This window comes from Poecilia reticulata, chromosome 2 (genome assembly GCF_904066995.2).
Source record: "Poecilia reticulata chromosome 2, P_reticulata-male-v2, whole genome shotgun sequence".
Taxonomy (NCBI): domain Eukaryota; kingdom Metazoa; phylum Chordata; class Actinopteri; order Cyprinodontiformes; family Poeciliidae; genus Poecilia; species Poecilia reticulata.
The window spans coordinates 40,045,182-40,117,270 of NC_088831.1; the positions used below are offsets into that span (position 1 = coordinate 40,045,182).

At 39.6% G+C, this 72,089-nt stretch overlaps 3 protein-coding genes across 7 annotated transcripts in view; 2 read left to right on the forward strand and 1 right to left on the reverse strand.

The window, feature by feature from the left end:
* Window positions 1–10,556: 10,556 nt before the first annotated feature.
* On the forward strand, window positions 10,557–13,942 carry LOC103460139 (protein Fer3). Its single transcript, XM_008402154.3, has 2 exons — window positions 10,557–11,675; window positions 13,379–13,942. Exons 1-2 carry the CDS (start codon window positions 11,090–11,092, stop codon window positions 13,414–13,416), a joined length of 624 nt encoding a protein of 207 aa, XP_008400376.2. The 5' UTR covers window positions 10,557–11,089; the 3' UTR covers window positions 13,417–13,942.
* A 13,194-nt stretch (window positions 13,943–27,136) lies between these two features.
* twist2 lies at window positions 27,137–31,484 on the forward strand. Its single transcript, XM_008402140.3, has 2 exons — window positions 27,137–27,893; window positions 30,602–31,484. Exon 1 carries the CDS (start codon window positions 27,358–27,360, stop codon window positions 27,862–27,864), a length of 507 nt encoding a protein of 168 aa, XP_008400362.1. The 5' UTR covers window positions 27,137–27,357; the 3' UTR covers window positions 27,865–27,893; window positions 30,602–31,484.
* An 8,560-nt stretch (window positions 31,485–40,044) lies between these two features.
* The window catches only part of LOC103461731 (histone deacetylase 4), a 219,440-nt gene continuing 187,395 nt past the window's right edge, over window positions 40,045–72,089 (reverse strand). For all 5 annotated transcript variants that reach the window (XM_081604585.1, XM_081604584.1, XM_081604587.1 and 2 more), the window contains 12 exons: window positions 71,253–71,355; window positions 69,224–69,270; window positions 64,497–64,604; window positions 63,225–63,280; window positions 63,059–63,146; window positions 60,473–60,592; window positions 60,302–60,399; window positions 55,744–55,862; window positions 55,009–55,142; window positions 46,860–46,944; window positions 45,766–45,907; window positions 40,045–45,322 (listed from right to left, as the gene is read on the reverse strand). In XM_081604585.1, coding sequence (XP_081460711.1) covers window positions 45,283–45,322; window positions 45,766–45,907; window positions 46,860–46,944; window positions 55,009–55,142; window positions 55,744–55,862; window positions 60,302–60,399; window positions 60,473–60,592; window positions 63,059–63,146; window positions 63,225–63,280; window positions 64,497–64,604; window positions 69,224–69,270; window positions 71,253–71,355 — 1,140 coding nt within the window. In that variant the 3' untranslated portion in view covers window positions 40,045–45,282. The remainder of the gene's footprint in view (window positions 45,323–45,765; window positions 45,908–46,859; window positions 46,945–55,008; window positions 55,143–55,743; window positions 55,863–60,301; window positions 60,400–60,472; window positions 60,593–63,058; window positions 63,147–63,224; window positions 63,281–64,496; window positions 64,605–69,223; window positions 69,271–71,252; window positions 71,356–72,089) is intronic.

Sequence of the window (72,089 nt, forward strand, 5' to 3'; positions counted from 1 at the left end):
CGACTCGAAACCTTCCGCGATCGACGTGTTGCACCGCTGCTCTAGTAAAGCACGAACAGTTCAGAAACAATATGAAATGGGATTAACTGATTAAGTCGTGTTTTAGATCGTTCTTGAAAAACTAATCAGTCACGGCTAATTAGTGAGCTCAGTCGCGGCTGCACAGTGAACCTACTAATTCTTTACAGCAGACAGCCGCTCCTCTCTTGCAGGTACTGCATACCCCCGCTAAATCTTTTAGGGGTACGCAGTACCCTGCCGTACCCCCTTACTTACACCTCTGGTTATAGACCTTATTTAACAGATTTATGTTACTTGATTCCACCTAAAAAGCTAAATTAAAAGTCTAATAATTTTTTTAAAACAAGCTCAACCAAAAGGTTGATTTGTCACTTCATGGTAAATGTAGCAAATTAAGCTAATGTAGTTGACATTTATTTTTTAGTATAAAATCAAATGTCATTTTCATCTATTGGTGTAAATATGAAACAACAAATGTTATTACAGTGTTATACACTAAGAATAATTATAACATTATCTTACAAAATAATTTTTGTGACTTTCTGAGTTGATATTAGCAAATGTGGTAAAATTTTAGAATAAATGTGGGGAAATCATAATTTTCACTACTACTAACTAATTTAAACTTTTCAACCACCACTAGATTTAAGCTAAATCCTTCTATGGTGCGAGACCACACAGTCTTCTTGCCCTTGTACCAAAAAATCCTCAAGAATCTGATGGTGATCTGACCGATGATGACCAAGAAGAAGATCCTGATTATCAGTCCACACAAGCAGATGATACTGGAAACTGCTCTTTTGAATCCCTGGATGAAGAGGAGGCTCCCTCAAAAAGCAGCTCTTCTACACAGCCACCTCGTAAAAAGAGCAGGAAAGGGAAACACACACTAAAAACTGTTCCCTTGGAGCAGCCAAATGACAACGCCGACCCAAGTTACACCTCAGGCTCCAACAAAAGCACAAGAAGAATCTGGAAGCAGGAAGACATTGATGAGTTCCAGGTTCTTAATTCAAGATTTGAACCCCCTGAATCTGTGCCCTCACCTTTCCAGTATTTCAAAATGCTCTTCAATAATGAGATGAATGAATATATCACACATCACACCAATTTGTACTCTGCTCAAGAGTTGGGGGATCCAATCAAGACTAGCTCTGAAGAAAGAGAGAATTTCCTAGCGATCCTTCTTTTTATGGGTGTTTTCAATTTCCCGTCACTGGAGGACTACTGGCACCATGAATCACGCTTCGACCTGATCGCTGACACTGACTGAAGATGGGAAAATTAAAAATGCAATATTTCCTTGTTCGACACAATGTTTTCCTTGGTTGAAATTAAAACCAGTGTTTTGTGGGATTTTGACAGAAATAAACTGTATCCAATACCCCAGACATTTTTTGTTGTTTATTTCTTTATAAATTAGCATTTTATTTTAATTTATCTACTGTACTTGGTATTTTTATTAGGTCATGCACCATTAAGTGACATCTCAACCGTTTGGTAGAGATCAATATTTCAAAAACCACAGGGTCTGTTGAAAAAAAAATATTGATTGTGTTTATGAATCACCCTAGGGTAAAAGAAATGCAAAGAAAAACATTTTCACAGGTGTTTTTCTTGGTGTGGTTGTCAAAGGGTTAAACTGTCACCGTGTCCTGACAGTAGAAAATAAAAATCAAGTATATTTGGCTCCTGCCTGGGGTCCTACTGCCATCTGCAGAAATACAGTCAGGAACAACCAATCAGAGCCAGGACGAATGTCAACAGTGTCAATCATGCCTGTGTACTTGCTGTTCACACTCTCCCCCTCCACAGCACGTACCGTCATACAGGTTCAACCTAAGTTCAAGCAGAGGAACAACCTAACGTTACAGAAAATCTGCCCATTTCTAGCATTGACTGCAGGCGTCTCTGTAGGGGAGGAGCCGTACAGGAATCTGTAATATGTGCACGTTCAAACTTTCAAGTTCTCAGAACTCTCTAATGCAGCTGTCACATAACATAAAATATTGTTTCAATAAGACTAAATTTAGATTTTTTTTTGACTATGTGATGTAATGCTTTAATGTCAAATGTTGTGTTTTCATTTGTTTCAACTTGCATACATCACCTAATTACCAGAACCAGAACTTTAGTCTGTGTATGATCAATCTACATGTGTTTCACTTAGTTAACTGACATTAAAAAACTCTATTATTTTTGATTACTGAATATAACTACATAATCAGAGGCCAATCCCTCCCTGAACTCCTACTGAAGATGTCAAAAATCAGCCTCTTGAGTTTTTTATAGTATATGACAGGATTTTTTCACCAGATGTTTAGTTTCTCTGACTTTTCGCTGAGCTTTTCATTCAGCACTAAAACAGAATTGAAGGCACTTTATTAACCACAGTGTGAATCTTACTTCTGTTGGGTCATAAATAAACTATGCAGTATCCTCAGTATTGGTGTCGTCCACCCACCCACTCACTCTCACCCAAACTTAAAGCCTATTTTTATTTTTTGCATGCTTTAGTCTTGCTTTGATGGACTTTGTTTTCTTTTTTCAGACATGGTCCATATTTGTTTTAGTTGGCATTTGCTTCCCCCGAGAGATTTTTAATTGCAATACATATAAACTCCTGGGATTTTATGGGTCGTGACTAGTTAATCTTGTTAATATGTTTTCATTTTCTGTTTGATGTCCTTCTAGGAACAATTTTTTTTTATCCTGTTTGTTTTCTATTCTAATTTTTTTTTTTAATAGAAAAGCATTTATAAATAAATACATCATTTTAAAGTAGTAAAATAATTCCTGGAGGTCTTCATTGGTTGAAGCAGTCTGTCTTCCTCTCTTTTAGCCCCTGGTGCTCATCCACTGTCCCATGTGGAATCAAGGCTTTAGCTGCAGATCAAAGTGGAAAGTGATTCTAACTCAACTTTCTCATTCACAAGAAGGTAATGATTGTAGGGAAATGCATCGACCAATGAGAAGATTCATTTTACAGCTGGTTTTAGTGTCCTTTAATATAAATCTAAATAAACAAAACTAAGTGATTCCAACTGAGTTGACAGCAAACTGACATTACACATGTGCCTGTCGGTAAACTTAGCAAGTGCCATGTAACAGGAGAAAATGTAAACTAATAAAATCCCCCTAATGTAACACAAAGACACACTGCATAAATAAACAAATCTGTTTTTGTCTAGTTTTTAGTGTAAATATCTTGGTACACTTGAAATAAGACAAAATTAACTTGAAAGTAATTTTTCAACACGATATAGGAGCTACCAGATGTTACTTCTTTACCATGAACCAAATATAATTCAGTACCATGTAGCATGGCTTTGAAAGAGGAAAATGTTATTTTTATGTAACAAGGTGATCAGTGATCAATATGGTTTGACTTTCTGAAGGTCTTTCAACATTTTTACTTTGACTTTACCTGCTTTTTAACTTATTTTCACTCCAGAAACTGAGCCTTTAATCACTGAAAAGAAGAGGGATAAGTTATCTGGAAGAACAGACAACATGGCCATAAACCATGCTTCCTTATTTCACTGCAGTGTTGTTACATGTCTTTACTGGTTTGAATTTCTAGTTGTTGAAGAAGTCTAATACCCCTCAGTCCACTTTTTCCATTACTGCTGAATTTAAGGACAATTTTCAGTTATTTTCAGATACAGGGCAAGAACAGGACAAAGTATGAGTGGAAAAAACAGGCAGATTCAAAGAATTTTTTTTTTTTTTTTTTAAGCCCGGGAAATGAATTTGTGAAATGAAGATAAAGAAATTGAGGTGGCTTCATTTTTTTTCACAGTACTGTAAATCTGTTCAATCATTGCCTATCTTTTTCAGCGCTTCGATTTGGACTGTTAATCAAACATTATGTTTTTCTTTTTTTTTCAACTTCCTATTAGTCATACTGGGAATACATTCAACAGATCAGCTGACGTATACAGGAAGGTCGCTGCAAGCAAAGCTAAAGACAGCTGGTGTTTATGCTAGGAGCCCATCCACAGGCATATCTGTGCAGTGACCTAAGGCAGCCTTGTGCCTGTTAAGACCATCTCCTGACCATCAGGCCTGTGTTAGCGTCTCCATGGACTTGATAGTGCTCTGCTCCAAGGATGTGGACTGGCAGGGGGAGAATATTAACATCTGCTCTGAGCAGGAGCGTTCCTGGTACGTAGATTTAGAGAACAAAATCACCAAGCAAAGGTCAAAATGATCTGTTGGAGAGGAGCTGCTGATTACAGAACCTGGCAAATCATGCACAGCATCTGTTGGTATAAGACAACATGGCTCCTCAAATGTATGTTAAATTTACTAGTCACTGGGGTCCCATCCTGTCTATGAAACAAGCAATAAAACATCCTCTCCACCCACATCACATGAGCTCTGAGGAAACACTTATGCTGGTTTTAGTAATCTGATTTTATTTAATTTACAAAGTGAAATGTAAGAAATTTGGGATTTGTTGTTCAAAAGACCATTTCCATTACTGAGAATGAGTTACTGCCCAGGGTGAGTCATCCATGCGCAATTTCTTTCCAAAGTGACTCGTGCTTACGGAGCACGCAGTCTGTGGAGTCACACAGCAAGATGGAAAAATGAAACTTATTTTCGCTGTCATTTTCAACTGAAATAATAAAACAATGGCAAGACATTTATTATCAGTTTATACTTGATATTTTTCCCTTTATGCTATAAATCCGAGATGTATGAATGGCTCCACAAATGCATTTTCTGCCATTTTGTTCCTCTCGTGTGCTTTGTAATAACATAAATTAAAATACACATATAAACTTTGTTGAGCTTGTTTTCAAAAATTATAATTTAATATTGGTGTTTTATATTTCTGTAAGAAGAAAGACAAGCTGAATAAAAAAGCGTCCAGCACAAGTTCTATTTTACACATCAGTGACTCACTTTGTGCAGTGACTAATTTGAAAAAGACTCATGATGTCTGGCTAACATTGTCACTGCATTATTAACAGTCCAAACGTCACTTTCTGCACCTCATTTTAAATCTATCAAACTTGTTTTTTTTTTTTAAATCCAGCTCCAGTATATCACTACTTATTTAGAGTTTTATGCAGCTACTTTTCCAAATTCCTGCAAAAGCTTGCTGTGCTGCCATGTAGATGCTTGAACTGAAAAACAAACAAAAAAAACATTGACAAGGAAAAGATCCAGCTTCAAGTGTTATTGTTGCATCAGTTTTCCTCTAGAACAACGCTAAAGCTAAAACAACACTATTCCACTTATAAAAACTGTTCTATGGAAATTAAAGTTAAGATGATTTGTTATCTCTTTAAGTCACCACCAGATGGTGTTAAGTGGTCTACTAAAGGTTTTGCTCTATTAGGCATCTTCTCTTCAAATATTGAGTTCAGTGTTTTGACAAACATGGAACTAGATTGGCATAGCTGTTAACTCTAACAGTTTAGCATCTGTCACACATCATGCATTGCTTATACTGATGTACAAAATCTGACATTAAATTGTGAATAAAAGTAAAGCAAAAAAATAAGTAATACATATAAAGTCTTCAAAAAGATGTTAAATAAAAACACAGTGGGCAGGAATGTCCTTATCTGCAAAATAAAGACAGATCATTTCACAGCCGACGTAAAACACTATTAAAAGGCTGATCCTCTTGAGTTTTGTGTCTGGTTTTTGGGAACACATTGAATTTAATTTGAGGGTCAGAGAGTTTGAGTTTAAGTATGCGGCTTTAACAATCCAGTAATTTAAGAAGGAGCTTGAATTTGCAGGACCCTGAAAGTTAAAGTTTTTAATTGAATTCTTAGACAGGTGACCAGTGCAAATTCACTGAAACAGGACTGATACAAACTGTCTCAAAGACTTGTTAACTCAATTCTCTGTTGTTATACGTTGAAAGTGGGTTAGTAATCTAGATGAGGGAACGTTACTCTAATGTTTTGACACCAAACTTTTTACTTTGGAGATATTTCTGAAATTACTCAAAAATAACTTATTTACATTCAAGACTGGACAAAAGCAACACCTAGTTTCCTAAAATTAGGGTTGACAGGACTTTAAATGACTAAACATGTAAACCATCTTCTCTGATGTAAGGAAAAACTGTCACTCTTAGAGTTCAGTTTAGGAAAGTTATGATTTATCCAAGAGGGTGTACATACAGTAAAAATAAGTGGGTCCAGGATAGGGCCTTGGGGTATCCCACATATTAGTAGATTTCACTACAGTTTCAGGTTAAAAGGTTTGATTTGAACCGTCCCAGAGATTCCCACCAAATTATCATTCCTGTAAGTTAGATGGTGTCAAAGGATTATAAAATTACATTTTTTGAAGACTAAATAAATAATTTTTACAAAAAGAAATTGATAAGCATCAAAAAAGTTTTGTTGTTCAAGAGACTAACTTGATTAGTCATGATTTTGCAATGCATGATCTTTTTAATGCATTAGAGGAGTAGGTCTGGTCAGTTTGTTTTATAAGGAATGATTTATTTATAATCTACTTCACCTGCCATTAAAATAAAATGTGACTGAGTCTTTGACACATTCTTTGGGTCTGTATTTTTGACTATGAATGTTTAAATGTGTTTTTCAGGATTGAAATGAGTTCCACTGTCCTCGAGTCGAAGAAATGTGCTGAAATCATTTCGCTCTTCGATATATCCATGACAGCTATCCGCTGCCAGATAGTTAAAAGTCGTGTTGTTATGCTCTGTAGGCGTTGCCACTAAATGCTGCTGATTACACATTGCCTTGATTTCACCCATTTTCAGTTTTGTGGTCTTTTTCTTAGATGCTTCTCAATTAATGTACCATTTGGGATTGTTGTGCAGTAAAAAGTAGTCTTACGATTAAATTTTCCTCACACGCATATGAGATGAAGTCATGTTATCTAAGTAACACCTGTTGTCATGCAGTGTAAACACACCCAGTCTTTTAAAAGGTTTTTTTTTTTTTTTTTTTATCAATTTGAGCGCTGAGATTCAGCTCGAGTCTCCTAAAAGTCCAAGGAGAGGGGTGGTTTTCCCAGAGGGGTGTTTGCTTAAGCCTCATTTTATAGCCATGATGCTTATTCCAGACACGATCTGAGGCTGAAACACAGAGAAGTGGCACAAAACTTGCAAACCACTTCCTCTCTTCAGAATTTAGATGACTTTTTACTGTTTTTACGAGATAACCATATTTTTTTTTCTATACTTAGATGCACCAAACATGGTTTGGATGTTGTTTTCCTCACAATAAACCATGCCGTGTTGGTTTAACCTACGAATGTCGCCCTAAGATCCAAAAACTCCTTTCATGCAAGAGAGGTTTGTATGCAATTGGTGGAGGTATTTCCTGCATTATTTTCATTTTGCTCCCTGGTATGCCCTTTGATGCCGGGGCACATACTGTTCATTGCATTAAAGCTGATTGCAGCTTACCTTTAAAGGTAAAAAGGCCTGGAGCAATCTGGATGGTGATCTGTGGTCAAGGCTAACTTCTGCTCTGAGCTATCACTTCAATGTGCCGTGACATTCTAATGGCTCGGTCCCAGGCTGGATCAAAGAGCTGTTTGTGGTCAGGGATGGAGATTACACTTGGCCGCTGTGCCATTCCCTCATAGCAGCCAGAACAGATCCCAGAGGTTTTCAAATCCCAGATGTTTATCGGCCCTGTACCCAAACAAACAAGACGCACATCACTGAACACAGTCATGCAAACGTAATCTTTCTTTGTGTTATGCATGGTTCAAATTGTGTCTGTTGCCTGCATTTGTGCTCCTAGACCTAAATCTGTCTCCAGAGATTAAACAAGGACAAGAACTAGAGGACAAGTTTAGCTTATGGCCTGGATGCTCAAACTGTGGTACAAGTATCAGTAGTACTACAGAGGAAACTTTGATATGAATTATTTGCAATTAGTGATGTCAGTTATTTAAAACTAAATAATCAGATGAATTACTCTGTAGTGATGTGATTAATCACAATTAATCTATTCTTTACTTTGTAAGCTTGAAATGTATTAAATAAAATATTTTATTTAAGGCTTAAAATAAATAACTTTGTGTCAAATGTTAATTTAGAAACGTTTACAACAGCTAAACTGGTTCTTTGGTGGAAGGGTAATTAATTGTTGCAATATGACATGTACGCTTTTGTACATAATAAGATGATTAGGATAACTCTCAGGAGTACTTTTTAAAGTGAAATTTGTTTGACTCTCCTCGCTCATCGTTTCAGTCTCGGTTGCGACTGCAGTAGACGCTGCTGTAAACTAGACAGGAGAGACACTTGTAAGTCAGAATGATTAATCTCCATTATGTAATAGTAACATGTTAAACTTTTTAGATTAATCACGCATTAACCCGTTAACGTGTTAACGTTGACAGCCCTACTTACAATATAAAGATGAAGCAAAATAACTTTTATACAGAGTTAACAAGCCCAATCTCAACAAGGATGAGTGGTTAAAGCACATTGCCATTTGCTTTACATGAATCCAGCGCTCTAATGAAATGAAGTGGTTAATATTTCACAAACTCCCAGTAGAAATCAAAGCAGTTGAGAGTAAACCAGATTTGAGATGATTATAGTCAATGATCAGTGTTTTGTATTGTTAAAGTACTTTTAACTGTATTGTTAAAAGTGCAATACAGTACAATTACCTGTATGTAAAAAGTGTATATCTTGTTTTCATTAAAGGCATCCAAAGAATCATGTCCACAAACAGAAGTTGTAAGTTTGGGCTATTTTTCGCTGCACACTCAGAAACTAACAGCTACATGACAACATTTAGCTCATTGTCACGTCACAAGCTACTGTTTTAATGTGTCTTATTTGAAAAACTTTGCAGTTAGTGAGGTGGCGCTAAACGGTTTAAAGTTACCTTCAGTAATACAAGAAAGTCAATATATAGGCAAGACGGTTAAATGGAAAAAACTGAGCAAATAAAAAGAATAAGAGTGGAAGACAGATGAGATGCGCAGAAGCTGCAGAGCGTTTTGGCTCTGGCTCTACAGTCCCTGTCAGAGTTCAGCAGCACAAATCATCTGTAGGAAGTGTCACAGTCTGTCACTGATTAGCAAATCATAATATTGCAAATAACATGAAAGAACAGGTGTGTGGGTCAACTCCGACTATGTCTGTTTGATTTGCAGATTCATTAACATCCTTGTTTTCCACACTGTAATTCCCAGGTGGGGAACAGCTTCAAACCACAGGCCTAATTGGGAGCATGTGTTTTTGCACAGCGTCCAAGGCATGCTGGACTTTTCCAGGCTCAGTTTAACTTCTGGAAAGGATCTCACAAATCCAGTATGGGATGTATTTCAATAAATCAATGTAAAACATTTAAAATTACCATAAGCACTGGACAAGTTTCTTTGCTGATGGCTCTAAGGACATTTATCCGCCCTCCCTTTTGTTTCAACCTTTAAGAGTCCCTTCACTCTTTTCAAACTGTCCAGACCACTTGAGTGCCTGTGTAAAGAATAAGGTGGGTCTGGATTTGACAGGCGCGTCTCTTGAGTCGGCAGCAGACCAAACTGTGGCCGTCAGCTGGGAGAGATCTGCTGCTGGCAGGCGGCACAGCGTCCTGGGACGGCCGTCCAGGAGACAACTGTCTTACTAATTAGAAAGCCAAGACACTGATTAGGTTCAATTATGGTACAATTTTGAAGTCTAATAAAGATAATAATTAGACTTAATTATAATCTAGTAAAGTTGCAGTTCTTATCCTCAATAGGCTACATTATCTGCATCATCATCAGATATACAGAGATTTTCACAGTTTGTTTCAAGTATTTGTGGATTTTAGCAATTTATAGGCAGTTTGCAGGCAGCCTGGTATTCACAATGCACTGCTGTGAATACCAGGGAAACACTGCAACATTCATGACCTAATTTTCCTTTTGGATTCTACTGAAGAGGTTCAGAGACGTCTGATCAAGTCACGGTAATGCTCAAAAAAGTCGGTGAAAACTGATGCGGCTTCTTTTAAGCTTCCAACTTGATTAACACTAACTAATCCTGCAAAACAACATAAAACCTGCAAAAAGGTCAAATAAATCATCCACTTGTTTTGTGTTGAGTACCAAACAGTCGTCTTTATCAATTTTTCCAAAAATAAATTTCAGACATGATTCACCTGTTTCATTGTGGATCATTTGGAGCAGATCATCTGCAGCCTCCCTCTGCATCAAAGCGCCTCATGCTGTCTGTGTTTACTGCAACAAGCCGAATCCCTTCAAATTAGCGTCCTGAAGAACTTTCTGAAATCAAAACCATGTGTTTGCAAACATTTATCTTTGCTGAATTAGACTCTATCCCTGCTCTGTCCCCCAACCAACCCCGTTTATGTGATGAAGCTGCAGCATAATTACAGCGTGCATCTCCTCGGTCGTTTGCCGCTTAGTTAGTCATATCATTTGCAAATTAGGGATGTATTAATGTGGCCTTTACCCAAAATATACTGGTTGAATTGAGTTAATTTTGTTTGAATATTCTGCAATTTGTAGGTCTTTTTGAAAGCTGTAATTTCAGAATGTAAAATCCATTGGAAGGGTACAGTGAAAGCATTAAATATGCCAAATTTACTTCAAAATCTTTTTGTTTGTGAAACTGAGAAAGGTCTTTCATGTTTTATGTGCTCCTGTCAGTGGTTGTTGTCAGCTGAGCTTCAATAGATGAAACAATCCCATTCAGGAGCTACTGGGTGCGCGTGGCCTGCTGCGCCACAACACTCAGATCTTCCACTGCTGCACATCCTGAATGTTTTTGTGTCAGGGACTACATGAGAGCACGCTTATAATTAGACATGTGTTTTCTGAGCTTTGAGTTATTCAGTTCATCTCTTTGTTTTTTTGTTGTTGAAGCGATGAACAATCGAAGACGAGGGGCGAGGAGTCCTGAAGAGCTTCTTTTCAGCCTTTAGAATTTGGCCACAGCGACCCACAGAGAACCGAGAAGGCGCTGAAGTATTTAATCGAGATGTTCCCAGGAAGCTGACACACACCAGAGATCCTCTCAGGTAGATTTCAGACTCTCTGTTGTCTCTTTGCCCTTAACCTCTTTACAGTGTCTTATTCGGGGTAAAACATGGAGGATATTGGACTCCTTTTAGACTTTGATCCGGACGGCTCCACTGACTTTGCATGTTGGGGACAAATGGACCAAAACTTCCACTTTCAGACCCAGCTGGATTCCTTCCTGATGGACTGCCAGGCAGCCAGCGGTCAGATCTCCCCCTGGTCTTCTTTTGGCTGTCAGTCTGTGTTTTCAGACACACAGCTGACGTTCACCGACTTGGACGTACAGTCACCGGGACTTGGCGCTTGCGCTGAAGGCGACGGATGCTCTGCCGATGAACCTCTGGAGGCGGCCAAGCGCCGGACACAGAGCCTGGTGCTCCACCAGCCATACAAGGTCCAACGGCACGCCGCCAACATCCGGGAGAGGAAGAGGATGCTGAGCATCAACTCTGCCTTTGAGGAGCTGCGCTGCCATGTCCCGACGTTTCCCTATGAGAAGCGACTGTCTAAGATAGACACTCTGAGGCTGGCCATAGCCTACATCGCCCTGCTGAGGGAGATCCTCATGTCGGGCTCTGACCCCAAATCCTACGTTGATGAGTGCATGAAGAGCGGCTACAAGAATCAAAGCAATGCAATCTGGAACACAAGTGGTGAGATAAGATAAGATAAGATAAGATGAGCCAATTGCTTCACTTTCAGAAACTGCAGCTTAAATATGTGATAACAATGATCTAACATTACTGAAGTAAACCTCTGATTAAATATATTTATCAAACATTTTGATTTGCATATTCACATATGCAAAGGTCTTTTTGAAATTGAAGAAAAATTAAGCAAATGATTTTCATCAAGAACTAATTGTTGTGTTGTTGTTTTTCCATGGTTTTGAACAAAGGTTTTAATAAACGCACTGCTAGGGTTCTTCAAGTTGAATAATTACACAATGGCTGTAAATTTGTTTAAGTAAGTGCATTTACACTTGATGCAGTTAAATCTGTCATTGGGAAAAAAACAACTAAAGATTTGGTTTTGACTTTTGGGGAAAGTCAAATCATGATGTCATCTAAAACTGTCATCTTGCAACAACTGGAATATCTGGAAACTATTCACAACACTTCATTTCCACATTTTGTTATGCTACAAACTTAATCCAAAAATAGATTGCAACAGGTTTCCATCAAAATAACACACATAACGTCAGAGGTTTGAAAATTGTAGGTTTTCTTCCCTTTCTTCCTTTGCCATGACTCAAAATTGAGTGCAGATCTATTATGTATTTGCAGCTCATCCTTTAGATGTTTCTCCAGCCTGACTGGAGTCCAATTGTTCTAAATTCAGAAGAATTGACGTGATTTGGAAAGAAACACATCTTTATTGACTTCATTTCAGACTTCGGAGACCAGATTGCACAAATCTTAAGGACAGCATTGAACACTCTGGTCTTCATTATTTGGAAGAAACACAATGTTGGAATCAGATTCTCCCTTGATCTGGTTCCCTGAACAAATGGAGTAATTTCTAAAGAACTGTCTTGGTCAGAGATATGATCAAGAACCCAGTCATCACTTAGGTAGAAATCCAGTGTTCTCATGTGAAAGGAGACACAACTCAATGGTCAACCATTGACAATGCAGAAACCATCAGGCTTTTAGCTTAGTGTGCCATTCAAATTCTTCAGAATAGCACCGTAGAGAAACAATATCACCTGGGCTGATGAAATAAACCTGGTTCAATGAATTTAATGGTTAAATCTAAACTTGCCTGTCTACCAACAGTAGCTGAGATTGAGAGGATCTATAGAGAAGAATGGTAGAGAGGTGTGCCAAGAGTCCTAACTTGATTTCAGGCTGTAAAAATTATTTCTTTATATTAATTTGCAAAAATGTCAAAGAAACTTTTTTCACTTTCCCACTGCAGGGTATTGTGTTTAGAGAGGCAATTCATTCAATCCATTTTGGAGTAAGTCTGTAACAACAAACCATGGAAGAACGAAGCGCTGTGAATATTTTCTGAGCTCTTTAATTAGTCTGACAGGTTTTGGACGGATCGTGGTGAATCCCATGAGGCTAATGCAGCCTTGAGCAGCTTTCTCTGCGTTCAGTTTGCACTTTATTCCCAGGTGTGGTTCCCAGAGGCATTCGGCCTTAAATGAGCCTCGGTTTCCTTGTATTCATATTAGCTTCTTTGTCTTAATTAACTAATTCTTTGGGAATGGACTCTGAAAGCTCTCGTAGCTTTTCACGCGTAAGTGGTCCTCTTTTCATAAAGCCCATACTGAAGACTTGTTAAACAGTCATTAAAATGTATTAAAACTCATGCCTTTGCCCCGTTTTTGTCCCTTTGTGCCCCCCAGATCTGACAGCCCGTCTCTCCTGGATAAAGTGGGATTAGCTGGGAAACACGATGGTATCCTGAGTCTGTTGGCTGCAGCTATGTGTCATAGACGGACAGACCTGCTGGCGTGGCGCAGCCTGCTGACAGACATCTGCAGACTTCTCACCAGGTCACACACCTCCGCCTTTATCAGCCTTCCTCGCCACTTTGTTCCAAGTAGCTTTTAATATTCTAATTCACTATTAATTGGTAATTGAGAGGCATTGTTTCAGAAATTGGGGTAACAAGGAGTCCTGGCACAGTGCAGCTTTCCCAAATGGATGCCATTTGTCACGGAGAGGCAAAGCTGGCATCAAACTCAAAGGACTCAAACTTCTGCACACGGACCTGAAGGGCTTTCTGGACTCGTTTTCATCAAGCTGCAGTCGATGTGTTGAAAACAGCCTTCATCTTGTAAATAAAAGATCGAAGTAGACGGTCAGGTGCTGCTTCCAAACAGCAGAAACTGAATTACTCAAATAGCTGTGAATTGTGTTTTATTTAAGCTTTTCATTTATATTTTGAAATAAAGTAGATTATGAAATTGCCTTTCATGAAAAGATCTATACTACATATCATCACATTCTTAAAATAATCGCCTCGGTCATTTTTTGCTAGAAGTGATTTAGGTCCAAAAGAAAAAGCACTTTTGGAAAAAAATGACTTATGCCATTATTTTAAGAAGGTGATTCAATATTAGGAACATTTTTAACCATGAAATGTGACTATTTTGTCTTGGAGATGTGTTTTCTGCTTCCGTTTTAAGACTTTAAGCTCTGAGGAGTTGGGCTAAAATGCTAAAGTTGGTTTAAACATCTTTCAAAACCATCAAACTATGTTTGCAATTTGTGCTGATTGGAAAAAAGTCAAGTGACAAAAATGCTGCCTCACTATTTTACATTGCATCTTCACTGTTTTTTTTTTATTTTTATTTTTTTGCTTTAATTAACATAAGCATATTATTTCAAAGAAAATAGATATTAAAAGAAACTCTGAGGACAGAGGAAGTTATCTTCAAATCTCACTGAAGGAAACTCATGCGGGATTATCACTCTGATTCGGTAAGGATTATAAATAATTATTTTTCCTGCACTTGAAGTTCACAGACATTATCAGAGATGGTTAGAATCAGCCAGATTTACTGACCTAACCCAAATCCAGAACAGATAACAGGAGACCAGAAAGACGATCAGCTATAAACACTGAACATCTCAAACATTCTTTTTAAAAATATTTCTTAATCCCTTGATCTGTTTCTTTTTATATTTTTTACTGCATTTCCCAAATTCTGAAGAACACCAAAAAAAACTTTTATTGTTGCAGAGTTTCCTAATCCTCACAGGGGGATCTCAACCCATCAGAATACCATTCGTATGAGATATGAATTAGTCATCTGAGCGGAAATTCTGGAGGCCAGAAGGATCCTTCCAGTCTGGGGCTTACATCAGGGTCTGTATTTTATTTATTTATTTTCTCTCTTTTTTTGCACCGAAGTGGTTTATTGATTTAACTTCCGACCGACCTGCTCTGACAAACGCCGAGAGGCTGTTCTCTCGGCTGGCAGGTGTGTTTATCGTGTCAGAGGAGCTTTGCGGTCTTTGGCGTTGCACTTGTAAATATAATCAGTGCGTTGCATCCTGTGAGGGAGTGGGCTAAATTTAAATCTAAAACAGTTCTGTGTAAAGGTCACGCAGCAGCCAGAGCAGAGATTAATTGATTTTGATCTTTTAGAAACTGCTTAGATAAAACTGTGCAGCTACAGTTAGTGGTATACCTAAAGATAACTTTAAAAAACACATTTTATTACAGTAGTAATAATGTTAGATTGAGCAGTGAGCAAATTTAAGAGAGTTACTATTTCCATGTAGTCAGTTTCTGACCTATGTAGATTATGAGAATGGTATTTACTCGTCTTTCCTATTGAAGTCGTCAGTCTTGGATCATATCTATATTAGAGGTATAGCGATACCTAAAACACACAAGATCATTCAGGGTATTGAGTTCAGAATATTAGTTTCAAGAAAACTTCATAAATCAAATGTATGCTTCAAAAATCCCCTTATTCTGCATTTTTATTGGTTTGGGTCGGTCATAGTGGTGCTTTCTTCTGTTTTCAGCAACAACTTCCTGTGCTTTGTCGTTCTTACTGGGAACCCAAAATGCTGCCAAACCGTTGATTTAAGACTTGTTGGGGCATCTTGTATTACAGTTGTAACCACTACTTAGTTTAATTAGCAATAAACTCAGCGGTAAAGTTACTTTTGTTCTAGGATCACACAGGAGGATGATAAGTAAATAAATTCAACAACTCTCGTTTATTTTTCTTTTCCCACAAAAGAATAATAGTTCAGATAACACCAATTACCTTCATGAAGATTAATACAACTTAAATTGTCCACCCTTAGAAAAAAACAAAATATTCAAAAAAATAAGGGTAGGTTTTCAACAACCGCTTCTTTTCCAAGAGAAAACAATTACATTTCCCAGTCAGTCAATTCAGTCAATGTGCACATAGATAGTCAATTTTTTGGGAAAAAATGTTCCTGAACAAATAGTTTGTGGAATTAAAAAACTAATTCGAGGTATTGGGGGGGCCCCCCTTTTTGTTCAAAAAGCTTATCTGTTGTCCAAGCAAAATGTCCAGCTCCAGCCGCACAGTCCCTCCTCTTTCCAGGCTTCAGTCCGAGTCACAAAGATGGCGGCGGGGCCCTCCTGCTTCTGGAACTCCACGGGCTCGTTCAGATGTCGGCCATTAAAAAATAAACCAACCTGCATGCAAAGTGTTAACCGATCATGCAGGTATATGGAAATCAGCGAGATTCTTTCAATTACTTCTCATTAAAAAACAAATTAGCGTTTCAAATAAACCAAAAAAAAACGCTCAGTAATAAAGAACTTAATAACATCACTTCACCATAAAACAGTCTCATTTCACAGAACTATGCTACTTACAGAGTGACACAATATACTCCGGTTGTTTTTTTTTCTTGTTCAGAAAAACTGAGCAACATTAGCTCCGGCTAGGTAGCCATTCTGAATAAATAAGCAGCTGAAAATAAAACGACAGACTCACCGGAGAAATCCTGGAACAGAATGTACATCATCCAGTTCAAAATTACAGATTTCATTCGTATAACAGCAGCAGTAGTGACTAGTGACTTCTCTATTTCTGCTGAAACGTGCTTAGTCTGCATAGTCTGTCATTTCTCTTTCTTCTCCCTTATGCCTTACTCTTCTTCTTTTCCGACACAGGAGAAATTTGGGTCTAGTGCCCTCTACAGGACATCCTAAGAACTAATAAGACAACACATTAAACATACCGACAGACCAGCGTAGTTTATGGGGGTTACACAGTGAAGTCAGGACGACTGCAACTAGCTAGAGATGAGATGGCAGTCAACTCAACAAAGATTGTGATGTTTCAATATATTTTGTACAACATCATGTCTCTACACCCCATGGAAACAGGAAGCTATGAACAATAAGTTTCCAAAATACTTGTATCAAATGAAAACATTAAATAAACACAATATTGCCAAAAGTATTTGCTCATCCATCCAAATTGTTCAATTCTCTAACCCATAATATTGGTGGACAACATTCAGCATGCAGACTGGTTCTATAAACATTTGTAAAAGAATGGGTCTCTCCCAGTTTGGCAGAGACTTCCCATGTTCTAACATGATGGACAACAACTTGTGCAATATGTCCAGTCATTACGTTAATCTCTACTTGCTCTTCCCCAGTCAAACATCACTGGCATCGTTACAAAGTGGAAATGATTGGGTGTGACAGAAACTCAGCACAACATTTACTAAGCAGGTTCAGCCAATGAGGCGCGTTCACACTTTCAAACTTCATGCAGCCTTCAGATTTACTCAACAAGTCCAGTTCTATCCTGCAACTTTTGGATGAACTAAATCAAATATTAGACCCGATTCAAATAACTAGTTTGTATTTCCAGTCTTTGATGGAGCTGAATGACATGTTGATGAGGGAGTTCAGAGTAGAAATGCATCTAAACCTTGCAGGACAGCAGCTCTCAACTCCTGGACTTGGACCCCCGTGTCATGCAGCTTCATGGAATGGATTTCCATGCTGAGGCAAAAGACTCCAAGCTTTATGTCAAGTGGGAAAGCATTATAGCGTTGGGCTGTTTTCTTAGGGAAGACACTGAAGTTTACCTTGTGAAGGAAAATTGGGAAATACTTTCAACAAAACAGCGTATAATATGAATGCTGCAGTTGCATTTATTGTTTTGGACTTGTTGGTGAAATTTCTTAAAGAGGATAATTCCCTCATCAGTATATCTCAGGGTTGAATTTTTTTCAAACTATTTCAGTGATGAGTTTATTTAACCGCATCATTTATATATTTTTATTTTTATGACCAGAGGTGCCATTAAATTTGGAAGGGCGTTAGATTGGCTTATATTTTTATATTACAGGAAATCTATTACATGCGGTTTCTCTGTCTCTTTTCTGTTCCTCTCAGTAACTCCCCTTACCCCCCAAAAAATAACACAAATTTCAATGATGTTTATATATAGTAAAGGTAATAACTGTTTTATGGTCAAATTTTATAGGTTAAGTCCACAGAGTTTTCACAGCAGAATGACATCATTAATACAAAAAAGAGGGCTGGGCGTCCTGGGTGTGTAACTTTTTAAAAACAATATTACCAGATGCGTAATCCCCTAAAATTACACGGTGTACACAGCTTCTCAGCTTTTCATGAGCAGCATTAACTCAATCTGTCCTTCAGGGCTTCAGTGAAGCATTTTACTAAAAAAATAAAATAAAAAAAATATAAAATAAATTTTGACATGGGATCTTTAAACTCATTAATCTGTTGCAGGGTAATTTATCTCCAAATGCCATCAGAAAATGAAATAAGTGAGAAGAGAAAATTGTAATTTTTCACATAGATGCATGATAATCCTGCACATAATTGCCCAGCAATTGTGACTGACCACAGCAAAAGCAGGAACAAGTCTACTCTAAGCCATCAAATGATGTCAAATAGGTGGAAATCAAAAAAATAAATTGAGACGTGACCATTTGAATGTTGGAACTCTGGATTCTAAAATTCAGAAAAAAACTGATTTCAAAGTTTCTTCACAAACCTGCTTCTTTTCTCAGAAATTTGTTTGTTCTCTGCCAACTTGTTCTTACATTTGCTGTGGAAAATCACAATTTTCTCCTAAGAAAGCCAAAAACGAATTTCTTAAAATGAAACCTCAGATCTGACAGAGCAGAATAAATCCACAAAAATACAACTAACCTAATAATTATACACACAGGATGTATCATGAATGTCATTCAGGCATTTGGATAAAACTGTTACCTGCTGAGACAGGTTGGCTGAAAATGTGCAGTTCTACAAACATCAATGTAGAGAGAAAAGATTTTGTGGACTGCAGATTTCACAGTGAGACCAGTCAGTCTGGCTGCTGGGCTTTAAGAAATGAACCTTTATCGGTTTTTCTTTACCTGGTTGACAGAGCGTTTGATCTGCCTCCCACTGTTGCAGACCAAGTTGCAGAATAATCACCCGTTCTTCCTCTAAAACTCTTCCACCCAGTTCTCATCCTCATGGTGATCCGGATCTGCTTTTCTCATCTCTGCTCAGCTTCAGAGGATCTTTTGCTTTTATCTTCTCAGTGGATCATTCGGATCAGAGTGTGTGTGAGTGTGTCCCAAACTTGAAACAGACCCTTTAATATTTGAAACCTTCTCAGACGTGCATTGGATCAGTCAGATGCTTCCTCATCATTAGGCCTGCAGCCCCCCTCCAGAGGTCGGATTAAACCCGCTGTGGTAGAGTTGAGTCTCTAAAGTCAGATCAATGGTGTCCAGTGGAGAGGTGGGGATGTTACTGGTTACACAGGTGACAGTAAGGCACCGACAGCAGACTGTAAACACCCCACTTCTTGTTGACATCCATGAACTGCTCCAACTCAATCAGAGGAACAAACACCACAACTGTTTGCTCAGTCCAAGCCCTGAAAGGCTGAGACCAGCCAGGCCACCTGGCTGAAACATCGCTGTGAACCTGGACTAACCCTCCTGCTAACCTTGGCACCAGGGTCACAAGTGCAGCCCTAATTACGCTGCATTATTTGTGGAAGAGGCCGGTCCATCGGCACCCGAGTGCACGGCTTTGCTCATTTGTTCAGCAAATTTACTCTGACCCCCATCAACACCGACCAAGCCCCCTCCCCAACCCGTTTCTCCTGGTGAAGTCCAGATTCTGGAAGTAGCACGTGCATAATGAATATAATTGTGTTATAACCAATGTAATTGCTCAGGTGACACTGTTTTTTGTAACTGTCAAGTCAGTGAAGTGAGCTGAGGAGAAGTGTGACTGAAAGGAGCTTCAGCTGCTTTTTACTGACCATGAACCTTCAAATTAATGCCTGGTCCGAACACAGTCATGCATTTTTATTCCGTGCAAGTCTAGAGTCGTCTCTTATTGCTTTTTCTCCATGGTAACTCTAGTGGAGCTGCAGATATTCACGGCTGACGGGGGAGAATCTTTTAATATGATAAGAAGTCCTATTTTCAGTTTGATAGCCCACTCAGGTGGAGTGGGCTCCACCAGAAAAAAATTGGCAAATGTGGTTTCATCACAATTGATGTCATTGATAATATTTCAAATGTACCTTTTCCTAACATCCTGTAAAAGGCATTTATTTCTACATAACTTGGGTTGTATGCTGAAGTGTCTTTAACTGATACAATAAAACTTCAATACTTATACTTATATAAGACATAAGTACTGATGCTTATTATCGAGAAAACAAAACTGTTTGGTTCCTTTATGAAATCCATGATTTTTGTTTTGGCTGAAACAGACACATAGCTGTAAATCACGGCATCTTGTCTTCACGTACTTCTCCAGAGCGTAAAACCTCAGAGGGCTGCACTTCAAAGCCCCACAGCCATAACTTCACATGGCAGCGGAGCAGACTCAGGTATTGAGCTTACAGTTTTTGAGGAATGGGGGGGTTTAGCTGTGCCCTGTTTTCCTTCCACCTTCAGATATCAAAGCAAACTCTGACAGTGGGGGTCTCTGGCATCTCAGGCCCCCTTTCCACAGACGAGACAAAGTACTGCGCAACGAGCCTGCGTTGCATTAAACAAAGTCTAAATGTTTCAAGCTGCTACACACTCCCTGGTGAAACCTCTATGAAAGGGCCCCTAATGCGATTTCAGAAACACCTTGTCATCGGCCCCAGGGCAGCAGGATGGAGAGGTGTGGGTAAATGCATTAGCAGGTTCTCGGTGTTTCAGGTTGACTCTATGACTGCAGGTATATCTACGGTTTTATAACCGAACGCTTACCTCAAAAATAAGCCCAGGTATTTATTGGGAGTGAGGAATAGTCAGCTTAATTTATATAAAAGTTATTGTGCAATTTGTCACCATGGAGGTATTTTTACTGACTCTGTTTGGATCTTTGAGTCAGACCGCTTATTCTCACGTTCTGATAATAGGAAGTCAGATTTTACTCTTTTAAAAGTGTCTGGATCTGTTTTCTCCGTTTTTCAAGAGGTTTTTTGTTTAACATTTTTTCATTGGAATTTTTTCCCTCATTTTTTATTCGTCCTTTACTTGTTAATGCCTCACTTGCTAAGAACTATTAATTATTAAAACTATAGCTGCTTTTATTTTCTTTATTGAATAACGGCAGATAAAATTTAAATGAATGAAAATACAGTGAAATACAAAGTAAGAAATTGTTTCATGATATTGTGTGAAGCTTTCAGCTGGGATCTCAAAACTCTCATTGCTCCCATTTATGGAAAGTGAGGTAATGTTAGGAAACCATTAAGAACGAAGAACTTCTTTACTGAAATGTAGGTGCTGAGATAAACAAAACAACATTATTTTCCTTACCCTGCAATAAAGAAAAACCTACTATTTAACTCATATTGGCAAGACCAAATAGTTAAACCATTGCTATTTGTGATGTTCTCATCCTACAAATTACAAAATACTGTGATAAAATTTTAACTCTGTATCATTAGTCTCTAATGTTGAGTTTTTTTTACTTTGATTTTGTGCACAAACAGATGTTAGCTGGTTAGAACATCTCACTGGATTACAAACCTGGGAGGTTATTGGGGGAACAGTCAAAACCAAAAGCACAGCCTTGTGTAATCTTCAGATGAATACGCAGTGACAAACCTGTTACTTGGCCTCTGTTGGCAAACTCCCATCTCCAATCGCACAGCCTTATGTGGATTTATTGAAATAAACAAAATTATATGATTTTTGTGGAAAAAGTGCATATGAATCATTGTAAACCTAAAACAAAAAATGATACATCATACAATTTGCTGCTTCAGCTTTAGCTTTCTTAGTCCAAGTCAGTTTCTTATTAAAATATCTTGCACACCAAAGACCACACACAGAGCTCTTGACTCAAACGTCTGACTAATTTTAGCACCAACAAGGTGAAAAGTTAGAATCTAGTAAATGATCACCTGATGGATGATACGGGTCCTAAGTCATTTGTTTGCCAGATTTGTTTTTGTTAAACATAATTTTCAGCTTCTGGACATCATTTTCATTCCTCCAAATATCAGTGAGAAAATGAGTAGAAAAAGCAAATAGAATATAAACCCTGTGATGTGGAGTCACATGAGTCACAGTTTCACAATTTACTGGAAGTGAGCTGTGCGATAAACCAGACATACTGTGCAGTTTTTCCAATTTTGTTTTTTAAATATTGGCATCAATTCACTCCTTTCAAAATGGAACATTTTAGTGAACAGACAAATTAAATAGCATGTTATCTTTTCATTAACAATATGACAAACTTTCAGCCACTAATTAAAGTTGCTCAAATTAACTCTAACTCAGAGATAATATATTGAAAGATAAGCTTTCAGAAATTCAGTCCTGTTTGCTTTAAGAACAGCTCAGCTGTGTTCTTCAGAAGTTGGTACTGTCCTGTAAATGCTTTAAAACTTAAAGGAGCTTTAAAGTGGCCGTGCTGCTGTGTGGATAATAGATTATTATTCATAGAATAGAAACCAGCTGTGCTTCAGTTTACAGACCATCTTCAGTTCATCTTGAACACCAGGTGCAGGTGCAGTCACTCAATTTTCACAAGAATTCACTGAATTGTTTTTAATTATGTTCACGCTGAACAACACACTTAAGCTTTATTTATATGTAGTAGAATAACTCAAACTAAATGGTATTAGAAAGGAAAAAATATAAAACCACACTTGGCTCCAGCCCCCATGTCGCAGATACAGTTGCCAGTGTCTTTCTTTTCAGAATGACTCAAGTTCAGTCCGTCAGACTGAATGGAGAGCATCGCAGAGTGAGTAGCTTGTTGGACGTCTCCCTGGACTTTGACTGGGCCATTCTAACTCTAATTCTAAACCATTTCATTGCAGATCTGACTGTTTATGGTTGTTTTCTGCTGGAAGTTGAACACCAGTCTTAGGGTGGCCATTTATTGGTGGCCATTTATTGAATCATTTTTATCATGATAACAGTTTTGATTTATTGTTGTCTTGATAAATCCCAATTAGTGATGTTATAAAAACTGAGGGAATTATCAGAAATAATGTTTTTACTATTTTCTCGACGTCATTAATAATAATTAAATGTGAAAATATTAATAAATGTTGTTACTGTGTACAGCTTGGTGATATAAATCACACCGTTTTAAAGTAAATGGGATCCTGAAGAAGCAAATGTTATATGGGAATGTGTTTCAAAATCAATATTTGTGTTGCTATCAATGCTGTTCACAGTCATGTGGTTACCTACAGAAACGAAGTAATGACTAATTTACTAACAATTTTACTGTTATAATAATAGTATCACAAAATATTGTGATAAAGTCCTAATTCCACATCTCTTTTGTAGCATCCACAATGTTTTCTGTCAGGAATTGCATCTTTTTAGCTCCCTCCTTATTCCTACCAACAGCTTTATGGAATTCATAACTAATATTGAAAGACATTCCCACCAGAGTTGTGAATTTCAGCCCCATTAAATCAAACGGTTGACTCTTTTTACTAATCGTGTGATTTATGAAGGGTTTTATTTAAAGCTCTTAGATTAAATGGAAATAAATACAAATGCACTTGACTCTTTTCAGATTTTGCTTTTCATTCGAACCATGTGTGTTTTGTTTTACTTTACAGCTATGGATTATTTTGTGTTGGTCTACCACATCAAATCAAATCCCAATAAAATATTTGAAGCTCAACATAATTGTGACAAAATGTGAAAAAGCTTAAATATGAATCACTGGGAGACTAACATAAGACATATTGATGTAGGTGATGAGAAAGTGATGGTGAACTCTGTGCTTCAGTTTGTGGCAGATGCAAAAATACAAGCAGACGTGTGCTTTGGTTCTCCTCGTTAAAATCATCCGGGGTGAGCCGCACTCTGGCGGAGGTGGTGGAAGTCAAAGGTGACTGGTCCTGGCATCCTCAAGGACAGCAAAGCTCCTCCAACAAATCACACGTTAGTGTCAGATCAAAGCGTCTTATAAATCATCGCAGCTCCACACGTTTGGCCGGGTTTTACTCGTTCTGGTCCTTTTCCCTCGTTCCGTGCCAAACCTGTTTCTTGTCTCTCATCACCTCTCCGTCTCACTAGTCATCTCCCTTTTCTTGTCTTCGGGAGGCCGATGGCGGTGCGTGTAGCCAGGATGTGGTTCTGTGACAACGCGGAGGATGTAGAATCACAGAGGCTGTGCCCTCGACCCATGTGGAGCCCATTTCGGAGGTGTCAGACAAGACAGGAGTACGTCACCCTGCTCCGCTGAGTTACAGCCAAGGCTCATCTTTGATCTGCGAAGAAAGGCCATCCCTCTCTTTCTTCTGTCTCACCTCATTCTTCTGTGAATATTCTTCTTTTTATCTCCCACCATTCCTCTCAGAGGGGGGATTCTGGAGACAGAGATTCACTCCAAACTCCAAAAGAACATCATGTGAGATAAACATGAATCACTTCCCAGCATCCACAGGGGATTGAAGAAGATCTGGTGTCACAAATAACCAGCGCACAGACTTTGCTGAGGTGATCATGAAGACAAAGCCTGGGTCTCTGTTTTATAAAAAATCTATTATTATGAATAGATCAGAAACGGTCAAAGAATCATTTATATACAAGAATGTCATGAACAGGAAAGTGCTGAACTATCGGTGTCGATGTCCATGAAGCAAAGAGACTGTAAGACATTTGAGCCACATTTAGATGAATCAAACTAACTTCTACTCTGAAAGTCAAAGAAATCTCTCAAGTTTTAGATTTCAAATTTAAATGTGTGAGTTTGTGAAAGACAAAATTACAGAAGTAAGTTAACTTTATTAATTTTGTCTCCAAGAGTTGAATAAAAAAGGGTTTTGTAGTTAGCACTTAAAAAAACTGAGAGGAGACAAAGAGTGGAACTATTTCCCAGGTTTTTAAAATCTGAGGCTAAATTCTTGTTCACATCCAATGAAAAAGGAAGTTGCACTTACACTCAGCATCTTGTTCAGAGGTTTTCCTTCCAGTGGTTCTTGGTGCAGTGCCACCGCTGGTGAGGAGGGGAACAGGTTTTCAAAGGGATATTTTTGTTTGACACAGTGCAGTGTGAAAGTGAACCGCAACAGCAACAGTTGGAAAATGTAACAAATGTTGCAATTTTGCTTCCCAGTCAAACCGAGTCTACCAGACTATCAGGTGTGAAAACACCCTCAGGGTATGTAAGTTCCTGACGTTAAAGGAAGTAATAATTCTCCCAAACACCAAGTCTCTTTCTCTCTTTACTCTGGCTTTTAGCAAACAGACATAATGCTAATAATCCCCACTGTCCATAATGAAAAGCTTGCTGCTAGATACAGTGAAAATATTGCTGGCAGACCCACCCCCTTGTCATCGGTGTGTGTTTGTCAGCTTACCTCACAGATGCTGCACAGGATCACTCTGCTTTCTACAAAGTCAGGACCTTCTCCCCTGAGCGCAGAGGCCTCCTGCAGCTGAGCAGTGGAGCTGAAGATCAGAGGTCACAATCAGGGAAAGTGTGTCTGCGTGTGTGTGTGTGTGCGTGTGGTTGCGTGTGTGATTCCGAGAGTTCACATTCCTTCTTTCATGCTGCAAGTGTGCATAAACTTGAGCATTACTTTCCTCCTGGCACATGTGAAGCATTACAGTCTCCACCACCAGGCTGTATCCTGCAGATCGCCGCAGTCTGGATCACGGCTCCGGCGCTGCGTGAAAAACGCTGTGACAGTAAGTGGAGCCTGAAACGCAAAGCAGACCAGGCTTTTCCAGCATAAACAAGCGGGCGTTTCATGGGTTCAAACTGTGCTGCACAACAAGCAGGAGGTGATGGGTTTCCACCTCATTTGCAGCGGCCGAGCAGTTTCTCCTGGATGGGTAAAACAAACAACGCTGATCATGAAATCTGATCTTTTTCACATATTTTGTCAGTTTTGTTAAATGACTTCCGAACACAAGACAGTTCAACACAATTCTGACTAGTAATTCATTCATTTGCACGTAATAATCTTTCTTTAAGGAGAAACCAATGAAGTTCAACTCACGCATTACTTTTTCTTAGAAACATTTGTTGAACTCCTGTTTATGATTGTGATGGTAGGAAAAAGGGAAAACAAGCTTACAACGTAAAATTAACTTCTTTTTAGGTTCAGGCAAGCAGCTGTTTCCTTGTATCTGTGCCTTAACTCACCAAGATCAGAAATCATCTTACTTGAATATCATGTTCTCTTGTATTTCCAGTTTTGAAGAGTTACTTAAAGAAACAGGCCTCCATTGGAAAACAAGAGGTTTTCATTGAGTTATTAAAAGGTTAACAAAATGCTTTAGTTGAACAGGAGTGGTTCGTGACTTTTTTGTTCAAAACAATTTATTCTTAATGGTTTTTTTTTTCTTTTTTAACGAATGAATTCAAATCAAACACTTCAGTGGGACCATGCTCCTGCAGGAGGAGACATATTTATTAAGTCTTTTCACCTTCACGCCACTGAGCAAGTTAGGGTTCAAATCAAAACAGGTGCAGTCAGCTGATGTGATGAAACCTGGAGAACATGTGCTGAGATTCTTCAGATGTTCTAATGTAAGCCACCTGCGCGCTGCGGTTTTCCTGCGTGGACAAACGACGCAGGACGCGGGTGAAGGGAGAGTCTGGAAGCGTGGCGCGCACACCGGAGAGAGCGGGCTGCTTACTGAAAAAAAAATCCTCCATCCTGTTTCCCTTTATCGCTTTAGGATCTGTAAAAACCCGCACTTGAATGTTAAGCTGGCTGCTTTTCTCCAGAACCCGCGTAAATCGCTCTCCAAGGTGCGCAGCCTCCGGCTAAAACACACCGGCCTGGTACTCATGGAGGATTTTTGAATAAAATCTTATGAAGAAACTAGATGTAATAAAATGTTTAAAAAATGATTAATATTTATTTTATTTTTCAATAAATATCATTTTAGAAAGCAGAATAATTTAATTTGTCTCCTTTAATCCATTTTGGTTGATTGTGGGATGTAAAAAGAAAAAGAAAAAAAGATAAGTTCTGTTTTATTGCTGAGGACAAACAAATGAAATAAGAGCAGGAGGGTCTTTGTGACAGTGAATAATCTCCAGATACATAAAACCACCGCAGCCTCCTGCTCATCGGAGAGAGGCGCACCCAGGACTCACCCTCCGCCTCCGCCCACCAAACCCCTCCCCTTCCACCCTCAAAACTATTTAGCATCTGAAGTTGGGACAAAGTTTCCAAAAAACATTTTTTTTAGAACGAAAAAAATACTTTCTGCGAGAGCAGACGCGGGCCAGCCGCCAGAGTGAGCTCCGGCGGTGTTAGAAGAAGAGCATCTCGAAAAGTTCTTCTCCTTTCTAAGGATTTACATTTATCCTGTAACCACGGCTTCGAAGGTGGACACCGTTTTTTCCTCCCTGTCTCTACATTTCTTCAAGAAAGAAATGGAAGAGGGCTCCAGCTCCCCGGTCTCCCCTGTGGATAGTCTGGTGACGAGCGAGGAGGAGCCGGAGCGGCAGCAGAAGCGCTTCTCCAGGAAGAGGAGGCACAGCAAGAAGTCCGGAGAGGACAGCAGCGGCAGCGGGAGCAGCCCCGGTCCCGGGCCGGTGAAGCGGGGCAAGAAGCCCAGCCCGAGCAGCAGCCAGTCGTACGAGGAGCTGCAGAACCAGCGGGTCCTGGCGAACGTCCGGGAGCGCCAGCGGACTCAGTCTCTGAACGAGGCCTTCGCGTCTCTGCGCAAAATCATCCCCACGCTGCCGTCGGACAAACTGAGCAAGATCCAGACTCTGAAGCTGGCCTCCAGGTACATAGACTTCCTGTGCCAGGTGCTGCAGAGCGACGAGATGGACAGCAAGATGTCCAGCTGCAGCTACGTAGCGCACGAGAGACTCAGTTACGCGTTCTCGGTGTGGAGGATGGAGGGCGCCTGGTCCATGTCAGCATCCCACTAGCAGTCAGAGACAAACACAATGCCAAAGCGGTGGGTACCCTGAGACCTGCGAGCGTTCAGCTTATGGTTCCAAATGGAATCGTTTCTATCATCTTCATCCATATTTTTCACTAAAATATGCTCAGCCGCACGCATCCAGCTGACAGTAGATATTAAAGGAAAATTATGGAGTGGATTAAAAAACAACTTTAGGATTTGTTCCGATGAATCTCTGAGCCGCGAGAGTTTCTGATTAGGGTTTTGTAGATCCGGCCCGAGGCAGAATCGAGCTAAGCAGCAACTTAGGGCCTCCAACCCCCCCTGGGTCCCCAGCAGGTCTTCTCACACTCCGAAACACACACTGGTTTAAATTCACTCAGATTTTAAAAAAGCAGCTTATTGTTATGATTTTTAAAACAGTTTGATAGGTAGCTTACCGGTCATAATTTGATTTTGTGCACAGAGAGGTTGTAACTTCAGGTCACTTAAAGAGAAAATCTGCATTAAATTCATGAGGATTTGCAGAAAACTTAAAATAGCAAAAGGAAAATATTTCTTTAGTTAGTTCTAGTGGGTGTTTTTTATTGTATTTTATTTTTAATTACTTTTAATTAATTTATATTACCAGAAATTAAGAGGTTTGTAAAACATGAAAATGTTTTAAAATGACTGTGTTTCACTCAAAATGTATGAATATGCGGAACATGCAGCAAATTACTAAATACAAGAATGATGAATTTATAACACAAAATTAAAATTCTGTATAAAGTAATAAATAAATCTATTAATAAAAAAATATGACTGAAGCAAACAAACAGTAATGAAAATAATGAACAATTAATCATGTTCAGAGTTTTGATTTCATCAAAGAAATGAATAAATAGATATTCATCCTGTCAGTGCATGCTAAATACTCTATAAAGGGGGCTAATAAGCAGCTTAACATAAAATGTCACATAGTGTCTGCAGGTGGATTTGGATTTAATTATCTTCATTCAAACTTAACATCTCTGTGTATTTGACTTCTGTCACTTTAAAAACAAAAAATGCAGAGAAGAGGAAGCTAAGATTCATGCTCAGTGTTCATCGGTGGGAAATACGTTGAACATGTTAGAAAAAACAGCAGTGATGTTCTTTCTGTAGGGTGTTTTTTATTTATTCTGAGAAAAAAGATGTTTTTAACAAACTTCTAAGATTTCAATAATAATAATGACAACAACAATAATACTAGCTTACTGTACTGGTTAAACTTGGCCTCAACCAGCAGGCCCAAGTTAGTAAGATAAATAACTTTAGCAGACTGATGTGACTGATGAACATTACTTAACTATAAGATAAATTGCTATCACAAACCATGAATATGAAATCAGTGGTTCTGTGGTGCTTGGTGGGTGAAGGACTTCCCCCCCAAAACCAAATTGTGCTCCAGGCCCCACACAACCTTTGACCGGCACTGGCATCCTGTAACGGTTCTGGCATCCTGTAACGGTTCTGGCATCCTGTAACGGTTCTGCATCTGAATGCTGCAGCTTCTGATCTTCAGGCGGAACAGAACCATCCCTGAGCATCCAGCTGGATGCTCGGGTCAGATGTCTAGATAGAGAAGGTGCTATGCGTCCCGTTTCCAACAGAAGATCACGTTAAACCTGAGACTTGTACTTCTCTTCTTGACATGGGTGATAAAGGGGAGGGAGGAGGACTGGAAATGCAGGAGTGCGCCGAGAAAGGAGCGCAGCAGCTGTGGTGCCATCACGGCTAATTTATATCCGCAATAGAGGCTTTTCCTGCGCGCAGACCGCAGGAATGGGCAGCTCGGCTGGACATGAAAAGTTCAAGCCGGTGCAAGATAATAAAAACAGAGGAACGCATTAACGAGCAGTCAGCCTGCGGTTACACAGGACTTTTTTAAATGTGGATTTGCAGCCTTGTTGCTTTATGTTCTGGTTGTTCCCTTTTAACCAAACTTAAACGTATCTGTTCGTTGCTGCAGTGACTTTTTAGGAAATGTTTTAATTGTCACACAAATAGCCGTTCATTATGGGTTTTAAGGTTGGTCATTATGTTCAGGCAAAAATAGCTGAACATATTTTAACCCATGTGAAGACTAAAAATTGGGTCTAAATAAAAACATTAGCTTTACAGACACATGGAGGCATCAGTTATGAACGTAGTTAGACCTTCCAGACCGAAGGGAAATAATCTAAAGGCCTTTTTACAACTGTTGCTCGTGTTAAGGTTGAAAAAGTGTCGCATGAGATGCGCAATAGGCTAAAATCACATGTGATGATCACATCTGATCCGATCCACGTGTAGATAAAATATATGTTGAAACCTGTCATTTAGTTAACCTTTCAAATCCAATAATAATATATATGTTTAAGTGAAACATAAGACCTTATTTTTCGTTAGTTTAATTTGTTGGATTCATGGAAAATGAAAGGAGTCAGGTTGTTCTGGTCAGAGGAAAGGCCTCTGAGCGCATTTGCATATTATTTGAGTGAGGCCATTAAAACCCCGCAGGAAGTGCTTTCTATTGTTTTAGGATTGTGCCTCAGGTGCCTTCTAATAAATATGCAGCTGGACCAGTCACATAAAAAAACAGCCCATATGGTTTTACTCAGTTCAGAGTCATAAGAGTCATAATTGATTCATTAAGGACTTCCCGCTTTCTCTCAGAATTCAGATTGTGTGTATTTCCGTGATTTGTGCGCCTTAATGAGAATTTCTCTGTTCTTTTTTTTTTTCTTTTTCTATTTCAGACTGTTTGCTTCCGAATGAGGCAAAAGAGATTATTGAAGAACTGATTGACCTCAGAGGCCGAGGATGGAGCAGAGGCGTGATGTGGCCCACGGAGTGTGTGCGTGCCTGCGTGAGTGTGTGTGGACGCAGATTCATCACACCGCGGAGGATAGAACTGTGCAAAGTGCGCAGCGGGCCAACACAGATCCGCCAGCTGTGCGCATTTACGGCCTGAACTCTCACTAAAACCTTCCTTAAAAAAAAAAGAAAAACTTAACAAAACATGGAGATTTATTTTGTTTTTCAAAGACTTTAAGCCAGATTATGAATTTATATATAGATATATGAAAGCATATTGTACATATTTGTGTAACTATATCCTGTAAAGGGACCAATGCAATTCGGAGTCTTTTCGCTGCATGGGGTTTATTCCGACGACTTCCTTCCAAGTTCCGTCCAGTTTCCACTGTTGTTTTTGCTTATTTATTAAACGGGTATTTTTTCTAAACAACAACAACAACAACAAAAAATGTACTTCTGTGTTTTTTTTTCACATATACTTAAAAACCCATTAAAATGTTCGGTTTAATAAGTTTGAATAACAAAGTAGAACTGGCTCTCGTTGAAGGGATTTTTCCCTCTGTGTGTTGGGTGTGAGAAGTTGCCCTTTCCCCTCCCCTCTGCGCTTGTTATGGAAAGAAAACCCCGCTTAAAAAAAATAAAAAATAAAAAAGAAAGAAAGAAAAACAGAACCCATAAAGATCCAGCTTCATTAAGAGCGCAGGAAATAAAGTTCAGCCACATAAAGTGTTTGTGCGCTTTTAAAACCAGGCAATCAGTGTTTAAACTGCGACTCCTTCGACCGCAGATAAGGACAATAACTCCGCCTAAGGTTTTTTTTTTTTTAAAAAAAGAAAAATAAATAAAAGACCTCAAAATTACGACTGAATAAATTCTTTTGAGTTCAGCTGTTTACATCCAGCTTTCCCAGACGTGGTTCTAGATGCAATCTGAGCGTAAAACAGGAGCTCATTGTGAGCGACGGGCTGCTGCTTTCAGGGACTGTCGGAGCTAAGAGACGCTCTGGGACTGAAGCAAAAATAAAACTCCTATCTCACACACACTGAAACTGTAGTATGAGATCATTTGGGAATTAAATACATTAATAATGCTGCTTTGATATCATTTATTGTCCAGCTGGGACCAAAATGTGTTTTAGCCCCAGAGTGGAAACACCAAACTTTTTCCACCTGCTGCTTTCGTGAGAATGCTGATGTCCAACAAAGCTTAAATAATTTACATTTTCCAAGACCTACACATTAAACTGATTTATTATCTTTTGACAGCGGCATGCCAAACTACTGCTGTAAAATATAGAAATATATTCTGCAGGTTTGACAATTTTAGCTGCTTTAAATGCATTTTGTTTTCCCCCAAATGCAACTCCATAAGCAAGCTGGGGTTCAAAGTGGTTCTGTACAACAACTTAGCTCTCTTGGCAGATCAGCAGCATCTGACATGTTATTCATATCAGCTGCTGGTCAAAACGGCAACATTTAGAGTCCAAATCTCTCTTGCGATGTCAGACTCTGTCCTTCAGCTTTCAGATGTTTGAACATTTCCGCTCAGTTCAGTTCAGTCTATGCAGCAGCGCCAAGTCACAACAGATGTCACCTCAGGGGAGTTCGCCAACAGGTCCAGTTCACCTCCAGTTAACCAGTGCAGCTGAAACCATTCCAATGCTCGTCATTCAGACCCAATAGGATGCAGTGAAACTGAATCCTGCTGATGAGAACCAAAATCAGTTCATCTCCAAGGAGCAGATGGAAACAGTAAACGATTCCTTAACGTATCCCATATTTAGAAACATAAATATATATCAAAGCATATTTATGTAAAGATGATATGGAACCATGTCCAGTGATAATAATGACGAATACTTGCTGAGATAAGCCGCGTGTTGCACAGAGCAGAGGGATGTTGTGCTCCTGCACTCTGCAGTCAGTCAGTCACTCAGTCATTTGGGAGCATTTCTGGCTGCACAGCCTCACAGCTGAAAAGACTCCAGTGCTGCTCCAGCACACCTGAATTTATTTGCTTGCGATGAGACTTTTTGCAGCTTTCCTCTGTTAATGGTCAGTCAGCTCATTTAAACTTTAGTATGTCCTAGGACTGGAGTCCGACATTCTTGCTTTATTATTTCGAAACTCGGTCTGAAATGCAGTGCTACTCTGATTTATTGTCCGATTTCTTTTTATTTGCATTGCAGATTGTCATGGTAACGGGGGCCTTCTTCAGTTCTTGGGCCCCTCATTGGCCATATGTGCCCTAAAGTCACGTTATTTACAAATTTATCAATGATGTATTTGAGCGTGAAGGAGCAGGGGTTTCCAAGTGTCCATATATTATGCATGAAGATGTGGTCAAGCTCTTTCACTTCAAAAAAAAAAGAAGGGATTTCCTCAGAAATAGGAAGTGATTTCTTTTTTTCTGCATTTCCTACTACAGTTGAAGCTGGAAGAAGAATAAAATATTATCAATGAAATCATTCACAATAGCTCGTTAAAGACGAACAGATGCAACAGTGTGCAGTCACTCTCAGCTTGGTGGTCTCTGACGCTGCCAGGCAGCCCTTCCTACCAAGGCCGGCTTCATCCGTAGGAGCCCGTTTGATACCTGCTCATTATCCCGGGCCCGCACAGCTGAGCGGCTCAGAATCACCCTGGGGCCAGTGCTCCAGTGGTGCGGGAGATCCAGATGTTTCCCGTAAAATCAGACGGAAAAAGCTACAAAACTTTAATTTGCAGTAAAAACGGGGGAATAAAGTAAAGGTTTACGCTCTGTGTGTCACCGATGGTACTCTGTGTTCGTTTGGTTGAGTGAAAAAACCCCCCCAAAGGTTAACCTTCCACCACTTTGGAGGGTGATGCGAGCCTGAGGAAACGTCGTTAGTGTGCCGTGCTGGCAGAGCCCAGAGTCAGCTGTGCTGGCTGCGATTGCTTCAGCACACAGAGCCGAGACACGCAGGCTTCAGGTTGACCCGAAGTGTCGAGCTCCTCGTTACTTTCCTTTCTTGTTTGTTCTGGGAGGATCATGTTTTCAAGAATCTATGACTACAAATGCCACAATCATAAAAAAAAAAAGATTGAGGAGAAATAGACAGTGTGTTCTTACCTGGAGCTTAAAAGGTGCATTTCAGAGAGATAGAGTTTATTTTTCAGAATTTTAAAGCCTTCCATAATTTACTGTCCTGGGATTTACAGGGAACTCTTCTAGAACCTGTAGGTACTTCCTCAGAACCTACAGGCTCCTTTTCTCAATTTTACAGCAGTTGCTTTAGAGTTTGCTTATTTTTAGTTGCAGATTTCTTTCCAAAACTTACAGGGTTTCTTTAAACAGCTTCTGGAACTTACTGGGTTCTTTCTGCAACTGACAATGTCATTTTCTGAGGTCTATCTACAGGAAGCTCTTCTGGATTTTACTAGCTTCTTTCTGGAGCATGATAGATACTCAATAATATCATGCCAAAAAAGATAAAGAGTTGCAAAGGCCTCAGAGGAATCTGTAGTTGGATGGAGGTTTTTAACAGAATTTGATTGTTACGCTTTTGATTTGTTAGTACGTTTCTCTTACTTTTCTCACGACCCTGTGTGGATTTTAGGCAATCCAAAATAAATTCAATTTTTGTTTTTTAGACCCCTAGAACTATTATCCTGTCAGATTTATGGAAGAGATGTTGGTGTTGTGCAATTACTCTTTAAGTTCTTTGGAGGGACAGCTGAACGTTCAGCTGTCCCTTTACAAACTAAAGGAATCATGGGAAAATATGAATTGGAATAAGAAAAAATGCACAAAATAAAACACAGCAAATCACCTATAGAGCATGATGGTGGAAGAGTGATGGCATGGGTTCGTTTTCAAACAGGACTGGAGCGTCTTTCACCTGCAAAAGCAATCTAGTACTCCTGTATTTACAGTCAAATGTGGACCTGTCAAACAAAGTAGGCCATCAACAAGATAATAACCCAAACAAACCAACAATTTATAGTAGAAAATCTTTAAAATAAAATAAGATGTTGGGGAGTCCTAGTCAAAGCTCAAACCTCAAACTTTAAGAGAGCTGCTGATAAATAAATGCTGCAAATATTACTTAGCATTAATCCAGGTAAATGAACAAGTCTCACACTGATTGTGGATCTTTTTGATTCCCCATTATTCTCATTATTCATGCAAACATTCTTGTTGATGAACTGAAATGCTGAGAAAGTGACAAAAAAAATGCAAGAAACTGAGAGAGAATCGGAACGACATTTACCCTCCGCTCGCGCAGAGAGCTGATCTATATCTTTATGCTTTCCCAAGAGAACATCTGCTATTTTCACATCACCCCCTCCTTTTGAAGCTGACTCTATGAAATCACTGGATGCTGTAATACAAAGTCATCCTTTCATCTTAAGGCCTCATCTGGGGATTCTTTAGGCGACTGGGTCGGATTATATAGCTGTAAAGAATGTGAATGAAGAGAGCAATATTTCTTTTTCTATCTGAGTGACACATAACGATGTGTATTCCTAATATCTCTGAACGAGGCTGCCTTTTATTATTTGGGAGATAGTAGAAAAGCAAAACCCTTTATCTGCTTCAGTAATTAATAAATGAATCACTTTAATGTTTTCTGTTGAATCAAAGACCAAAACTGACATGACCACATGTCAGCGCGCACAAACAGAGAGCATGTGGCTTACGCTGCAGTGATGTGACCCAAGAAATAAATGCAGCTGGAGAGAAGGGATCAAATGAGGGAAGGACAGCTGGAAAACGTTTACGACTCAAAACCTTTCCAGGTCTCCACTGTTTGACAGGAGAACAACACAGAATATACAAGAAATCTGACTAACCTGTGGTCAGTCTCTCACATGCATGCAGTGTTTGGATGATTCTGTGGGACAAATCCCACTCTGATGCAAAAGTTAGAGGTAGAATAAAAGAAAATGCAAGCAAGTGTATTTGCCACTAGTGAGGCAGAACTTTAGCCCAGGTGGGGGCATAAGGGAGGGCGTCTGTTTGTAAAGTAACAGCCTGACTTTCCCTTCGTCTTCCGCTGCAGGTCATTAACACAAGTGATGACTGCAGGGGTCACCAGAGGTTCCAAGGTCACGTCGGTCCAGGGATCTGAAGGCTTCACCTCCCTCGTGGGAGAAAGGAGCGGGGCAGATTCAGGTAGCTGCTGAATTATTGATCCAGCAGATGGGCAGAGCTGCCAGAATCAGATCGAATGTAAAGGGTTGACCCAGCTGGGCGGTTCAGCCAAAGTCGGAAGGAAGTTTCTGGTTCCAGGCTTCTACTGAAAGCCCCCTAGTGGTAGAGATTGGAACATGCAGCATTCAGACTAGATCTTTAATGACACTGAAAATACTCTGACATTTGAAAGTGGTGCAGGATGTGATTAATTGATAGAAGGTGTGAATGTTCATACTTACCTTTTTCATCTTTTACATTTGTAAGGAGCTGAGGTTCACCGTCTTTCAGTGTCCATGAGATGAGGGTTAGGGTTAGCATCAAAAGGGCAAGAGAGAAAACAAAACATCAAATGCTTTCCTATTAAAAGCAACATATGAACATTTCACACCCACCTAAGTTTCCTTTGTACTTTTACAAAAGTCAGGCTGTCTATTAGGTATTTTTTAATTTTTTTTAAATTTTACTCATTTCCAGTACAACACGCGGCTATGAGAGCATTAATCAAACTGCTGAACAAAAGAAAAGTGTAACAGAGAAGCACCAACAAAAAAGCCAGAATTTCTGGTGTTGTATAAAAATGCATTTCAAAAAGTTTACATGCCTAAAAAAATCTACATCAAAAACTTCAATGTATTTTTGTTTTAAGTGAGAGAGTAACACAACATAGCGCATAACTGAAGTGGAAGTTGTTTTTTATCCAAATAAAAAAAAATCTAAAAAGTGTGGCTTGCATTTGCTTCCCTTAACATTGAAATTTCTCTGCCTGCTTTCCACATGTACAGCTGGACAATTTTACTACTTGTTTGCAAAATAGCTCAAGCTCAGCTGGTCTGAAGGAACATTCATTTTTCAAGTCTGTCCACAAAGTTTTAAACAGATTCAGATTTGAACTTATCCTGCTGGAAAGTCGACCTTCATCCCTGTCTGAAGACTTAGCAGCCTTTAGCAGGTTTTCTTCCATAATTTCCCTGCATTTAGCTCCTTAACTTTTTGAACAACTCCGGCTTCCTTGTTCCTTCTGAAGAACGACATCCCCCCTGCATGATGCTCCCACCACCATCTTGTTTTCTGCCACACACTGTTTTTGTATGTCGGCCAGAAAGTTTGATTCAGGGCAGCTTCTTCTACATGTCCCCTGGTGGCAGATTGTAAATGTTACTTTTTATGACAGTCAGTCAATAAAGGCCAGATGTGTGGTGTGCACAACTAACCCAATTCAATCTAGTTTATTTAAAAAGCACATTCAAAAACAACAAATGGTTCCCCAAAGTGCTGCACGTCCAGAGAAGAAGTAAAAATAGCCAAAGTCAAAACAGACACAAACCCTGTTAAGCAACTCATACAAAAGAACAATGCCAGGAAAAAAAAAAGATGATTCTTCCAGCAAAGTTAAAAAAAGCGTTGGGAAGCGCCAGTCTGACTGCAAAAACCCAAACACCTCTGGGTGAAGGCCTGAGTAACCCCAGAAAATAATGTTACAGTCAAGGTGGGAAACCTGGTTTGACAAAATGATCTTGATTTTGGCCACTGGAAGCTGGAAAAAAAACTTTTTACTAGAGAGTATCTTAGGTTGCTGTGTGAAATCACCCCTAGATTGGTGACTAAAACCTAACAGTACTCAGTTATTAGTACTATTAGTTACTTATAACTCACAGTACAAGTATTTGTTGTACATATTCTTCCACTTACATGGATCTTTGTGCTTCCAAGAGTCAAGATGAGCCTCATTTATGCTCTTGGTTTGTCTGTTCGGGTCTAAAGCCACGTCTTGTTAGGTTTTACAGTTGTTCATTATCTTTTCCCTTACAGCCGACTGAGTTACGGTCAGGTACTGGACTAAATGAAAGTAAGAAAGCCGTCAGTCATTGAAGGAACCAAGATTAAAATGGAGTGGAAGTGGAAGGTGAATATGAAGGAATAGTGGATGTGTGAAGACTTTCCACAGCAGAGTAGATGTTAAATCAAACTGCAGACTGAACACCCACAGCAGCAGGATGAGGAAGCTTAGCCCAGCTGACTGCTACTGAGCATCAAACGTTCAAGTTGGACTGGAGGAAAAGCAGTGAAGTCTCCCACTGAGCCAGAATCAGGACAAAAAATTTAAAAATGGCTAAAATTTGTTCTTACTTGAGTCCAACTTTGTGTTGAAAATTAAAATCCAACAGTTTTTATTCGCTTGTTGACCGACTCCTCTAGAAAAATCTCTCCTTGAAAGAATCTGTTTACTAGTGTTGATGATCCAAATTTGATCCTAATAACTCTTCTATAATTACTTTGGCTTGTCATTCACGCAGCTGGCCGAAGCCCCACAGGCCCTTTAGGGATTTACTCCAACCTGCAATTAAGACGTGTGGTGATGAGCACATCTGGGGGATCGAGGCCTTTTCCCTGAGCCCGAGCGGCCGGGTAATAACAGAGCTAACTGATAGCGACTGACGCTGCAGGAGGATGAGCAGCGCCGCCACAAACCATAATGTCACTGCGGTCAGAGCAGAGATAAAATAGATATGCCTTTTTGTTGTGGGGAATGAGGCAGCCATCTTTTGCCTGTTGAATTTCCAACCAAGAAGGCTCCATCTCTTCTCTGACCCGAGCTAACTGGGGGAGTCTGTGGTGGGCAGTCTGTGTGTCACCTCGCTGTCGTTGGAGCATCTGCAGCCACAGAGGAACCATAAAAAGAGCGCATACCTAGCTTTACTGTCCCCAGAGCTCTGCAGACTCTCCCGGACGGTAAATATTATCCCTAAGGTCTCCAATTTAACCTTTTTCACCCGAGGACCTCGAGACGTGCCCTTCCTCGTTTGCCTTCGCCGGTGTCTCAAATCTTCATGATTTACGGAGATTGTGACAAAGCAACCAAAAGTCAGCGGCGGCCTTATTTACACGGTTACGCACCAAATTCAGCGTTTGACTGAAAGCTGAGGAATGTGTTTATTTGAGGGGAAGGAGGGCTGGATTGGTTTTGTTTGCTTTTCGGCTGTTGTCTCAGCGTCAGCTCCGCCACCAACAGGGGTTCACTGCTGTTTATTTGGACACCAGCTCTGACCTCTGACCTCTCCAAATGTGGGGCTGATCCTGCTCACAGCTACTGTGTTGCCAATAATTCTTCCTGGTGGCGAATTTTATATGTAAACAACGGTTTATAGGTCTCACAGGGGGAAGTAGTTTTATACAATGAGTTAAAACTCAAAAACTACATTTCTTCTCATCAAGCTTCAGATAAAAATAAGTTGGGGTGTTTTCACAACTGATAATCAGGTTGACTTGGTTTGATTGGGGACTAAAATTGTAATATTTGCTACATTTTCAGCTGTTCAGCTCCTCACCTCTGGTGGCGCTACACCAAGAACCACTAAAGGAAACGACACAAAAAGTTGTGTAGGCAGGAGGTTGGACTTCCATCACTTCCCTTCACCTTGGTGAAAATAATCTTTTAAGTTCCCTTCCTACCTAAAAGTTTCTCTATAGGGTGATTTTGCTGTAGCGGAAATAATCTTTGCTTTAAGATTTGTCATCTCTTAAAGCATCTAAGCTTTTTGCGTTGGAGAAATTAAATCTGTTTACTATGAATTCACATGAGGACAATAGTTGGGAGGAGAACTTGAAAGAGAGTAATAAACAGAGAAGTGAAGCATATTCATCCAGAACCTCAAATATAAATAATGTAATTCATTTACAGTTTCAGAACAAATTTGCATTTTTTTAAACAAACCTGTGAATATAGGAAGCCATTTGATCCCAATGTGAAAACTGAAAAGAATGCAAAAAAGGTCAAGAAAACAAATGTCAAGGATGGACTTGAGGACAGTTTAACGGCTACGCAAAAAAAAATAAAAATAAATAAATACAACAATGCAAAGAAGAGTGGGTCACAATTCATCTAAGAGATGTAATAGTTTGCTCACCAGTTTTTAAAAGTGCTGGATGTCAGTTGTTGCTGCCAATAGACGTTTGGGGGGCAAATTGCTTTTTATAGAAGGCCAGGTTGGTTTCAAGTGGTTTCTCTTGGATTTGAGGTGCTGGTGGTCTTTGTTGGCAGTAATCAGGTGGGAAATAGACAGAAAGGGAGGAGGGATTTTTTTCTTTCAAAGAATTTTCTATTCACTAAGGTTATCTTTGACATCTGAAAAATGTAAATGTGAGAGTAAGAGATGAACGTTCCTCAGGATGTTCACATTTTAAACATAACTATCACTGAAAGAAAAAGACACACACGATGCAGTCTGGTTTTTTGTCCAAAAAGAATACTTTTATATTATACATGTCAAAGACAATTTTTTAAAGGTTTTCCCAGAAAAAAATTACTATTTCTGTAACAACGGCAGAACAAGTCAAAAACATAACCAATAATAATAATAATAAAAAAAACAAAGAGTATGCATTTTATACATATGTAAACCTGGAACAGCTTGTTTTTGAAGCACAGTGGTCATGTACAGAAAACTGGATTTTTGTTTTGTTTCTTAGTGGAATGGACGACGGTAAGAAGGAGCTTTAAAAAAGTCCAGATGTGACAAAGACCCTAATCATCACCAAAGTGCACTAAAAAGGATAAAAATGTCCTTTGAATGTCACATCTGACCCAGATTTATAACAAAGCCTCCTTCTGTTGCTGCGGTTTACAAAGCGCCCCACCGGAACAGCTTCTACATAAATACAATCAAATCTAAGGTTAGATACTGACTACAACTCCAGGTGTGATGACTCCATATGCTACAGGTAAAAAGCACCCAAAGTCCACCTGAACGTGAAGTAAAAGCGATCAGACAGTTTGGATACAGTGAAAGTACTAATGTCCTTCAGTGCTGGTATGTGACCCGGGACGGACGGACGGACATGCAGACAAACATCATGCAGAGAGAAAAGAAGAATGGAGTGAAGCTCGGTGAGACCAAGCGAATGAACTCTCAGGTCTCTGAGCTGCTAGAGTCAAAATAAAAGCAGGTCAACCTCTGGATAAATGGTCACTCTAATAAAAAAGGAATGTGTTTTTTTTCTCCTTCTCTTTTCGGTAACTGGACATTGTTTTTAAGACTAACTGTGAAGACAGACGGCGCTAGTTTTGGCTGCGTTCGAGAAACCAAAACATAAAGCAGCAGGAAAGCCACGGGAGTTCTGGGAAGGTTCTCCTCCAGTGAGTCAACGCGTGCAGAGACGGCCTGGGATCCAGCGTTGAGGTCACATTCACCTCAGCCCGACCTCGGCCACCTCTGTATACATTCGATATGCACTCGATAAGCAGGCCCAGAGCTACCCAAGAGCTCACAACAGTGTGTGTTTTGATTAGAAAACGGGAATGTAAAGAGACGTATAAAAACTGATGTCAGCCAACGTCCTGCTGCAAAGGTCCTCTCAGATCCGCTTCTAGTTTATAAAAAGCTATTTACATTTAAACTGTCATTTAACTATATGTGTAGCTTTTAATTTCCCGAATCAGACATGATTCAAGGCCCTGGAGATCAAATACATTCAGCAAAAAAATAAAAAATAGAGAAGTTGTGCTGAAATGTTGCTAATCAGCAGATATTATCCCAAGGTAATACGTTTGTAAAAAATTATATCTGACAGTTAATTTTTTTGGTTTTTGCTAGTTAAGACAAAAAATATTCTGCTTTGGTCTTTCAGACCGGAGAGCTATAAATCCAACCAAAGGAAATCAATGCCTGCAAAATCAGCATAAGTCATTTAAAAAGTATTCTGGTAAGAAAAGAAAACTTATTACAAAGAATCACTGAATCACACAGGAGGACAAATTTACCCTTCAGTCTTCAGGATGACACTATAAACCTTAAAGGGTCAGTTCAGAGTTTTGTCATTGGGGTTCTGTGGACAGTTTATGAGCAGTTAGTGTCTGTCCTACAGCAGACGGCTCTCTCAAGTACCTCAGTTTAAGTGATAAAAAGATTCCAACCATACAGATGAGTCTACAGCTAAGTCAACAAGAAAGTCGATTTGTGCCATCAAAAAAAAACAAACAAACTAGTGGCTCTAAAAAGTGTCAATTAGGTTTTTGTATCCCAACAAAATGAAGCAATTATCATTTTCAACATTTGTCTACCTTTAATTTGCGATATGTCCTGATCAGTTTCACTGTAGACAAACCAACAAATCTATCAGGGTGAAAACAACATAGTTACATTAATGTGCATATCTAATACTTTCCGAACCTCTTATTAATTTACTTTCAGGATTCTGTGTTCTTGAGTTCCCAACAATTATAAATAATCTGATGAATTTGAAATAAAGCTCAGATGTCTTGGTGAGATATTTCTGAGTTGCTTAAATGTTCTGCAATCAAAATGGCCTAATTCTTTTACAAAGGTATCAGTCAGGAGCAGAGCAAAAAAAAGAAAAATTCACTGCATTTTGAATATATATTTAAAATGCAGAAGTAAAACTGCTCACAAACACCAACAGTGTCATTGTAGAAGCTGAGGGAATTTCCATGAATTCATTTTATCTTAAATAAAACATCCAAACCTGATTAAAACCTCTGAATCTAGTGGCAAACATGAGCTGCAATGTGTTTGGCACAAAAATATAATCACCAAAATAACACCATATCTTCAATGAGACATGGCGGCAGCATCATGATGTGGGATAACTATTCCTCACATAAAACTGAGGCTTTTATCAAAGTGGATGAAGGAATGAACGACTTTAAATACCAAAATGTTCAGGTGTCAACTCAACAGCTGAAGAGGGATTTTACTTTCAAACACAAACTAAAATAAGGAAAATTTGGTTTGTGCAGAAGAGGAATAAATTGGAATGATCTAATTTATAGGTGAGCTCATTTCTACAGGTAATTTCCCCCCCAATATATATTATTTTATCTTATATTTTCAGATTGTACATCATATTAAAGTTGGAATATGTTTTTAAAAGGCTCACCAAAGTGCTGGCGCTATAAGAGCTGTTTCCACTTTTTAGACTGACTTCATTTTACAAACATAAAAGTTAAAATCTGAGCACAGTCTCCTGCAGGTAAGACTGAGTGCTCATACGTATAAAAAAAAACTAATGCTTAGAAAAACAAGAGGAAAAATACGGGCCAAAAAAAAAAAATCTAAATTCTGATAATTTCAGCATGGTAAATTGAAATCCTACAACTACAGCCAAACATACAGCATCAGAAACATGGAATGGTACAGACATGTGCATGAATATGTGAGGCATACTGTAACAGTGTTTGTGGTACCCATCAGATAAATAAAAGCGCTAAATCATCACTTGTGAAAGACGAGAAAAACCGACAGAAAACGCTGCTAGAAACGTCAACAGTGACCAAGGACAGCCAAGGTGCTTCAGTAACAACGTTAAAACGGGTCGGCTGCACATACGACCGATAGAAACCATCAGTGTTGTTTTTTTAAACAAGATCAAAGTGTTCAGTATGTATAGATATATAATATACTTTCTTTTATATATAAATCTACTATAAACAGACAGTAAATACACAATTATCCATCATTTTACAAAGTAGAAACATTTGTATCCCGACGTTCCCACCCCCCCAAAAACCCATAAACGTTTTCATACAACGTCCACTACAAAACAGTTTGAACCTTCACCTGTTGTGAAGTATGTCAGCTTTACAAAGTAACAGAGAGAAACTGTGAATAATGAGCACAAAAAGTCATCAAAGGTCACAGAAGAGCAACAAAACCAGTGAGATTGTTGATGTTTGTGGCAGGAATCCTCAGCTGATCAACCAGAGTTAGAAAAACTAAAAAATGACAGAAGCTAGGTTTTCCAAAAGATAGGAGAAAAAAAAAGATGGATGATTAAAAACTGATACAGAGAAGTTGAACCAAGCATGGTGTTTGAAATTAGAAGGTGTAAAGTCATTTAAAAATATTTCCATATTTATGATCCTAAAACTAAACATAATCCCGGATTTCAAACGTTTCTGCTGTAGTGGTCGATTTTATTCTCTATCTGCAGATTGCAACCAGCAGATTAAGTGAAGGAGAACTTTCCCCCCCCCCATCACTTTTAAACAAGACAACATTTTGGCCTTAAAGTGGTGTTCAGTCTACAGCTTCTTACCATTTGAGAAAATATTGAAGCAACTAAAGCCATGAATCCCAGTTTACCTGTTTGTAACATCGTTTTACCACATGGTGTTGCTTTATAGAGGTGTGAAAAAATGAAACATAAAATCTAAACCAATTAATATTTAAACAGGCTTAATAATGAGCAGTCACAACTGGTGTGCACTGCTTCATCTTGATGATGAAAAACTTGTGTTTCAGTGTATATGAACAGACTGAGATGTTCACCAACCTGCTACACGGCACCTGACATTTGGAGAGCAGATGTGCTTCTAACAAGGACCTAAAGATGTTAAAGCAGCTGCAGGAGGAACGGCGGCTCCAGATCAGCCCTCTGAAAATCCCAGGTGGGACGGTAAAAACAAATTGGCCCAGTCGAGAGTAATTACACTCCTCGATAATCTTTAAAAAGTGACACAAATTCTACCGTAGAAACTGTCACTGCCGGTCTGCGTGTGGGAAACAGCAGAAGCTACACAATTTTGGCTTCAGTATTGTCTAATAAAGAAGATTTTAGATTTTATGGTCCAAAAAAAAAAAAAAAGAAAAAAAGACATTTCAGTCTCTCCTTTTAAGTCTTCTTACACTCATCCCTTACTTCTGGGTGAGGACTATCTTCGAATGTAACAAAGGGAGAGAAAAAAGCAGAAACGGAGGGACAGACAGTAGAGTAATAAAGGTCATCATGCCAACGTCCTGGAGTCTATGTGCCGGAAACATGCAGGCACCTCATGTCTTGCCAGGACAGAAACTTCGGAGAAGATTCCTTGATCCAAAATCCATTCGTAAGGCAAAGCTCTTTATGAGGAGCTCAACAGAAAATCCACTGATTAAAAAACAAAACAAAACGAAAAAAAAAAAAAGGCACAAACATCTGATACCCTCTGAATCCTGGAATCTTCTGTAACTTTACCTCGGAAAAATGCAGGATATTCAACACACCGATACCTTGAAAAAGCAGGAGTCCATCCTTTAGTGCAGAGTCACATTTACAACAGCTAAGGTGGTTTTGAGAAATCACAAAAAAAACAAAAACAAATAAACATGAGAAGTAGACGACTGCTGTAGGTCTGGTACGGTTCAGACTGGCAGTCAAAATATACAAGTTTAGTGTTTTTAAAAAGCACTGGAGGCTGTCGCTGTTGAATATCTGGCTCTTGTGTCCAACACGGTTAATGCTGCCGCCCTGTGTGCAACTAACTGGTGGTGGAAGCTCATCTTCCGCCGTCTGGTTCCTCTGCAAGAGCCACTTTTGTCAGTTCCTGGTTTCGTCCCAGAGAGAAAAAGGTCTGATCGTTTCCAACGACGGTGAGACAAAGGAATCTACGAGGGATCCAGGATGAGGACCGATTCAGCGCTGAACTCCGGTCTTAGTGGTCGAAGGATAACCATGTTTGTTTCTTTTACATGGGAGCTTCCTCTTCCATCGGCTCCTCTTCAGCCCTTAGAGAGAAAACAATGTTACACACAGCGTTGCCACATTCTGTGAACTTATAATCTTTCATATTAAGGTCATATTTCAGGCATGTTTTGTAGTTTTACAGTATTATTATTTTCTTAATTTTAAGACATAAAGACCTTAAGTCTTATCAGTTTATTTTGAGATGAGATCATTTGTTTTATTTTCAGGCCGTTATTTCATGTATTCATTTCTCTGGCCGTGTTAACCAGAGAACATTTGACCTTAAGCTCATTTTAAAACAATTACATCTCTTTATCCAGAGCTTTAAACATTATCTAATACAAATAAGTTGTATGTATTTGCAGAAAGCAAACACATAATAACGAACTGTGTTTTAGTGAAATATATAAATACAATCGCAACTATTTCTTTACAAACACAGGAACTGGGGTCTCAGACCACCGTACAGCGTCACACCACAGACCTTTTTCCGATGTGCTTGTTGGCGACAGACAGTGAAGCCATGGCTGAAACGGTTTCAGCTTCCTCCACGTCACGCTGCAGCGCTTCATTCAACGACCAGCCGAGGGTGGAGGCAGAGCGCTGCAGAGAGCGCCAATATTTACCTGCAACAAACATAAATAAAAACGGGATGCAAAAGCTGAACATCTAGAAGAGATCTGCAGAACATGAGCATGAGTTTAAGAAATTAAAAGGTTTTGGATGTGAAGTGCATTGTCTACAGATTTGAAAAACCTGTAAAAAATGAATGTTCCCCTTTTGGCATTTTTTTGTGCCAAAGGGACAAAATCGTTTATTTCATTGTTTTATATTAAGTGAATATTTTTTTTTACATTTTTTAAATCTACCAAACCTCAAATGTGGTGTCCCTCTGAATGACCATTGTTATGATTTTTCACAAAAAATAAAGAAAAAATCATAACATCTTTGCTAAAACTGGCATGTAAAATGGCAAACAAAAATAAATGAAATAAATACAAAAATATGTGTTACTTATGGTGAGGACTGAAGCTAATAAGAGCATTTATAAAACAATTAGGAGAAAATGTATTATGTAATCATTGATTGATGTTTTTGGTCTGTAATAAATGAAACTTGCATAACTCAATATATATGATTTTTCTGGCATGCATTTTTTTGTTTGTTTTTTTAGTTACTCAATATCTAAAAAAACAGTTTTTATTGCTAAAACTGTCACAGATGACTCAGGTGGAGCACAAAATGAACGACTTGGAGGGTTAAACAACTTTACATGTCAAATCTTTTTAAACAGGGATCAGCTTTTATAAAGAAGAGGTGCAAAAAAAAATGACAATTTTGGTTCTTCAATTGTTTTTTATTGTTCACCCAAAAGTGGTGATAATATCACTGCTTTTCTTTCTCCCCTGTGATCTGTAAAACTGCTGACTTAATAACTTTCAACAGCAGGGATTTCATAGGTTATAAATGGAGGCATTAAGATTTAGAATAGCCTAATATATAAAAAAAAAATTGACAAAATGAGAGATGTGTGAATGAGAGATGAGCTACTGGCTGCGGTGTGAGTGATCTACTCACTCTGAACCTCGATGACTTTCTCCATAGAGCGAACAGCGTTAGCATTTGGTTTCTGCTGTAGCACCTCGTAAGGAATGGGGTCCAACTGAAACAGACAGAAAATTAGATTAAAAACATTTCTGGCTTAATGTTTTCATTTCTCTACAAGCTCCACCAGACAACTCTGACACTATGTAATGTGCTTTTACTGCAATTTAATTTATGTATTCTGGAACAGATGGCAGCCTGCATCTACAGCGAGCCTCACTCAGCATCCAGGCATTTTATTTGTTGGTATTATAGCTGCAGCTTGATAAATACTCTGTGAATGAGTTCCACAGGTGTTCAGAGAGTTTTCTCCAAAACCCCATTTGACCCAACTCAGTCCCAACGCGGTTTACGGGATCATTTTTGAAATGCTGACCACAACCCACTGTTTAGTCAACCCAAGAGGTTGGGAACAATCTCAAGCTGCTGACACAATTAAAAAAAAAATCCTGTCTGCAGATGCACGCCTCTTCCCTCTCCTCGACAGCTTTGCTACTCTTTGACATAAACTACACTGTGTGCTTTGTTCTGAGTCCCACTCGAAGGAAGCACATGGGTATACGCAGATGCGCATACTTGGAAACAGCCAGTTCATACATACACCTCAGCGAGAACGGCTAAATCTATAAAAAAAAGAAAAGAAAAAAAAAACCCCTCCAAGCCACAATTCAGAGCAAACAGAGCTATTCCCTCAGGTGCCTTCCTAACCCGGAATGATTTAATTTCCCCTTTGGCCGACGAGTCGTTCGACACTTTCACATCCCGTTTCGGTACACAGCCTCATTCAGCTCCACATTCCTCCTCAGACGGCACACATCCCTGTTCTGCTTTGTCATAACCCCAGAGGAACAGCACGCCAACATGGAAACATGGAAACTGAGACACGCAGAGTTAGAAAGAAGGGGAAGAAAAAAAGGTTTGGCTTGACATTTGGAGAGCACGATGCCAGAGAGGAAAAGGGGATGGTCGGTCTGGCGAGGCCAAGACTAAGAGTTTTATTTTAATTAAAGCAAATAGAGTATGGGAGGGGTCCGCTGGGCCGAGGGAGCAAGGCACTTCAGGGAGAGATGGATACTTTAATCCTGCTGTGGCACGACAGGCTACATCATGCACTTGAGGAGTATGCACGCATTCAGCTCGTGCACAGCTCTTTTAGTAACTTGTTACACGACCGACTCTTTTTCAAATAACAGGGTCCGATTAATGCTGCAACTTGAACATACTTTTTACTGCCATAAGAATCAGGGCGTCTCTTGAAGCGTCCGAAGAGCTGAGTCAGGCTCTCTAGTCCAGTACTTAATTAGTTCAGATCTCACAGGAACTTATTGTGTTAACAGGTATCGTCTCATCAGAACAGGAAGAATTCACATGCGGAGTACCACAAGGTTCTATCATGGGACTCCTCCTATATAATATCTACATGCTCCTTTTAGCTCATATTATAACAAGAAATATGATGATTTATCATAAATATGCAGATGTTACACAGCTCCATCTTATATTGTCACCAGTTGACTCAGAACCCATCCAAGCACTAAAGAAATGCATTGGTGCCACAACTTTCCATAACTTTCTCCAGCTGTACAGAAACAAAACTGAAGTTGTTATATTTGGACCTGAACATAGAAACTTCTGGTCCAAAGATAATAACTGAGTCAGCACACAGCTTCAGCTATTACTGCTAGAAACTAGTGATCAGGTCTGTAATCTGGGTGTGGTGATGAAATTCGACCTGAACCTTCAGAGACACATAAAGACAATTACAAAGTCGGCCTTCTGTCACCTGAAGAACATTCCCAGAATTAAAAGATGAATGTCTCAATGCGATCTAGAGAAACTCATCCATGCATTTATTTTTAGTTGCATTGATTTCTGCAATAGTGTCTTCACAGGTCTCGACTATAAACTCCACTATCAAAATCATTGAATTCATGTATTCCAGTCACACAGATCACAGGTGTAGAAATCCACCTGTGATCTGTGTGGGAATGCAAACTGTTTCTACAAACATAATATGTGAAATAATGGGTTGTTCTCAGATGTTTACATTATATCTGGGGCCTTAAGAAAAAATAAATACTACCGTTCACAGAACGGTAGGAAAAATCCATGAATTAGAAACTGACACAAATGAAATGGACGCTGTATGAAAGTGGCACAACGTTCCTGTGACTGTGGCTAAGTGAGAGAAAGCAGGACTGATTCATCATTAGCATCCTAATGTTTCCACATTCGGGGACTCAGATCATCAATCTTTCAGTCAAAGTGCACTTCTCCAAAGGTTCAGCCCCTGCTGCTCCAGCTTTCCTCGGCTCCCTGTCAAAGCGAGGTCAGGGGTTCTCCTGGGTTTGCTGGAGTTCAGCTCAGAGCAGAGCTGGACGGGGGCAACTTGTCAGTTTGACTGACAGCCGGGCCTCACACTTGTAAACTTTAATGACTCTCGTCATGGTACCCCAGGGGCCCAAACTCAGCAGGTAGGTTAAAGACGCACATGAATGAGCAAAGGACACATGAAGGAATATTGTAAACAAGCCTACATTTGTTCCTGACGTCATCCGTAGCAGGAACACATTTCGCTGCTTTTACCTGCACACTGAATGTGTCGCGGTCTTAAAAGGTCAGACAGACATGTTGGATTTAATCGATCTCTTAGGATATCTACGTCCCGGCCAACAAAACCAAGACAAGCCATGAGCTGAGTGAGAGGAATGTGGCCCGGTAAAAACATTCCTAAGGGAGGCTCAAAGCAAAACAGTGGAAAGATGAGGAATTCTACTTGTTCAGCAAAATAAAGTGCACAAGGCATTCATTGTTTACCGCTTTGTCTGTGTGTACATGCTAGCAGCTGCTAAAATCGTCTGATTATGTTATGCTAACTGAACAAGGTAATCACATGCATTGTGCAAAGCAGGCGACCTTTTCAGATAAGTTTCTTCTTGGATTTTGTTTTTCTTTTGGGGGGAGGAACAGTCGGGCCTACAGGGCGACAAGAGAAGCTGAGCAATTTTACTGTAACTGAAGAGCAAACACGCTTAATGACCTCACGGACGGCTGGCAGCAATTAGCATATTAGCTAGTTGTTTATCAAATAATTGCTAACAACCATGGCTTGGAGTTGGCCGACATCTGTACTGGAGCAATCATCAATTAGTACAGAGGTCAGAGTTCACTGGCGTAGTTGCAAATGCATCATTCATGAGCTATTTAAAGGAAAAAAATATTAGTGATTAAACATTAGAGAAGATGAAAAAAGGGTCAGTAGCGGAAATTTTATTTTATTTTTTTTGCATTTTATCAAACTTGAATAAGTGGTTATAAACAACACAGAGGGTATTGTTATCAAAGCATTGCTATACTGCTCACAAACGAGCTACAAAACACTATAAGTCAATACATAAAGAGAAAAATGAACATGTCTGAGGACACGTCTCCTGCTAAATTTGCCACAAAATCAAAATAAAGCTAACCACCAGTTAGATGTTTAAAAATAAAGTCTAAAAAGACACAAAATATACAATTTAACAAGAAATTTTAACAATGTTGAGAGATGTCGGTGGTTCATTCAGATTGAAGGGGAGTGAGAGAACAAGCTATTAGCAGATAACAAGAAGGCTATATGTTACAAATGTATTTAGAATGTATATCATAATAACAACATATATAATATATATATTCTGATTTTTGTATCTCCCATCACATCAATTCAAATTAAAACTGCAAAAATCCCATTAAGTGTGCAACATGGCACCACACCTGCCTTCTTGTAAAGCGAAGAATAGAACATTCAGCCCTCATGTTTGGATCAGAGATTTTTATTACGGCAGTGTTGCGGGTCGAGGAGCTTCCCAGACAATACAGAGCCTCAGATGGTTTGATGCAGCACAAACAAAAGCACAGCTGACCAGTTAACCCAGCTGTGGTTTAATGCCTGGACCCACTCGGCATTACCACACACAGACCCACATTTAGCCAAGAACTAAAGTTTATTCTGGAGGAAAAACTCGCTTAGTGGATAAGCTTGAACAAACTGTTGTCCATTGGATGCCCAGGCAGGCTGTAGTCACTCACTGTTTTTGTTTAAATTTAACTTTGGAGTTGCTATTTGAGGCTAAAACACAGTTTTAGCCGGTGAATCAAAACTAAAATAAAAAGTGGGTTTTTATTCTTGTCTTTTCTCTCGGCTCTACACCGACATTTCCCAGCAACATTCCAAAGTCATTACAGGGACCTTACTGGGGAGCATAAAAATGCTTTCTTCCTGGTGTTTCAATCTGATTTTAAGTAGTTTTTTTTTTTTTTTTTTTACTGTCGCCCTTAGCAATCAAAGATCCAAACAACAAAAAGATCTGCTTTTGTTCAATCAGCTGACGTCATTGTTCCCAGCTGGACAAGTCGGGAAAACGTTAGAATGCAGCACTAAAATGCTGTGCTATTTACTTATCGAAGAATTTCTACGACATTCTCCAGACGAGCTCTCTGGAGAAGATTGAGTCACAACCTATTCGAATTAAATTAATCTAGAAATTAATCTCAACACATGCACATTTTGAGTAATAATAGCTTACATTGGATTCATTCTGATTTCAATCCATTTCTTTCTTCCACAGCTACAACAGTTTACAGAGCTGCTGAATTACAATAGTTTCTTCCTTCTCAACTTCAAATGATTGCTCGGTTTCCTTTAACTGTCTGATCCCTGGACCCAGACTGACCCTGCTGGAAGAGGTGTGAGGGTAAGCGTTTTCAGATGTGGGCGAGAGCTTTGCCCTGCAGGGAAGGGGGACTGGACGCCCCCTGTTGCCTCCTGCCCATTCTCAAATTCTCAGCTCAATATGACCACCACCCAGAGACCTGCTTCAAACTCCTGCAGGTAGAGGTGCCCCGCAGGCTGCTGAAATATTAGAAGCAAAGCCTCTGGCACATTTCATTATCTGGCTGCAGGGCGGTATGGTAAGAAACAAGAAACCAGTCTCTCAAACTGGATATTCAGGGAAGAGAACTATGACAGCAAAAAGAAACCGGCCCTCTGAGATGTCCTTGAGTTTCTGAAACCTTTCCAGATGTCATAGTGTTGTTGTGATGTTACAACAGGTCTGACTAACCCTGGTGAAGATGTGCAAAGAAATCTTGGGAAGCTTTTGAGACAATTGATCATTGGTGGAAAGAAATCTTTAAACAAGGAGTTCATGTTCAATATATTCCTACTACAACACACCTGAATCAAAGGCTGAATTACCTCCTTGGCATGTCAGCACGTTTTGCAACAGTCTGGTCATTAACCATTTATTTGAATCAGGTGTATTGGAGCAGGGGTGCATGCAGAAGTTCCTGGACAGTGGCACTCGAGGACTGGAGTTGCAGTCCTGCTTTGAACATTTTATTAATACTATGGAAACTCCCCTTTGGTCTGCAGGGCAACACTAAATCTTCTCCCATAACTTTTTATAAGCATACACAAAGTGGAGTTGACTACATCAGTGTGTCCAACTCCAGTCCTCAGGACTGCTTTCCTAAAGATTTCAGATGCAGCTGCTTCTGCACAACTGGTTCAAATGACTGAATTGACTCCTGAACACGTCACTTAGACATACAGGGGCTTGATAATGATCAATCATATGTTTAAGGAAAGACCCTGTTTGACATGTAGGGTATAGATTCTTGACGACTGGCTTTGGATATCACTGCTATGGATAATATAGATGCTCAATAGTCATGCACTCCCTCTTTAAGGGAGGGTTTACATACAAGTGAACATGTTTTCAAGCAGACCAGAGTTCACTTGTTAGGTCTGTACTGACATTTTGAGCTTTTACCCCTGACCAAATGAGTGACTGTCCAAGGAGAAACTCTGGTCCAGTTCAAATGAACCAATCAAACCATTCTAGTGTAAAAGCAGTCTGGGTCTCATCTGATGCAAGCAGTTCCATCTGAAGTCTCTTGGGTTCCGCAAAGTCTTGCATGTTTACATTTGCTATGGTAGGTGAAAAGAAGGGTTTTCCAAATCTAGCCTAATAACATTTTGTTGTGTTAAACTTTTCAGTTATGGATATAACTGTAGATACGGACATGTTTAGGTGAGCAGCTACGTTCTCGTAGAGGTTTATGAAGATCTGAATCATTCACTCAATAAAGCCCTGAGTGAGTGATGTGTACAGCTCCATTAAGTTCTGTATTCTTTAGCAGGTTTGACACAAAGGAGTATTTTCATATAACTATTCAGGCAAAGTTATTTGAGTGTTACTTGACGATCCAAATGTTCCAGTTTTTACGATTTACAAATTTCGATCCCCTTATTGTGGGACGACGTTAGTTTTTTCCCCGTCAATGCCAAAGACCTCAGCTCAAATAATCTGCAGGAAGGAAACAAGTTGTCCTGGGATGACTTTAAGTGGGATTGGATTTGATTTCAAGCTGAAAATATTTTGATAGGTCTTGTACAATTGAATTTTTTCGTCAATATGAACAAAGTTTGGTTTTAAATGAAGGCTGGAAAACACACAAAACATATCTGGGCTTTATGATGTGATGTGACATGGTCATCATAAGCACTGATATTGGGTCATATGAGGGTTAGAAGAATTGTAGATACTTATGGTTTTATATAAATCACAATCTAGACAAAGCAAAAAAATTAAACAGTTTTAGGAGAGAGTTCCCTCAAAACTGATAGCATGTATAGACAGATAGTCCAGCAGTGTAGCATTAAGCAGCCATTTTCTGCACATATATTCGAGGTTATTCTGATTATTGCCTCTGTACATAGTGCCAGTGCAAATACAGTTCAGTAAAGATAAATTACTGTAAATTGTCAACATACACTTCTGTAGATTAACATTCCTTCTTGAAGCTACATTTTGAAGATAAATAGGATAAATACGGCTACGTATTTTAAATGCAGCTCCAAATGAGTGATCTTAGAAGAGAAACTGTTCTGCTCTGTGTCACAAAGCACCAGTGTTTGTTGAGCGCCACAGATCAGCCCACACACTCCCTCAATTACTCTTCCTGCCTGGAAATCCTCGCCCTGTGACGTGTTTGTGTGCAGCGTGTGTATGCTGTTGTCCTGCTTCAGAGGTGGTGAAGACAGACAATCATGACACCAGGAAGAGATGCGGTTAACTTAAAGAGGTCCATGCAGTAATGGGAAGATTTTTCTGGCTCTTCTCAGTTTTTGTTTTAATATCTATACAGCAGAAGAACCTAATATTGATCTTTTTTCATGTGGTTTTAGGCAGAAAGCTTCATTTTTTTATGAATGTGTGTTCTGTTTCATGCATTTAATTTCTTTAAAACAATGTGGTCTTTCACCAGCTGTTTGTGACAAATGCCTTGCAGTGGTATTTATAACTCCTGAGGCATTTTATTTTTTCGTTTCACAAACTTTAATAGCTATGCGTCATTTGGTGTTTTATGTGATGGACCAACACAACATAGCCTAAGACTACGGAAGGAAAATGATACCTAGCTTTCCAATTTGTGTAAAGTATTCTTAGTATACATGAAGCTGTTCTATGAACAGAGCAAACCTTAAAGAAGGGGCTCCGGTCAGATGAAACCAAAACTGCACACTGTATATGGCAGCCTGAACAACCTTCATGGTGAAAGGCAGCATCATGCTTTGGGACGTTTCTGTGACGTGAAGATTGCATTAAATAAAGGGTAATTCTGGAGAAATAGATTGCAAAAGACTGGGATCAAGGTTCACCTTCCATCAGGACACAAAAGCCAGAACTCTTGGTCAAAGTCCAGGTGAAAATTCAATTGATAATCTGAGTCAAAACTTACAACTAAATGTACTTAAACTGTTTGCATCTGATCTGAATTTCACAAAGAATGTGCAAAATATTCAGAGTCTCGCTGTCTCTGGAAGACTCAATGCAAATGCATGCCACACTTTTTAGATTGTTATTTTAAAAAAGAAACCTATTTATTCCTTCCACTTTATACTTATGCACCAGTTTGTGTTAGTCTGCAACATCAACACATTAAAGTTGTTGGTTGTAACATGAAAACAGTGGTATGAATAATTCTACGAGACACTTTGAAACTTAATATCTGATCATTTCACAATAATCTGGGAGAAAATGTCAGCAGTTACCAAAAGCAGGTGAGCAAGACTTACCTCAATGCCGAGCAGAGCAGAAATGCAGGCTTCAGAGGCATCGCATATGGCCGTGAGGTCGTGACCCCCTTCCAGGGCAAGCACCAAGCGACCACCGGCCAGGCCCATCAGCTGCCTGGTCAGGTAGCTGAAGCCTGAAGACAAAGGAAATCACAGCAAAGTCAGGGAAAGGAAAAAATGAATCGCTGCTGAGCTTTCAACTTCCTTTTGGGATTCTGATAAAAGCAAAAAGACAAAAAAAAAATGGATGAAGGAAGGACTGAATGAGACGATGGAAGAAGAGCGGGAAAAAAAAGAGCCCTGTGGAATTACTGGAGGCCAAGAACTAGCCCTAATATGAGCCAGGTTTAATTTTAATAAACACGGCTTTGCATTTAGTCGTGGTCAAAGCCTTTGATGTTCCTCTCAGAAGTAGGAGAGCAGATGAATAAATCTATTCAAACACACTTTATTCGACCCAAATTCTACCTCATCTCCTCTTTCAGCAATCCTCTGTAAACCAGCCATCCTATTCCCTTTGACAGGCAGGAACCCTGCTCTTACTTAGGATATCCAGTGTGAACACAGGAAAGCTTTTTCTTGGCACGGCAACATCTGCTGGAGTACCAAAGAAATTCAGCTACAAATAGAGAGCGTTTCCTCGCAAAAAGGTAGTCAAAGAAGAGTTTGAAGATTTAAGTTGACAAAGAATAGAGTTTAGTAAAGTCACCAGTCATTATTGTGATCAATAGTTACATTTGGCTGTCAGTTTGTATCCTCCCAGCGGTGGGGCATGTCCGTCGACGGCATCGAAGCCAGAGGACACCAGAACCACATCTGGAGCGAACTCGTTGGCGATGGGCATCACCACCGTTCTGCAGAGACAAAACCAAACAACACAGTTTTGTTAAGAAAATCTGATGGCTTGGAGTAAATGGCAAGTTCTACATTAGCAATGTTCTGCTTCACTTCCGACGGAAATTTAGCTTTTAGCTTTATATGAAAACAAATTGAGAGTCCATGAAAGCTCAGTATTAACTGTGGTGAAGTTCACAGTGAACATCACTGCGAAAACATTTCTGGTAAGACTCAGAAACCTTTGCTCCTCTCGGCAGACACGCATTTCTTTTATTTACAAGTTCCGCAGACCAAACATTCGCAGAGTCTGTTTGGACGTACAGTAATGTGACAGGAATAATTACCACACGTCCTGTTTGAAGTGGATATTCTGGAAATTTGGTGGCAGGAATAAACCCCACGGTCAAGTCAAAAGCAGCAACAGGAGGACAGATGTAATTATATGCGTGCTAATTATGTATGATGCATCTAACACTGCATGGGTGGGGTGATTGACGGCTGTTTGTATATAAATTTAATTCACTAAACAACTGGTTAGCATGGGTTCCCTGTGTTCAGACGTAAATGAGATCAACAGCGGGGCAAATGTGCAATGATTCACTGCAAATTGTGGTTGGAAAGTCCAGGGAGGTTTGTATGCTGATCCTGTTTGGAAGAAGAGGGGATGCATTATGTGCACAGGAAAGTTTTGCAAAAGAAGGTTCATCTAATCTCCATTTTTGAGTTTCTCCAGCTCCTGTTTATTGGATATCCAGAAATTATTAGAAAAGATTATGCAAGGCCCACATCCTGCCAGCCTATATCACTTCCTGCCTTTGGGAACATGTGGCTCTAGCATTTAGCAGGTATTATTTGGCTCATAAACAGCTAGGCTTTCCAGATGGCAAAACAAGTGTCTCTCCCCAGATCCCTGTGGGATTGTTGACGTTTTTATTTATTTATTTTTTTTAGGTTTCTGGGATATTTGGCCAAGTAGTATTTTGATGAGGTCTGTGACTGATGGAGTACCACAGGGTTCTGTTGCAGGTCCCCAGCACATTGCTGACCTCAGGAACATGGTGCTGGTTAGCTTGGCTGTGGGCAGGCAGCTCGCCCTGAACTCCGTAGACCACAGTTTTTTCCATCTCTTGCTCACCACCAAATTACAACCCTGAGCTCTACGCGCCCCCTCGATCCCCCACCACAACACAAAGCTAACGCGCACACAGCTGTCTGAAGGAGAGGCGGGAGGTAGCATTACAAGGTTTTTGGAAGTCACAGACAGCAGGAATATGTGCAGCGAGTGTCACTGTACTCCTTCAAGCATGTAGCAGTATTTTAGAGAGAGATGATCAATGCATTTCAATGAGATAGACTCTCTGGAAAGAGAACACAGACGAAACTGATGTAAGTCCTGTAGATGTGCAAAATAATCATCCCATTTAAATCCACAGCCTTGGTCTATTAGGATCTGAGCCATGCAGGACCCCACACTTAATAAAGGCAGTCAGCCACAGACGCAGTTGAGGGAAACCTTGACTACCAAGGACACCTAAACCACCATTGGCTTCCACACCTCCTCCTCCTCGTTCAGCCTTGAGCTCAGACAGAAACAGGTCTGGTTCTGAAGAGAAATACTGCTGGTGTCATCCCCCCGACCCCCGACACCCCCCAACTCTAGAATAATATCCTGACATTTAGAGAAATAAAAAGCCGGGGTAAACAATTAGACGACTGGCAAAGAAGGAAGCCAGCGGTTTCTGAGGAGCACTAATTGGGCGTGAATCAGAGGCTACGTATGCAGAGATGAAAAAAAGATGGTTTGTTAATGAAGGGGAGGGGAGAGTTTACGACTGAGCCTTAAGCGACGGGACATCCTGAGAAAAGCGGTTAGAACATTCAGAGCTGTCGGCTCGGGTCCAATCCGACTTTACTGCGATTAGAGTCACTTGTCAGTTATGCAGCGTCATCTATTGTTTGGGGTTGTTTGGTTTACCTAGCAACAGGTGAATAATGTCTATGGCTTGTTTTTTGTGCTTAGAAATTTAAAGATAATGTTTAATAGTTAATTAGATGAGACAGAAAAAAAAAACAACTAAAATCAGTTCTGTAGGATTTAGGTTTAGATGGAGATAAAAGCGATGACATCACTGAAGCTACAGTCTCGTGTTATTTTTATCAGATACATTCAGACTCCCCCACCCTTTGAAATGTTGTCTGAAGGAAATATAAACTGTCAAGTAGATGCAGTCGTTTGCATCAAACCGGCAAATAAAAGGTTAAACTGCAGAGGTTGAAGGCTTTCCCTCTTCGTTCATAAAAAAAGAGAAGAAAAAAAAAATCAGAAGAGAAAGAATGGAGAGTGAAAAACACACACACGCACGCTTACACTTCAAAGTCCTGTCATCTGCTGCTGCAGAGAGCTGTTCTGAATTAACTTTAATTCTCCTTCTCTCTCTTCTCTCCAAGTTCATGGTAAAGAGAAGGACTGGGGGGTGAGGGGGAGAAAAACGGAGAGAGAGAAAGAGAGACGGTGCTTCTGGTTTTCATTAGGACCAATTTTCTTATCTTTTTTTTCTCTGTGCTTTCTGGAGGCTCACACTTGATCCCCTGCAAATGCAACGTGGCGCAGGCCAGCGGAGGAATGGAAAGGTGCCGGCTGCAGGGCACGCACCCCCATCCGGCAGAAAGAGGGGGGAGGAGAGAGGCGGGAGAACCAAGACGCAACGCTTTAACAAAATGGGACTGAAAATATCATATGTTCTGTTTGTGGCTGTACAGAGCATCAAAAACATATCCACCCTCCTTTAGTGTGCTCTCCTGTGGGATTTTAACTTTTATGTGCTTTTATTTTCAACCATTGTTCACTACAACGTTTCTTTCAAGCTCAGTTGGACTTGATGAGGAGGATCAGTATTTAAGTTTTGCCAAAGTTTCTCAATTGGATGTAGGTCTGTACTTTGATTGGGCCATTCAAACATGAAACTATAATCTCATCTTAACCATTTCACTGTAGCTGTGGATGTTTGTTTAGGGTCAATGTCCTGCTGGAAGGTGAAGTTTATTGCAGCATTTCACAGGGTTTCTTCCAGTTTTCTCCTGTATTTAGCTCCATCCATCTTCCCTTACAGACTTTTCCTGCTGAAGAAAAGCATCTCTGCATTTTCAGTCTTTTCCTCAAAGTAAAGTAGAAAGACTTTTTTTCTGATTTTTTGGAAACAATTTCCAGTTGTGAGCTATTTTGCAACAAACTGTAAGAGCTTGTAGTTGCGAAATGACAAAATGCAAAAAAGAAAAAAAGTTCCAGGAATATGAATACTTTTTGAAATCACTGTGAACAATAATTCAAAAACATCCATGTAACACAAACTTTAAACCCAAACCTTTAGTAGAAATGTATATCTAATTTTATTAAATCATCCCGATTTTGTTTGAGCATATGTATGCACTGCAAAATCACAAAGTTCCTAGTGCAAATATCTCTGTACACTTACAATAAGACAAAACTAACTTACAAGTTTTAAGCTTATAATACTGTAATACCTATTGATAAATATATACTTTTTGATCAGGTTCCACTAGCAGACAATGTCACTTATGATATAGAAAAAATATCTTGTTATAACTTAAAAAAATCTGCCAGTGAAACTAGCACATTTTTTAAAATCAATAATAGGAAATTATTGACTTAAAACAAGTTGATCTATCTTGCTGAAAACTTACTTGTAAGTTAGTTTTGTCTCGTTTCACGTGTACTAAGATGTTTGTACCAGAAACTAGACCAAGAATCTGATTTTGTATTTTTGCAGTGTGATAACCTGAAGTAGCTTTTTTTGCTTTGTGTTCCAAGTTACCGACATAAACGCTCAGATATATCGCTTGTCAGCTGTTGACATGCAGACAGAAGGGTTGAAAGGGAAGAGTAAAAAGACGAGCAGTGACTGAGAGCAAGCAGAGCTCCGATGTGCATTAGGAGGCTGAGGTGTGCTACCCGGAGGTTGCGTGCCGACGGCTGTGATAAAGACGGTCAGGCCGGTCAGTTTGATGCTCCGGCTTCAGACCAGATGGACGCACAGCTGAGAACATGGACTCATCTTCAAAGAGCCCTGGAAGGGATCCAGTCCCGCCGCGTTCAAGATGCATGAATCAAAAACGGGTAGGCGACATGTACAGTGTGTGTCTGAGTGGGTGTGTGTCGGCATGTGTGGAAGTGTTGAGAGTGAGTGGGAGAAGTTTTATATTTAGTCCAAATAGAAGCCATGAGGTTTGGCTCGACGACAAGCCCCCTGCCTACTCAACGGCTCCCAGCAGAGAATATATTTATAACTTGTGGCCGATTTTTTAAAGCCAGAGCCAAAAATACAAAACGCTACAGCTGGCATTTCTTTGTTTTTCTCAGAAATAGATGCAGGAAGAAGAAAAAAAAAGAAAAGATCAAAGCAACTGTCAGTTAAAGTTGAAGGTAATGTTGATTTACCTGAAGGCAGCCAGATACTCTGCGTCCCCCATGGGAGGTTCGAGGCCCCCGGTAAATGCCATGTTCACGTTGAAGCCCACACCTGCACCGCTGCCCACCTGTGGGGCATAAACATGTTTCAATGTGCAGAAATGTAAATAAAACATTGGATGATGAAGGATTATGACGGACCTCATCTGGAGCGCCGCTGCCGGGGAAGAAGTTCCCGTCGTCATAGCGATGTAGAGAGAGGTACAGAACACTGGGGTCTGCGTAGAAGGCCTGCTGGGTCCCGTTGCCATGGTGAACATCCTAAAATGATTAGAAAGGAATGCAGGCTAAAGCTATCGCAAACACATTTTTGAAAATAAAATCATCATTATGAGATGACATAATGTAGTGATACGGCATTCTGCATACTGATTGACAACTTTATTTAAGCTGTGAAGAAGAACTCAAAATACATCAGTTAAAATAATATTTTACTATAGTATCGTAATCTCATAATGTATATTTTAAAATACCCAAACTAGAGATGCACTGATCTGATATTGACATCAGTATCAGTCTCGATATTGTAAAAAAAAAACAAAAAAACCTCAGGATGACCATATAAAATCATGTATGTGCGGCGGATCTGTAATGATGTGGGCTTATTTATCTTCAAAAGACCCTGGGAAAGTTGTTAGACTGTATAAACTCCAGAACGTTTGTTTATATAAAGCCATGAACTGTGAATTAACTTCTTTATATAAAAATAAAACTAAACAAACTACACACATTTGTCGCTGAGTAAGTTTTAAAAAAATCTATTTATGTTGAGATTGTTTAAACAACTTCACCAGCGCTCAATTCAAGTGTGGCTCAAGGAACCTATCTAACGGTTGCCATGGTAGTTCCCGCCCTTTTCTGGGATTAGTTATTACAGGATAACATTACACAATACGCTTTATTAGTCAGGCAGAAACAAAACAAGAACAAAAGACTAAGTCTTAAATGACTAGTTACTCTGAAACAAACCATAACATCCAGAAACCATTCTTAAATTATAAGAGGCTGGATATTTTTTTTGTTTTTATCTGTAGTTTATTATGTTGGAGATCAGACAGCTTAAATAAATCTTTTACCGACAGTTTTGAAGGGAAAATTCAGAGTTTAAATGTAATGGGAGTAAATTAGAGGTTTTTGTGCACACTGGATGGTTTGTGGTGATTTCAGAGAAATGTCTTCCAGCATTGACAGACTCTCGGTGTAGGTGTGTCGGCTCCCTAAACGAATAAATAAAGTTTTGACAAACTGTCCCTGTGACGGCTCCGTCACATTGAACTAACTGAATACAGAGAGAGTAAATGTCACACTGCAACTAAGCTGTGGCTTTGAAACGGTCTTAAAAGACTCAATAAAACACTCATCGTTAATAGCTGCTTACTCTCACCAACAACATGGCATCAATTAAATGATCTCATCTGTTGAATTTAAGAATGATTTGAAACATAAGAGTCTAAAAAATGTTGTTTCAGCTGGAGGAGAGTGGCTTGATGACGACGACGCTCTGCTCCATCTGTGACAGACAAGGAGGAAATGAAAGGGACCTTCAACGGGCTTTAGGGAGTAACCACAACCAGCCGGGGAGCAAGGCTCCTGGACATGAGGTGGCCTTTGTCGTATAGATCACTGAAAGGAGAGGATCTGACCTGAAGAGCGTAAAGGAAGTGAAGGTTCCATTTATTTTTCTGTAGTGTTGAGGTAAATTTGCAAAAGGTGGTAAATTTGCAAAAGGTGGTGGAAATGAGACGTGAAATGAAACAGTAACTAAAGCTGTGCTGTTGGAACCACCAAGTGGATATTTCTTTATATATAAGTGCTTAAAAAGCCACAGTACATATTTCAACAGTACTACCAGTAATTCACAATGTGTCTTTCAATGGTTTCCTGCAAGAATGGGACATTTATTTTTGAGATGGAGCAATGTCACATGTGAAAGATTTTACCATTTGCTGATAAATTGTATTTTTAATAAGAAGATTCCATAATTATTTAACTACAACATGTAAAATAATTAATACTCTAAAATAGTTAATACTCTTACTTTCCCCAAAGATCCAGCTTTTCACAAATTTACAATCCAAGAATGAGGGACGTTTATGACAGATAATTAAAGAGATTAATAAGCAGCAATTATAATAAAGCAGGAATCTTATCAGGTAAGAAAGTGTGTTGCATTTAACCCTCATCCATTCAAAACTGTGACAAGTAAAACAAAGAGAAGTTATTTTGAAAAAAAAAACATTAGAATTTTTAGCTATTTTTCTTCACTGCTGGTGGATTTTATGTGCAATTATTCTGTTGAAAAATTGTTGCCTGTACTAACAGGACAACAAATTTGATTTGAATGTTGCCGGAAATTCATCACAAGTCATGATTTACCACAATGGGAAATCACAAGTAAATCCAGCTCACCACAGATATCTTTTAAATCCCTGGGTGGGGTGCTGGTCTGTGAGGTCTCAGACATTTATCCTGCCTCCCTGGTCTTCCCCACATTAATCTTTCACTTATGAACACACACACCACCTGGAGAGTTTGCTTCCACTCCTTTAATTCTTACTGGCCAAAAGGATGCCTAAGTTTCACAAAGAGTGTCATCAATTCAGCAACTTTTGGCAGTTTTTTGTAAAATGCATGACTAAAAGAAAGTAGGCGGCTGCCGAGTATAACTGGTGTGATTTTGTAAATCAAACAGGGAAAAAAAAATGAGACCAGTTTAATTTGACTCACCCAGTCAACTATGAGGATTTTGCTGACATTAAGCCTCTGCTGCAGGAGCTTGGCTGCAATGGCGACAGAGTTGAAATAACAGAAGCCCCTACAAAATATAAACAAAACGGTGTTATCATGTTTAAAATCTGAAATCAAACTCTTATATAATCTGAAAACTACTCACATTGGTGTGCTCTCCTCAGCGTGGTGTCCGGGAGGCCGAACTACAGCAAAACCGTTCTGGAAGCAAAAGCAAGGTGGTCAGGAAGTGACAAGTTTGATCCTGACCTCGAATCAGAGAGCAGAAATGTGTGCACACACGCAACCCAGGCTGATTTGGGTCAGATTTTGGATGCAGCACTTGCATCAACTGATCTAGGAGTCTCGCATTGCTTACGGGGGACAGTAGATAGACGTCTGGGCTGATGCAGAGCGATGCAAGCTGGACTAATGATGTTGAGTCAGCTGCTGCGCATTAGCAACCAGCCGGATGATTACTGAGGTGACAAGAGCCTCAGCTGGTTTCAGGACATTTTAACATTTGCATGAAAGTGAGAGTAAGTGCAATGATGAGACGGAAGGGGGTTCCTTCCCACTGCCAAGTCAAGACAGGAGAATGACTATTGACAGAAAAAGATGTGTGTGAAGGCCGGAAAGTGTGTGCTCTCTGAGAAGCTGTTGGTGCAGGTGGAGCTTGGTCGTTAATTTGGTAGTGGAGGATCCTCTGAGGGAAACTTTAGTGGGAATGTGTGCGCACAAGTTTGACAGTTTGCCAAGTCTACACCCGTGAACTTAAAAATGTAGCCGTTTCCCTTTCAAGCAAAACACAACTTTTCCTTTCATTTCAGTCAGATACCATCAAGTATCGAGCAGAAGCACGGATCAAGGCCATGTCTGAATGATCTCAGTTCCAGGGAAAGAACTGTGTGGGTATCCGCATGGCGTGCTACTGTCTCACTCTCAGGAATGTCATTAGTCTGCGGTGTGTTGGTGCTAAGTTAACACCCTGTGCGTCAGCTGCTCCGCAGGTGGCCTTGGTGTAAGACTAATAAAAGAGGCCTGTTAGTGGGGCCTGCTGGCGTTTGCAGAGCCTGAGCGCGGGTCTCCCCGCTGCGTTCAAACAGCCCCTCCCAAAGACGCATGGAGGCTGGCTGAGAGGGGGATGCAGCATCGCAGGGTGGGGATGTCTGTCTGGAAGGTGCTAATGATGAAGCAAAGGTGTGACGGGGTGCAGTATTGTTTCTGAAAAGATTCCTGGACCAGGTTCTCATGGACATGAGGCAAATTTATAACATTTAATTTGGTTTCTCACTTTTAAGAAATCTCAACAAACTTTGCTTTATGCCCAATTTTCTTCTTCCCTACATCCAGAGACTACTAAACCCCGCTCTGAAAACCAACCATCGTGACGCCCAGCGTCAGCAAGCAGTCAGGTTGAAGGTGACTCTAAACACACCTTCAGCTCTCCTGTTGCTACTTTGAAAACCAGCTCCACCACTGAGCCGACGGCCAGTCGAGCAGCCGTAGACGAATGGATCTCATTCCAGATTGTGTCGCTGTCCACCTGCAAACACACAAATACAAAAATATTTGTTGTTTAAATGACGTTTTAACAGGAGAAAAAGAAAAAGAATACTGGGGGTTTCATTTCAAAGTTCCACACTTTATCCAGTTCAAACTTCCAGATTCATCATTTGATTTTCAGTATAAATATAAAGGATGTTAATTTATTGTCCATATTTCTGCAGAGGTCAGTCTTTAAATCTGTTAGCTGTAAAAATGCTAAACAGAAAATAAGGTTTGAATGACAGAAAAATTGACATTCAGTTGGGTTAGCAATGTAAGAACAGACACATGGATAATAAACTAACTGTAACCTGCAAACACACACACACACACACACACACACACACGCACACACACACACACACACACTTGCTCTGTCAGCAGAGTAACATACAATGGAACCACTGTGTTTCATGCAGTTTCTTTTTTGCAGATTTACTTTATAATTTTCTGTCAAACATAAGTCCAAATTGTGGAAAAAATTACCTAAGTTTTTTGTAGAACATATCTACAATATTCAAAATAAATTGTAACTTGAAAAGCTGAAATATGAATCTTTGCTCTCGATGCTACTTGATACTTTATTGGTTGTTATTTACAAAGAAGCCAGGATCACTATTCATTTTCCTTAGTGCTGATTGGCTGAACCCCCAAGAGCAGAGATAAGTTCAACTGTGACTGTTAGTTTCTGTGACGGTGCTGAGATGCAGATTTAGTTATATGTGGTGTTTCAATTGTTAAAATACAAAATTATAAGCATTTTTAGAGGAGGTCTGGATTGTTTCGCAGGAGGTTATGGTCCTGTGAATACTGGGGGTCCAACTTGTATATCCAAGGCTTGTAGAAACACATAAATATATAACAAGGGTATTTTATACATACACCCAAACACTTCAGGACGCAAACTCATAACAACTGAAAACACATTTAAAATCACTTATTTTACGTCATATTTAAGGATCGCATTTAGTCGTGCAGTGTGTCTGCTCTGGAGAAACTGGAACATGCATTTATTGGGAGAATACAATGAACAATATGCTCATAAACATATATTTAGAAGCTTATTCAGGCACTTGCAGATTTTTAATTGAAGGCAATAACTCGTGGTCATAATGTAACACTGCACAGTGAGCTAAAAAACAAAATAAGTCTGTCTGTTACTGCTATATGAGACATTGTCCTTAATTTACAGAGTGCCTGGCATCGCCATTTACTACAACTGTATAGAGAGCGTAATTATAAGAGCCGCTGTAAAATGATGCATTTATTTGTTTTGGTTTCTTGTTTGGAAAGAAAAAAAAAAAACAGTCCTCCAGCTCGATTGTTCGTGCAGCACGTTTGTGTGTTTGTGTTGGAGGATGCTAAGCCTCAGGTTCACCATGCAGAGGTCAGGGCTGATTAATGCTGAGGCACGTCTGGCCGTCAGCCCCCATACGCACGCATGTACACACCCTCGCTTTTCAAGCCAAGTGGAGCACAATGCGTTCGGTGATTGATTGTACACAGGGCTGCACAGAGGATAATATATACTCCCTCCATCAGTCATGGCAGATACTGCGGGCAGATGGAGCGCGTGATAAACACAGAGAGAAGACGCTGGCAGAGGAAAAGAAGAAAACAGGAGGTCTTTGTGTCACACATGTGCAGAGTAGCTGAAGGAGGAGATCTGGGAAGACCAACCAATGTAAGCTCTTCTAAACTCACTATGCTAGTTTAAACCTGTCAGTTGATAGATGTAGCTGAACATGAATGTTTGTCGTTGATTCAACTACTTAGCCCAACAACAACAACCAATCAGCGGACAGTATTTAAGCCGGTTGGTCCGTCTTTCCTCCTTTCTCCAGTGATGGGACTCATCAAGTGTGGATGATTGCGCCATAATAACATCCACAGCAAGAGCCAAGAAAGACTGCATCGTGAAATAAAACTGCAAAGCCTTTGTTGAAGTCTAAAGAAACAAAAACAGAAAGAAGTGAGAGATTGGAACTGCTGGGGAGAATCTAATGGATGGAAAAGTGAATGAAACATTATGCCCATGAGAAAAATCAGGTAAGTTTAAAGGCCTCCAACTGCCAGCTCTTAAATGGTTGAAGATTAATTTTGGTCAACTGTTGTTCATTCATCATTGTGTCATTGTCTGCATGACTCCAAAGCAGCAAAGCTTTAGTTATTTGAAAGAGAAAATCTCATTTGAGTCTAGAATTTTTGGTCGACTCAATAAATGAAAGGAGCTGAGCTCTTGTGGCTGCAACATAAACCCAGAGCATTAGCACTTCAACACCCACTTGACAGTTTATATAGGCAGCTTGCACTGATATGCTGTGTTTTGTATTGTTAAGATATAAACACTTTGTTGACTCATTTGCGTAAGGAAGCCTGGTGATTCTTTTCCTTTATTAGAAGAATGGGACTGGTCACAACATGGTCACTGAAGAGTAAACGGTATTATCCGGAGATAATGCCTTTTAACTCAGGATAAAAGGCATTAAATTCAGAGTGATGATAAGATTGATACGGTTCAATGACATGTCAACAAAATCACATCAATAAGTCCATAAGGTGGTTCCAGTCCCAAATAAACAGCCTATTGATGCATTGCACTATCAATTAAGATTGTCCAGACATTGTTGTGATAATTATACTGTGTGTCGATTCTATGCATTTCTCTTAGTGTTGCACTATTGGAGCCAAATTAAAAAGCTTTTTAACTTAAGTCGAAGAAGTTTGTTCTGCATTTAATACCTTATGGTGCAAAATCAACAATTCCTACAGCGTTAAAACCTGAACCGAGTAATTCTACACTGAACAGAAAATGAGAGTGAGTGAGTGAGTGAGTGAATCCATCCATTTTCTTTACACCCTTGTCCCTTAGTGGGGTCGGGAGGGTTGCTGGTGCCTATCTCCAGACTGGACAGGTCGCCAGTCTGTCGCAGGGCAGCACAGAGACACACAGGACAAACAACCATGCACACACACATTCGCACCTAGGGACAATTTAGACAGACCAATTAACCTGACAGTCATGTTTTTGGACTGTGGGAGGAAACCGGAGTACCCGGAGAAAACCCACACATGCACAGGGAGAACATGCAAACTCCATGCAGAAAGACCGGGGCCGGGAATCGAACCCAGAACCTTCTTGCTGCAAGGCAACAGCACTACCAACTGCGCCACTGTGCAGCCTTCTGAGAGTGATTTGTTATTGGTGATTTGTTACTTGTGAAACTTTTAGATTGAGGAAAATATTTGGATTCCTGGTTTTCCATTTTGTCTAATTCACACAAACTCCATATCGATCTCCTGTCATGAGTTGGATGTGTTGCTATGCCCTTCCTGGCAACTGTATTTGGAAATAACCTCCTAAGCTTTTCCAGATTGATATCTTTCCCTCTTGGCGTCGTGTCCACCCTCAGCTGTAAGCTTCAGAGCAGAAAAGTACCAAAACTCCTGCTTTTATAGAGTTGCTCTGAACTGACGACGGCCAATTATTCACATGCATTCGAACAGCAGCACCTGACTCTTAGCTTCCCTCTTCAAGCCTATGGAAGCAGGATGCCTGTGTGTTATTAGTCCAGACAATGACAGAGTGAAAGGCAAAGTGAGTAAAAAGGGAAGTGAATTTAAAACACAAATCAGAGTAATGATGCTGTACTGAAGCTGAATGATGCAGACAATTTATTGTTTCCCGTGTTGATGTTGCCTTCAGCAGGGAATTAAGAGAATAACTGCTGAAAAAAAAAAAATCTGAAATGGGAAGATTTGTCAGAGCCGTGCAGGAGCGGGAATGTGCTGGAATAATGAAACGACGAATCTCCACAAGCTGACAGTCTAATTTCAGACACCCCCTCCTTCCTCTGTAAGCATGTGTGTATTTGTGTGTATAACGTGTATAACAGGAAGACAACAATTTGGTCCCATTTGCCATTATAAAGAGCAGATCTGCGCGGCACTCCAGCTCCCTTTTTTCCTCCCAAAGTAGAGAGGAAGTCAAATTTAGGAAGAGATAACCTGGAGGTACGCTCGGGCTTGATTGGCCTTAAAATTATTAACCGTGCGAAAAACACCAGCAAATACCCAGCTGTGATTACGTTGGGTATGGAAGAGAGCTCTCAGAGATGTAAATGGGCACAAAGATCACCAGGAGAGCACACAAACATCCAGAAAAACACAATCAGCGCCTCCACCAGCACACATACAAAGAAAGAAAGAACATCTGGTTATAATTTCAAGCGCAGCGGAAAGGCAAGCAACAGCTTTTGTTTGCCTCTAGTCCTTGAGGGGCGGTGGTTTTATGTGTGTTTGTGTGTGTGAGTTTGTGAGAGAAATGGGAGCGTTTCTGAATCCGTGGGGCGATACGGAGAGCGTGGGCGACCGCCGCTCTGTTGTTTCACTAATATCGCCAGGATACTGAAACTACTTCCAACGAAGTCAAACAAGCACTTGATGATTGCCGATTAGATGATTACAAACATGACAGCTTTTCCTCTAAGTCAAGCAGCATGGCTTATAAAAAACCCAGGTTTTCGAGAAAGATCGGCCACATGAGTTAAAGATGCTTTAACTAGACAGCGAATGTTTGTAAAATCTATTTTTCACAAGCAAAAATGAGTCACCTACCCCAATGCCTCCGCATGGTAACCTCACAAACATGGGATTCACGGAACCTGAAGGAGAAGAAATAGATTTAAGAATTGAGACGGGAGGTAAAAGGTCAGCAGGTGAAAGGAAAAACTTCGGGGCCATGAAGGACCAAATGAGCACATGACCCACTAAAACTTCACATTTGACTTTCTGACCTTATCTAACAGCAAGAGTACACAAGGGGGGGGATGCTTTAATTTGAACAGGACAAGAAAAAAAGATCTCATTGACCTCACAATCAACGGTCTCCTCAGGGAGAAGGCCAGAACGGGTTCTGTTCTGCCACTGAAGGTCAATAAACAAAGATTAGCCGGCTAATTTACTTGTACTCCAAAGAAACATTTGGGACGACGACAGTTTCTTTCAACAACTCTGATTCTGTATGTCAGTATTTCTGGAAAACATCCCTTCCACACTTACTGGCACTCATAATAATGGTGTAAAAAATTAAATTCATTTTAATGCAGAAGTCATTAACTTACACTTAAGAAGCTGACATGTAATTTAAAGCCAGTGTGCAAATAAATGTAATCTCTAGATCATCCAGAGCCTTGGTCTTCTCCCCTATGCTTCTCATCCTGCAGGTTTTCTACATAATTTAAGTTCGCAGTCTGAGATGACAACAGAAAACCAGGATTTTGCTTCACTGCAGCATTTTTGAAGTGATTTATAAAGATATTTAGAATTATTATTCTGCTGAAAAGCCCATAAAAGACCCAGTGATGAACAATAATCAGTCTTTTTATAGAATCAGAAGGACAACTACTTAAAGTGACCTGATAATTTCTTGAGAATGTGCATCATGTGCTTTTCATCTAAATTATTCTTTTCTGTATACCAGACCCAATTTGAGTGTTGGGTTTGAAACTTTACAGAGTTGCTGTGTTTGTTGATAAGTACAAGCTAAAGGGCGTGGAAGTTTCAGTCACTTCCTAATAGACTAAAATATTGTGTTTTCTTGTATTCCCTCTTTTGTTTACATCACATTTATACTAAAAGCAGAAAATCATGTATGACTTTGAAGTTTCTTGATACTCTAATCAACTTAAAAAAGTAACATATAACCTAAAAAAGAAAACATTGAGTAATATTTTACATCAACCTTTAAGAGTTCCAGTCAATGTGACGCCAGAATAAAACCTATTAATTAATTAGAGGGATTTATCCCCAATCAATAAATCTACTCATTTAAAGGTTCATTTTTTAACATTTTTAATGGTGAGGTTATACTACTGCAAAAAAGATACATTTATTTTATGTTTTTCTTACACAACTCTATTACCATTAGGTATTTAACATCATAATTGGAAGGTACTTTTACCTGTTGTCATTAAAAGTCAGCCTGTTTTCTATATTTTGAAGCAGACTGTGTCATTTTAATCACAGCATTAGCATCTCTATTTTTTCTATTAAACCCAGATCTTAACTCTCTTTTGGTATGGAAGCAAAGATCACCACTGGGATCTGCCCCATCATTTTGTGGATTATAAATGTATACCCTAACACACACACACACACACACCCCCCCACACACACACACGCAACACACACACCCCAAGTTCCTTGGCTCCATCTGCACGTTGAGTCCAGATCTAAGTGACAAAGCAGCTTATGTGACTTTCCATTTAACAGCCTTTAAGGGTCCCGACTTTATCGTCACACCTCCACCACTTTATTAGATTGGGCCTTTTGCCTCAGAACGGTTTAAGCATTAAAATAGATTCTTTTAGCAGATGTCACAGATTAATAACATTTACAACAAGTGGAGGTATAAAATCATCTACGCGACAAAGTTACAGGACATGATGGTTGACTGTTTATTAAATAAATGTTACATTTAAATACAATGACAAGAAATCGTTTTGTTTTAGAGACACAACTTAACCAGTAAGTGGACTAATCAAAGGTTAAACCTTCAGGTTTAGGTTAAACCTGGCGAGGATGCACCATCCAAACTGGTGCAACCTCACCAGTTTGGATGCACTGGTGAGGATGCATGTCTTACAGTCTAGTTTCTGTCTCAGCGGGTTGGTTCCATACAGCTGGACATGGGGCTCAGAGTGGACCGTCTGCAGCTCCTCCTGTGACGCCTTCCTTCCACGGATACACTGAAACCAGAGGAGGAATCGAGTTTGGACACAAAGCCTCTGATTTTTGACAGGAAGCAGATCACTGCAGCTTCAATTCCTTCAATTAATCAAATATGTATAGACATATGAAGACTAAATTGTGTGAGGCACTCAGAGTGATATGATTACAACCTTAACTTCAAAGTGTTTAAGTTGAGGTGGTCTGATTAAAGCCAAATGTCAGATAACCAGATTAGCACTGCCCTCTACTGGCAAAAAGCTGCAACAGCAAAGAAAAATCAGAGAAGCGCAAGAAATAAATTTGGCCTTAAGCTTAATTTGTTTTTGTCTGTTTGATCATCAACATGACTTTTAAAAACAACAAGTAAAAACGTTATGTGATGAATTTCATTCAGGGTTACAAATGATATTTTGCACAGTTCTATTCAGAAAGCGTCTTCACAGTCAATGCAATCATCCTTATCTTCTTATGTTAAAACGAATAACCTAAACTTGTATTAATATTTCTATGGTAAACTACATACATATGTTAAGATGTAAAATAACAAAAAACAGTTTTTTTTCCATCATATTTTGATCACTTTGGCCATTTTGGACTTGAACCACCAATTTAAACCAAAACATCGATTTTGATATCAATTCAGATGGAAACCAAATTAGAAAACATCAAAGCTATGGCTTTTTTAGGATATTTTAACATTTCTTTGCTTATGAAATAAAACATATTGGTGATTTTGCTGAATGTAAGTGTG

What these genes read in the sequence shown, in the direction of transcription:
- LOC103460139 (XM_008402154.3), top strand. Translation starts at nt 11,090, where the DNA reads ATGGAGGATATTGGACTCCTTTTAGACTTTGATCCGGACGGCTCCACT. An exon ending in TGCAATCTGGAACACAAGTG is followed by an intron (nt 11,676 to 13,378) that starts GTGAGATAAGAT and finishes TGTGCCCCCCAG; the next exon opens with ATCTGACAGCCCGTCTCTCC.
- twist2 (XM_008402140.3), top strand. Translation starts at nt 27,358, where the DNA reads ATGGAAGAGGGCTCCAGCTCCCCGGTCTCCCCTGTGGATAGTCTGGTG.